The 72,089-nt window shown below is 39.5% G+C and overlaps 3 protein-coding genes across 8 annotated transcripts; 2 read left to right on the plus strand and 1 right to left on the minus strand.

Annotated features, from left to right (window-relative positions):
* The first annotated feature begins 27,704 nt into the window (after positions 1–27,704).
* On the plus strand, positions 27,705–36,102 carry LOC104456072 (threonine dehydratase biosynthetic, chloroplastic). Its single transcript, XM_010070796.3, has 9 exons — positions 27,705–28,382; positions 29,059–29,238; positions 29,319–29,588; positions 32,026–32,232; positions 32,868–33,116; positions 33,214–33,284; positions 33,756–33,873; positions 35,324–35,458; positions 35,552–36,102. Exons 1-9 carry the CDS (start codon positions 27,897–27,899, stop codon positions 35,696–35,698), a joined length of 1,863 nt encoding a protein of 620 aa, XP_010069098.2. The 5' UTR covers positions 27,705–27,896; the 3' UTR covers positions 35,699–36,102.
* A 3,640-nt stretch (positions 36,103–39,742) lies between these two features.
* On the plus strand, positions 39,743–41,853 carry LOC104438714 (GDSL esterase/lipase At5g03820). Its single transcript, XM_010051898.3, is given in 6 exon segments — positions 39,743–40,026; positions 40,131–40,261; positions 40,371–40,458; positions 40,461–40,603; positions 40,875–41,130; positions 41,453–41,853. Coding segments are annotated over 6 exon segments (1,044 nt in total). The 5' UTR covers positions 39,743–39,794; the 3' UTR covers positions 41,647–41,853.
* On the minus strand, positions 40,699–55,567 carry LOC104438724 (E3 ubiquitin-protein ligase UPL7). Of its 6 annotated transcripts, none has more exons than XR_005550789.1 (15): positions 55,400–55,565; positions 54,908–55,030; positions 54,263–54,503; positions 52,073–52,662; positions 49,743–50,726; positions 49,323–49,651; positions 48,550–48,828; positions 48,209–48,461; positions 46,958–47,128; positions 46,785–46,877; positions 46,316–46,423; positions 43,953–44,069; positions 42,600–42,689; positions 41,309–42,500; positions 40,699–41,168 (listed from the first exon to the last, which is right to left on the minus strand). XR_005550789.1 is itself a non-coding variant. In XM_010051922.3 (15 exons), the coding sequence occupies exons 1-14, from the start codon at positions 55,421–55,423 to the stop codon at positions 42,417–42,419; spliced, it is 3,486 nt and encodes a 1,161-aa protein (XP_010050224.2). In that variant the 5' UTR covers positions 55,424–55,566; the 3' UTR covers positions 40,699–41,641; positions 42,389–42,416. The 6 variants fall into 6 exon arrangements, 4 of the variants coding, with proteins under 4 accessions (XP_010050224.2, XP_010050215.2, XP_010050241.2 ...); XM_010051922.3 differs by having other exon boundaries at positions 40,699–41,641; positions 42,389–42,500; positions 55,400–55,566; XM_010051913.3 differs by having other exon boundaries at positions 40,699–41,672; positions 42,389–42,500; positions 55,400–55,566.
* Between the last annotated feature and the right edge of the window lie 16,522 nt (positions 55,568–72,089).

Raw genomic sequence — 72,089 nt, forward strand, 5'->3', positions numbered from 1 at the left:
ATTTGAAGCTTGAATTGAAGAATTCGGATCTATGGTGAGGGCAACATTTGTGGGCATCAAAATGAGTTTAATTGTGAAGATTATTGCAAGAAAGTATTGTGAGACCAAGGGATAAGATTGAGCACTATTTGGGGGACCAAGCAATTAAGTTTTTGGATAGATTTATGGACTTTTCTCCCCCCCCCCCAAGTCGCACGCCTCATCCGATTCCCCCTCCTTCATGCAAGCATCACATCCCTCCACGGAAGTCTTCAGCTTATGTTTCATTTTCATTTCTCACAGCTTCATTTTCTTTCTCTTTGATGGTTTTATTAGTGATGGGCTTAAAGCCCGTCCGCCCATGTTGGGCCTAAAAGCCCGGCCCACAGGAATAGGGCCCGTGGATGGAGGCACATATAAAAGGGATGAGAAAGAGGGAGAAGACACCTTTTGAAAACAAAACGTATGTACATCTTCTCCCGCTCGCTCTCTCTCTCTCCAAAAAGAAAAGGAAAAACAGTAAGGCTCCGGCAACGTTTTCCTTCCCTTCAAGGCGTCATTGGATCGAACAGGGCCAGATTCTCTTCCTCTTATCGGCGTCGATGTCTAATCTGTGGCTAACAAGGTACGCTCGAATCCGTTGTGTGCTTTATGATCGGTGATACGTGATTTTTCCCGGGCTTGTCTTCCACATTGCTTTAGGGGTTCGATTTAGTGTCGAATCCACTTTTTGGGGATCTGTTATTTCCAACATTGGTATTAGAGCCCTAGTTCACGTTTTCCCGACCTGTTTGATGTTTTTTGATTGATTTTTCGCGAAAATTTTCGGCCGTACGGATCGGGGCGAGAAATCTCGACACTCGAGTGTTGTTCGTCCATTTTTTTCGAGTTTCTGTGACTCGAAATCAATTTCTGAAGGCATGGGGTGAAAGGGCTCGTCGAGGCGAGTCCGACGACATGTCGTGTGCCCCCGGAGAGACGCTGCACACGCCCACACACGCGGAGAAGCCGCTGCGCGTGGGCGCGACGCGCCTGAAGCACTGGCATCGGCCAGCACGTGCGCCACATGCGCTGGTTGGCGAATTGGCACGTGCGTGACGCCGAGGCGAACCGGCACGCGCCGGTCGGCGGACTGACGCATGTTGACATCAGCATGACGTCATCCAACGGTCGGTAACCGCTGGGATGACGTCATCGATGACGTCAGTGCCGATGACGGTTGGTCGGGCGGTCACCGGCTGGCGATCCGACCCGACCCGACCCGCGAACGCTTGGCACGTGCGTGGCACGTGCCGGATGATGTCTTCGTGACGTCAGCCCGCCACGTGCGCGGCACGTGCCGGATGATGTCTACGTGACGTCAGCCCGCGCACGTGTGGTCGGTTCGTCCCACCCGGCCCGACCGGCCCGACCGGTCCGGCGACCGACGACCTGACCGTTGACCGACGACCGGCAACCGTTGACCGTTGACCGACGACCGTTGACCGTTGACCAAAAAAAAAGGGAAAAGAATGTGTTTCTTTTTCAATTAAGTCTATGTGGATTATATGTGATCTCTTATTTGTTCTGCATTTGTTGCAGGAACAATGCCTCCCCGAGGTTGCGCACACCTATTCGCGCGATTCCGATGAACAAAAGGATAGGCTGTCTAAGTTGATAGCTGAGCTGACTGATCATCGATGGGAGAGTGGTGACTTAATTGATCACGTCCTTGAAGTCAACGGGAAAATTCAACAGGTCATATGGAATGGTTGTCCTATGCCACAGTCAGAGATGGTGCGATTTTTCATAAACACTCTTCCACTTGAATGGCAAGATGTGTTGAATCGCATATGGGATGTCAACGGAGCTGCTTCATATAAAAAAATTGTGATGGATTTTGTAAATGAATATTATTGCATTGTTACAAGGGAAAAGATCAAGAAATTGAACAAAAGAGGATCTTTCCGGTTCGTGTCTTTGGCTTGGTGTTAGATGTATTGGCTGTTTTCTTAGTTAAGTGTGCTTTGTGGACATCTTATGTAATACTTACTACCTGATTGTTGTTGATGTAGCAACCTATATGTTAGTTGTATTATATGAAAGCATTATTTTATTGTATGTCAATTATCTGTTGCTTTCTGTTATTGCTGGTTGTTGTGGGTAGTTAGCTGTGGGTAGTTATAGAAGTTTTTGTAACTTCATAGAATTTATTTTGCATATGACAATCATATTAATGATAGTTTTAAGTTAGGATTTTTGGAGGATGATTGGAAACGTAGTGACATTTTGATTATGAAACCTTGCTTGAAATTGTTCATTAATATGATGGGTCTGTGCAAAAAGGGATGCATAAATGATAAGCATTAACTAATTCGTGCATATATGTTTGATGTGTTCAGATCAATGGCTTCAGCCACAAAAAGCATAGTTGCCGAGCTAAACAAAGGTGAAAAACTCAATTGTGACAACTATGAGATATGGCACATGAAAATCCAATATGTGCTGGAAGAGTAAGAGGCACTTGAAGCTCTTAACCTGACCATGGTAGAACCTGAAGAAGGAAACACTGCGCAGCACAAAAGAGATAAGGAAGCATTTGCTGCATGGAAAAGAAAGAACTCTCTTGCTCGCATCACGTTGCTGAGCAGCATGGAAAATGACGTCATGCGAGAGTTTAGGCGTTTTGACAATGCCAAGGAAATGTGGGAGGCATTGGTAGTTAGATTTGGTCATACTTTGGTGACCAGACTGAGACAGCTCACTATTAGGTTTGACTCATATAAGAAGTCTCATGGTCAGACCATGAAGCAATATCTTAGAAAGATGTCAAACATGATAAATGAGCTGAAAGATGCTGGCCATGTCATCACAGATAAGCAACAAGTGCAAACAGTGATTCGTTCTTTGCCTCAGAGTTGGGAGCATATGAAGGTGCACCTGACCCATAATGAAAATATCAAAACTTTTGAGGATGCAGTGCGCCATCTTGAGCTGGAAGAGGACCGCCTCTTGGTGGCTAAGTTGGATGCTGATCTCTATCATGCTAGTTCTAGCTCACATGGAGCTTCAAGCTCCAAGCGCAAACGCCCTAACTGGTTTGATAAAGGGAAAGGCAAGGAAGCAGGTCCTTTAGGGAAGAAACCCAAGTTTAACCAACATGAAAGAGGAAAACGTCCTCGCATGAAGAAGCTTGCAAATGTGAAATGCTACAACTGTGACAAGAAGGGTCACTATGCTCGCGACTGTCGTGAGCCAAAGAAGGTATGCATCCCTTGTACTTTTCAGAACTTTGCTTTTTGTGTCGAGTTCTGTATTCTTAACTGAGTCTAATCCTTTGTGAATCCTTTGTGGACTGTGGATTCAGGAACGACAGACAATGTAGCGAAGGATAGAGGATCATTCGTGGAATTCCGACGAGTACCAACTGGAACTAAGTGGATCTATGTGGGAAACAACTCCAGAGCTGAAGTGAAAGGAATTGGCACATGCCAACTGAATATGCGTGGTGGACGCACTTTGTTCCTACATGATGTGTTGTATGCTCCGAAGATTCGTCGGAATTTAGTGTCTGTTTTAGTGTTGGTTAAATTAGGTTTTAATATGAACTTCTATAATAGAGGTGTGGATTTGTTTTTGAATACAAATTACTATGGTTGTGGTTATTTTCTGGATGGTTTCATTGTATTAGATATTGATTATGTTAATGCAAATGTTTGTTATTTCTTTCTCACGTCTCCTAATACATATGATAATGATATGAATGTGTGGCATGCTAAACTTGGTCACATTGGCCAACATCGTATGAATAGACTAGCCAAAGAGGGCTTGTTGGGCAACATTGAAAAAGTTGATTTGCCCATATGTAAGCATTGCCTAGAAGGGAAAACGACAATGAAACCATTTGGAAAAAGTAAAAGAGTTGAATTTCCTCTGCATTTGATCCATTCTGATGTCTGTGGTCCAATGAATGTGAGAGGAAGGCATGGGGCTGTTTATTTCATCACTTTTATAGATGATTATACTCGATTCGGATATATCTATTTGATTTCTCATAAATCTGAAGCAATAAGTTGTTTCAAAAGGTTTATGAACCTGGTAGAGAATCAATTAGACAAGAAAATAAAAACATTGAGATTCGATCGAGATCGAGAATATTTATCTGATGAGTTCCGAAAATTATGTGATGAAAAATGAATAGAAAGACAGTTGTCTATTCCATATACTCCTCAACAAAATGGTGTTGCGGAGAGAAGAAACAGAACCCTACTAGAAATGGTTAGGTCCATGATGGCGTATGCTAACTTACCTATTACCTTTTGGAGTGATGCGTTGTTAACTGCTGCCTATATACTTAATCGTGTGCCTTCTAAATCAGTTACTTCCACTCCATATGAGTTATAGACAGGTAGAAAACCGAACTTAAGTTTTCTTAAGCCATGGGGTTGTGCTGCCTATACACATGAGTCCTCTCACAAGTTTGGGAAATTGGGTCCCAGAGGAAAGAAGAGTATTTTCATAAGGTACTCAGAACACTCGAAAGGATATGTGTTCACAGGTGAGCAGGAAAGTGGGAGTATAACTGAATTTGAATCACGAGATGTCACGTTCTTAGAGGATGAATTTCCTAAGAAGGGCGAAATAGGGGAAGATTACTCCCTATTTGAGACCTTGGATCGGGATAATGATGTTAGTGGAGTTCATCCAAGTGAGAGAATATGAGAAGTGATGAATTGAATTCAACTCATTCTCAATTACAACCACATGATGAGACGACATCATCATTACCTAATCCAAGTGGGAGCATGATGGGGAATGATGTGCAAAGTGTATAATCTCCCATACGGCGAACAAGTCGCCAAAGTATTCCCCGTCGACGTTTTGACATTGAAGGGGAAACTTTTATGGTTGCTCCACAAGATGAGGATGAGCCAAGAAATATTAATGAGGCTCTGAATTGCCCTAGTGAGGAAAAATGGATTCATGCAATGGAAGAGGAAATGGAGTCAATGAAATCAAACCAAGTCTGGGAACTGGTTGATCTTCCAAAAGGACGCAGAGCTATTGGGAACAAGTGGGTTCTCAAAATAAAGCGAAAGGCTGATGGCTCGATAGAAAGGCATAAGGCTCGCCTTGTGGCGAAAGGGTATAATCAACAGGAAGGAATTGGTTATGAAGATACGTTTTCTCCTATAGTGAGATTTACCTCGATTCGCATTATTCTGGCAATAGTGGCTAGTATGGATCTTGAGTTACATCAGATGGATGTAAAGACTGCTTTCCTCAATGGAGAATTAGAGGAAGAAATATATATTGAACAACCTGCTGGTTTCATAGTGAAAGGCCAAGAAGAAAAGGTATGTCGACTTTTGAGATCGATATATGGCCTCAAGCAGTCATCGAGACAATGGTATATACGTTTTCATAATGCCGTAATGGCATATGATTTTACAATGATTGATGAGGATCATTGTGTATATATCAAAAGATCCAAGGATCAATTTGTGATCATATCATTATATGTTGATGATATACTAATTGCCGGAAGTAATATGGAGTTTGTTCATACTGTCAAGAGTTGGTTGTCTTCCAACTTTGAGATGAAAGATATGGGTGAGGCTGCATACATTCTTGGAGTTAAGATTTCAAGAGATCGTTCGAAAAGATCGTTATCTCTTTCGCAAGAAACATATATAAACAAGGTTCTTGAAAGATTTCATATGCAAGATTGTAAACCCATAGACACTCCTATTGCAAAAGGTGAAGGATTGAGCCATAGACTGTGTCCAAGGACTCCACAAGAAAAGGAACAAATGAAACATGTTCCTTATGCTAGTGCTGTTGGGAGCTTGATGTACGCTATGATGTGTACAAGACCCGACATATGTTTTGCAGTTGGAATGGTGAGTAGATACCAATCCAATCTAGGTCCAGCACATTGGAAAGCCGTTAAGAGGATACCGAGGTATCTCGAAGGGAACCGCTGATTTCAAGTTGAATTACCAAGGAAAGGATCTGCGACTTGAAGGCTATTCAGATGTTGATTGGGGAGGAGATTTAGATGAAAGAAAATCTACCTCAGGATTTGCTTTCTTACTGAACAATGGCGCCATATCATGGAGCAGTAAGAAGCAAACGTGTATAGCCTTATCAACGATGGAAGTTGAGTTCGTGGCATTATCAGCAGCAGTACAAGAAGGAGTTTGGCTTAAGAGATTTTTGGATCATTTAGGTGTTATTGAGAAAGCTGCAAATCTATTATTGGTTAACTATGATAGCCAAGCAGCTATAACGTACACCAAAGATCCAAAATATCATGGCAAGACCAAACATATAGATACCAAGTATAACTTTGTCAAGGATATGGTTGCACGAAAGGATGTGAACTTACAGTACATATCTACGCATAGAATGGTAGCAGATCCTATGACAAAGCCAATACCTAGAGATGTGTTTTGTAGTCATGTAAAATCTCTAGGATTGCGTAGAGTCTGATGTACTGGATTGTAATTTCCCCGAGTTGTTCACATTTATGAACTAGTGTTGTTTCATTATTAATGCCTATGAATCTTTGTTTGATCTTTGTGCATCTTAATGCTCAGTGCATTACTTTAAGTTGAGAAAGTATGTCGGACAAATAAAAGATTAGCCCACTCACACGGGTAATTGCCTCTATTTACTGTGTGATAAATAGAGATGAGACTGTTTTTAAACTTATTATCTAGGTGATAATCGAGAGCTCAAGCTTAAAATACGTATGTCGCCTTAACTGAGTGTTAAGATGAGGACATAATACTTACTATGTCCGAAAGTAAAATACCCCACATATTTTACTTTATCTGTCTAAAATGCCAGATGTGAGTTCTGATGAATTTTGTGAATGAGTAGATACGTGAACTCAAGTTAGACATTGGGTATGTCTGAACTATCATCTGTACGGTATTGAAAGGTGTTGACATACGCTCCATGGGAAAGGAGTTAATACCGTAATACGTATTTCATACTACGTATGCATGAGCTGACCAATAAGAGTGGCAAAAAGTTTGATCTCAACTTTTATGACGTGTGAGACTCTTGAGGAAAAGAGTTCCTCAATTTTAGTGCCCTCATGACTTTTATTTATTCTCAAGATTTATATTTAATGTTTGCTATCTTAGGATGTTGCCAATGGTCATGAGTTGATTCGATCTAATGGGACATTTCTAGAAAAGCAAGCTGAACTGAAATTGAGAGTTTGAAGGAAAGAGGAAGATCGATTTTGGGGAATCACATTATAGTTTTGTATTCACCGGATCTACCAATTATGACTGTCTTTGTGATAATTATAATTGTGAATACAATATATATATATATATATATATATATATATCATTGTTTAAAAGAGATCAAGAGATATATAAATGTGATCGATCGATCTAGGGTACTGCATACTAAATCTACTCAGAGTGTGACGCCCAATATGAGCTGCTATATATTCCTAACAGATGTATAGCAACGAGCTCTCAAAGTATGCTAGTCGCACGGATTATTCACCGATATGAATGTTGAAGAGAGGTAAAGAGAATCATGTTCAGCCCACCATGTGCGAGTGGGAGATGATGGTTTTATTAGTGATGGGCTTAAGGCCCGTCCGCCCATGTTGGGCCTAAAAGCCCGGCCCACAGGAATAGGGCCCGTGGATGGAGGGACGTATAAAAGGGATGAGAAAGAGGGAGAAGACACCTTTTGAAAACAAAACGTACGTACGTCTTCTCCCCCGCACTCTCTCTCTCTCTCTCCAAAAAGAAAAGGAAAAACAGTAAGGCTCCGGCAACTTTTTCCTTCCCTTCAAGGCGTCATCGGATCGAACAGGGCCAGATTCTCTTCCTCTTATCAGCGTCGGTGTCTAATCTGTGGCTAACAAGGTACGCTCGAATCCGTGGTGTGCTTTACGATCGGTGATACGTGATTTTTCCCGGGCTTGTCTTCCGCATTGCTTTAGGGGTTCGATTTAGTGTCGAATCCACTTTTCGGGGATTCGTTATTCCCAACACTCCCACCGCCTATTCATCCACCAAAGTTTGTTCCCCACCCCCATGAGTCAAATTTTCCCATCTGAGCTCAATTGTTGATCGGCCCCTCATCTCCTTGCACTTGTCATCCCCACATTCGGTCAGCTTCAACCCTCAATGAAGCCATTCGTTGACCCTCTTTGACCCCATCTTTGCTTCGGTGCGTTGATTGCTTCGCACGTCCACGCGTCCACAGCAGCATCCTTTGAGTCAACTCCAGTTGCTCCTCTCTTCCGTTGCCAGCTCGCCACAGCTTCTCCACCGCTTTGTATCATCAACGTCCACCGAAGATTGACCGAAGACCAGCTGCAACGAAGCCCGAAGCCCACAGTTTCTTCTTGCTTTTGTTTCCTTCAAAGACACTTGCCGCGCATCCTTCACCCATCCACCAAATGTTCCGCAGCAATCCTAGTTGGCCAGCTCCAATTCAGCCGCATCTTCACGATCCCATCTCCACCGTTCAAGCAGAGTCCACCGAGTCCATCCCATCTCCAAGCGTGGTCTTCTCCATGCTCGAGCGATGCCAGCAGCTCCTGCACACCTTCTTGTTCGGCCCATCCCACTGAAGTAGCCCAACTTCCATTCCATCTCAGCCCGTGAAATGCAGCCCATCTTGAGGTCCACGAGCCTAGCAGCATCCCTTACTGCTTCCTTGTCCTTTGGCCCAATTCGAGCAGCCACTTGAGGCCTTACAACAGTCCGGCCCATCTTTAGCAACCCAAGACATAATTAGCCCAATTTTGAAGCCCGCGAAGCAGGCCCAATCCGCAGCCAAGCCAAAGCCCAAGATCAAACCCAGCACTTATTGTGGGCTTGCAAGGCCTTTGGGCACGATCCGTGTGCTCGTTGACACCACCGAAAATTTGGAATTTAGCCGCTGTCACGATGTTTCAGTCTTTGCTTTGCACAAGTGAGTTTTGCTCACTAATCCTTGCTTAGTTTGCTAATGATGCTTAAGGGTGATTAAATTTAATTAAGTGCAATTATGTGGTTATATTAGTTTAGAGTAATTTAATTAGTGACTTAATGATGCATGTTAGGCAATTGAATTGTGCAATTAGCAAGTAGAGATGTACTTCTATTTATTGAATGCATTTTGAGATTTTTCCCGATCTGTTCTTGCGTCCAATCAGGCATTATGGGCATATTATTTATTTATTTATTTTCCAGAAATTAGGCAGAGATAGCCGACGACTAGAATTTTATGATGATTATTGTGGCGTAGTCCGTTTATTTAATTGAGTTTTATTTTGTGCGGAATTGAATTATCTGTGAATTTGGGAATTATTCCTAAATTAATTAATGTTGGTTATTAATTGAAAAATAACCGAGCGTCAATTGATAATGCCAAAAATATTTTTAGTGGACTACAAAAAATGTGGGAGTTATGAAAAGGAAAATATTATATTTTGACTAAAGCCGACCGTGTGCCCACACACGATATTTTATCGGGTATGATAAAAGATGAGAAGAAATGCTGTGTGGCATGGCTCGGCGATTATTATATCGCTTTGGCATATAGGATGCCTTAGAAAATGCACATAAATTGTTGAATATATATCATGCATGTGTGGCGATAACTAATCATGCTTGTGTGGAAATAATTAATCGTGCCTGTGTGGCGTAGAACGTGCCTATGTGGAGTAGATTGTGCTTGTATGGTCGTATTTTTGTGTGTCGAGTATTGTGCACGTGTGGCGAAAGTAATTGGAATGCCTGAAAGAGAATGCACTTAATTGGTTTATATTAGCTCTGTGATTAAATATATCATCACGGCGAAAACGATGCCCAAGAGCATACACATAAAGTGTTTATTGTACATCACCTTGGCGAAAACGGTGCTCTAGAAAATATGTGGAATGGGTGATTGGTACATTGTTTTGGCAAAATCGGCGCCTGAGGAAAAATACGTGGTTGGGTGACTAGGGATTATACTGGAAATTGTATAGTATGGTTGGGAGTGACCAGGAGATGATTCGACTGACATGTAATCGACTAAGTCGATTTGATCGATGTTTCGATTCGTGATATTATGATTGGATGCCTATTTGAACTATGCTAATTGGCAAGTGAAATCTGAGGCCAAGGTAAGTCATCTGACCTGTGTGTGCATAGGCAGCTCGGATAGCGTATTGGTTTACTAATCGAGTCTTAGAGGGTATAACTCGCTGAGACGTGGTCTTAATGGTTATTGTATAATCATTTCAGGACCCTGATGAGGAGCTTGAGGAGGAGGAATCTGAGGAGGAGAACCCTGATGTGAAACCTGAGGAGGAGGAAGATTTTGAAAAAGAAGGTGATTCAAAGAAGGATCTTGAGTATGACCGGATGAGAACTGAGATCTCATCTCGTTTTGTGTGAACCTTGTGTCCTTGTAGATAGGTGTGAGATCAGACCTTTGTGAATAATATGGTAAAATACTATGGGTTGTGTTATGTATAAAAGTAAGGTTGTGAATTTTATTACAAGAAATTATGGCCTTACTTTTCTATCATATTGCTTTACTATCTGGAGATTTATAATTGCTTTTGCATGTGCTTATGAAAAGGAAATGGTCGGCGATACGTAGTCCTGGAATATCACATTTAAAATCAACCAAGGTAAGGGATGTGCGCGTGCCTGAGGATCGGGGCATGATAGTAGTTAATTTAACATTCTACTCAATTGGGATAATAGTTGGCTTGCATCCCGATAAACCTGTTTCTGATATGATTTCCAAGGCAAATTTTCTTTAGCTAAGAGAAATCTCCTAGTCTGATCGTGCAATCTCAATTCCTAGGAAATATTTGGGTGAACCCAAATCCTTTATATGAAAGGTAGAATGCAAATATTCCTTGAAGTTTTTGACAGCTACTTCATCATTGCCCATAATAAGTATATCGTCTACGTATATCATCAAATAGATAGATGATGTACCTTTGGTCCATGTAAAAACAACATAGTCATATTTGGATTGATGAAAACAGAGAGTCTGCAAACTTGGTGTACCACTGTCTGGAAGCTTGTTTAAGGCCATACAGGGATTTGCGAAAATGACATACTCTATTCTACCATTGTCTCCGTAAACCTTGTGGCATGTCCACGTAAATTTCTTCATTTAGGTCTCCATGTAGAAAAGCATTGTGGACATCCATCTGGTGCAAGGGCCAGTCCTAAAATGCCACTACTAAAAGAAAAGAACGAACTATAACAACTTTGGCCACAGGGGAGAAGGTTTTGTGATAGTCGAAGCCCTCTCGCTACGTGAAACCCTTTGCAATCAATCGCGCTTTGTATCTTTCTACCGATCCATCTGCTCAATACTTAATCTTGTATTCCCATTTGCAGCCAATTGCCTTCCAATGAGGCGGTAATGAGACAATTCCCATGTCTAGTTATCCATTAAAGCTTGGAGTTCTACCTCCATTGCTTTTTGCCATCGAGAATCAGTGCATGCTTCATTATAGGTAGATGGTTCTCACTCTTCAGATATGCGAGTGATGCAACATCTATATTTTGGAGATAATTGATCAAAAGAAACATAGGAAGAAATTGGAAATCGAGTACTTGGTGAGTTCCATGCACCACATATGTGATCCCAAGTCCAAGTCGGCGGACGCATAGCTCATCCGGAACATCTTGGTTGATCATTCTTTGGAGGTGAGTGGTCTTCTTGAGTCTCTGATTGAGATAAGTCATTTGTATCCCCATCATTAGAGTCTTGATCTATCACTTCCATAAGAGGATTCACTTCTGCAGTGGACTTAAATGCCGGAGAATTACTTGTGTTTTCTAAGGAAGGAAAGAGAACATATTCCAGATAGCTGAAGGCTTCCTCAATATAAGAAGCAGAAGAATGCCCCTTATCCACGGTTGGTTCTTATGTAGCAAATGGGAAAATATTTTCCTCAAACACAACGTCTCTGCTAACAGAAAACTATTCTGTGGATGGATCAAATACCCGATATCCCTTTTGAAGAGTAGAATATCCCATGAATATGCAGCGGCGAGCATGAGGACCCATCTTATCTCTAGGTCCTACTATTGTGGCGTAGCATAAACATCCAAAAATCTTCAAATGGTTCAACTCTGGTTTCTTGCCAAAAAATAATTCAAAGGGAGTTTGTTCGTTAGGTCCCTTAGTTGGCGTGTGGTTGATCAAGTAAGCTACAGTCAATACACAATCACCCTAAAATTTGTTTGGAATGAAAGCTTGAAATTTCAAAGCCCATGCAACTTCCAATAGGTGGTGATGCTTCCGTTCCACCACTCCATTCTACTATGGTGTATAAGTACATGAACTTTCATGTAATATCCCTTGAGAAGAGAATAGTGCAGCATAGTCATGATTAAAAAACTCTCGTCCATTGTCTATTCGGATTCATTGCACAAATTTTCCAAATTGAGTCTTTGACAAAGAAAGAAAGGTTTTCAAGTTCAATGAAACTTGACTCTTAGATTGCAGGAGGAAAATCCATGTGGATCTAGAATGATCGTCCACAATTGTGAGAAAGAATTAAGACCCATCATGGTTCGGAATATGATATGGTCCCGACACATCAATATGAAGTAATGAGAAAATACTGTTTGCACAATTTTTGCTTATTGGAAAGGGAACATGAGATTGCTTTGTAAGTGGACAAATATAACATTGAGGATAAGGAAATGAAGAACTATGGCCCATTCTGAAATGTAAAAGACAATTTTCATCATTGGTAGTCAAATTACACAATGATTTCTTATTACAAGGAATATTGGAAAAATTAAGTTCCTTGGATGAACTATTTCAAAAAAATAAACCTTCAAAGAGGTTACCTCAACCCATCAATTTGCCAGTCGAACGGGCTTAAAAGAGACATCTATCGGCATTAAAAAGAACACGGCATGAATTTTCCTCACAGGCTTTAAACAAAGAAATGAGATTAAATTGAAAACCCGAGATATAAAGAACATTTGTGAGGATAATCTCAAGGCTAAGATTGATTGTTCCTGTTATGATGACATGGGTGATGTTTCCATTTGGCACAATGAGATTATCCAATTTTTCATGAATAATGGAAAACAAACTTTTATCACATGCAATATGATCGCTGGTTCCTAAATCAACAATCCAAGCATTTCTCAATATTGTATTTATCAAGCTATGAGAAATACCTGTGAAACTGCTTCCTTTGTTGGGAGTCTCCAACTTTTGTAGGGCCAATAGCAATTGTTGATATTATCCATAATTGAGGGGTTGATTTACATATGCTAACCCAATAATTTGATAAGCAATTGCTGTTGATGTTTCTTTTCCTCTTTTTTTCTTTTTCTCCAGGTCGACTGTGTAATTTCCAACAATTTTTGATTGTGTGGTGGGGCTGCTTGCAAAATTCGCAGTATAATTTCCCTTTATTTCTTGAATTCTGTCCATAAATCTTCGAAAAATAACCATCATTGGATCCTTTTGATGCGGAGCCATCTTTGCCGTTCAAGGTCTAAAGATTGTGGGCACTCTTGGAGCCGTCAGATGATGGTCAACGATCCTGGCCGTCGAACCTAGAGCCCTTAAAAGCTTGTTGATCCGCTGGAAACCCTAGCGACGCACATCTTTCCTCTCTGTCTAGGGTTTTCGGCCCTCTTTCTCCTCTTGCTGCCAGTGCTATACTCTTGGCTCCCTTTGTCTCTGACGAGGTAAGGCGTTGGCTTTCTTCCTACACCACCAACTGAAAGATCCGGCCAAGAGGAGGTGCAAGCTCCATTGCTAAGATTTGCGACCTGAAATTAAGGTAAGAATCATTAAAAATTAAGAGAAATTGAGTGGCCTTTTCTCGGTCTTTCATGGCTTTATACTGTCGAGGCATCACCTCCGGTCCTTCTAACTTCTCCTCGGCCGCTTCCAGCTCGTTCCACAAAGCCGAAAGCTTGTTGAAGCATGTCGTTATGGTCACGTTTCCTTGTTTTAGCTTTGTGAAGGCTTGGTGCAGCGAGAAGATCTTTGCCCGATCTAACTTCCCATACATTTCTTTGATGCTTTCCCAAATGGTTTTTGAGTCTTCTATGGGGGCTAGACCGACTGCAATCTCGAGGCTTATACAGTTTCCTATCCAAGTTCTCACTAATTGGTTACATTTTTTCCACTACCTTGCCAATTTTTCGTCGGTTGGAATGGGGATGCTTTCGTCGATGAAGCCGTCCTTGTCCTTTGTGACAAGGGCTCAACGGAAATCCCTCACCCAATTGGAGTAATTTTTTGGACCTGTGAGAAGGTGGCTGATGAGTCGCAACTTCGGTTCATCGGCGATGGAGATGTACAGCATGTCACCGGGTTCTAGGTGACCCATGGCGGCCACGAAAGAAAACGGTAGGAAACCAGGTGGAACTCCTAGGTAGGGATTTGAAGTTTGGTCCAGATGTGACCCGCCTGACACTCCTGTGTTTGATTTGCCTGGCCAATTGGGGTATGTACCCGCATAAGACGACCTGGATCCTTTTGTTGCACCCGCCCCACTTGTGGCCGGTGGGCCGTCATCTCTCCACGTCTGGGCTCCTAAAAAAGAAAAACTCGAGTTGGGCTCATAATACATGGGCATCGACACCCATTGGTATGGAAAGCCCGAAGCAGGCTACCTCAGATTGGGCTGCCACTAGATTAATGGCCCTGTAATGGGCTAACTTTGGACTCCACTGGTTGTATTCCGCATGAGGTCCTGCACCTCTGAGGTAGGTATTTTTGCAGGAATCTGCTCATCGGCCATAGTGGTGGTAATATTCCTTTCCTTCCTTCGTTTGTTTAAAGAAAAATTCAAGTGATTGATTCCTACACCGGAGTGCTAACTCTGTTTTGTAGGTTAGCTTGTTTTTCCAGATAGGCAATCAGAGAGATAGAGAGCGGAAACAAAATACAAAAGCACGACTGTGCTTTGATACCATGAAAGAGGACGAAGGCAAGGAAAAAGGAGGGGAAAGAGTTGGGGAAATTTTCTATATTTATGTATATTCATCTCAATGTACAAGGGTGATATTATAGTACAAGTCATGTACAAGAAAATGCAACTTAATAATCTATGAATCAGATCTGATATTAATTGATCCTATGATATTAATTGATCCTAAATAATATCCAGAAGATATTCCATATCTTCCAACAAATTGACAAAACTAATATAGATTTAGGACATTTTAGACAATTTTCCCAGTTTAAGATTACATTGGCAAATAATCAAAATGTCTATTACTAAATTAACACAATTGAAAAGTGTGACATCCTGAATTTCTTAACCTGTTTTCTACTGAATTAATCGGGCATTTCGTTGATGCGTTTATAGGGCTATTTTCAAAGCCGATTACTCTTGAGATAACTAGATTGTCTGGGTAAGTAATTGAGAAATTTTAGGGCAATAAACCTGAGAATTCGATCAAGAATCGGCTTCTAGACCTGCTCATCTTTAGAGGCCATTGTGGCACAATTAAAAATCGATTTAAGACCAGAGATAGGTCTGGTCGACTGAGATGTGTGGCCAATCGTGGGTGACTCCACTAAATTGGAAAATTCTCGTCGACCGACACTAATCTGATTTTACTTTCATTTTGGTACCCTGTGTCCGTATTTGAATTCTCGAGATTTTCACGACAATTGAGAGTCGCCATTGAGTCGAATGGGTTCATAGTGGTTCGAAGAAAATCAACCACGAGTTATTTGCCTTAAAAAGTTCTGAAAACTACCCGATAGTCTAGGTCACGCTAAAAACGCGCCGAATGAAAATTAACCGCCAATTCGAGTCCGATTTCAGAAATTGAAATTTCGGCCATGTCATAATAAATTCTAAGAGTGTTGATTCAGTCTTAGAAGATTTTTCTGACAATTGACACTTTTTGGGAAAAAGTCGCCGCCGGGTTGTTTTAGTGCAGAAAATGCCAAATATGACTTTTGATCATAAAATTGAGATGCAAGGTGGGTTATTGGATGAGGAAAATATTCAATTGGAGCATTGAGGCATCACTTGGATTTAGTAAGGCCAATTGTGACTCAATTAAGTGAGTGTGAAAGTCCAATTTGAAGAGTTGGCTTGTAAATTCGTAACTCACCTCCCCCTAGCCCAAAAGTGACCAATTGAGGAGTTGTGAGAAGTGTTGGTGTGGCTCAATGGAGGCCAAGGGATTATACATGGCCAAGACCAAGTCTTGGAGATATTTTGTGGAAAAATCTAGCCCAAGGGGCCCTCCATCCCTCCTCATCTCTATCTCTTCTCTCCCCCATCCTCACTCCACCGCCTACCTCCTCCGTTCCTATCCATCTTCACGGTTTCTCTTCCGTTTTGTTCCAAGCTACATCCACCGAAAATTGATGCGTTCTCTCGCCTCACGAGCTTCAGCTTGCCGCCACGTCCGAGTCATCTTCAACGCCACCGAAGCCCTCTCCACTTTGTCTCTCTCTCTTTCACTCGGCCGCCCACGAATTCCACCGATTCCTCTCGCTCGCAGCTCCCGGGCGCCAACACCCCAACCGGTCGCCACCATCTTCCACCGAATTCTTTTCTACTGCCCCACGTATGCAAGTCGGTCAACAGCCACACTCACAAAAGCCACCTTTGACCGAAACTCCACCGAGTATAACCGTCTTCAGCCACGCGTCTCCACTGATCCACCAGCGTGCATTTTCTCTGCAACAAACCGGTCAACACTCAGCAGCACAAAATAGCCGGTGTTGACCCCAAGCATCCACGCGGCCAGCGCACACCAGCAACGGCTCCACCTGCTTCGGTCAACAATGAGCCCACCGAGATTTCTACTTTGACCGAGTGGCCGTGCCTTGCTGCCACTTGGCCGCGACTGCCCCTAACTCAACAACATCCGCGTCGCCCTCGTTTCCCCAAGCTCGACACCCACAAGTCACTAATTCAGCTTCAACTGAGCAGCTACTAACACCACCGATCGAGGCCAGCAGTCTAGCGAAGAAACTTCTCGGCCCAGCAATCTTCAAGATGTCCAGTAGCCCAAGTCGTTAGCCATCTTAGCTCAAGTGGGCCTAGAAAATCCATGAAAGTCAGTCAAGCAACCCGTAAATTGAAGACCATGAAGTTGCAGCTCAATTGAGGCCTAAGTGAATTTCGCAAGCCCAATTCAGCAAGGCCCAATTTCCAGCAAATCACTTGAAGTCCAGCCCGCAACTTGAAGCCCATCTTCAGCAAGCCCAATTCAACTTGGGTCCTGCCCAAAAGCAAGACCAAATCTCATTTGGGCTGAGATTTGTTGGGCCAAGTCCAAGGCCCGGTCTAAGCCCGTCGGTGTTGTTGAAAGTCCGATTTCGGCCGCCGTCACGTCACCGTTGCGGTGATTCGATCTCCGCTTTTACCAAGTGAGTTTTACTCACTAATGCTTTATTAGTTTGCTAATTATACTTAGGGTTGGTTAGATTTAATTAAATGCAATTAGGTGGTTAGATTAGTGTAAATCAATTAAATTAGAGACTTAATGATGCATGTTAGGTGGTTAGAAATAGACATTAGCAAGTAGACATGCCATGTTAATTATGGAACGAGTCTCGGTAATTTTCCAAGCTCGTCTCAGCGTCCAATTCGGCATTACGAGCCTAAATTGGATTTTTTATAATTATTTATTTAATTTTCGAAATTAATTATTTAATTATTTATTTTTCCGGAAATTCAACCGGGATGGCCGGTGACCGGAATTTCGTGCTGATTATCGTAGTGCAGCCGTTTATTTATTTGAGCTTTATTTGGTGCTAAAGTAATTTAGGAGTGAATTTACGAATTATTCCTAAATTAAATCTTGAGAGGGTCGGGTGGGACCATAAAGCCACTAGATCTTGAGAGGGTCGGGTGGGACCGTAAAGCCACTAAATCAAAGGAATTGCTTGGAGTAGGATGAACGACCTAGAAAGGGTCCAACTGACATGAAATCGACTAGGTCGATTTGATCGATGCTTCGATCAATGATGTGATTATTTGAGTGCCTATTGAACTGTACTAATATGCAGATGGAATTTGAGGCCAAGGTAAGTCCTTTGACTCATGTCGTGTTTAGGCAGCCCATAGTGTATTGGCTTACTAATTGAGTCTTAGGGGGTAGGACTCGCTGAGACGTGGTCTCATGGTTATTGAATAACCATTTCAAGACCCTAAGGAGAAGCTGAGGAGGAGGAACCTGAAGGGAAGAAAGACTTTTGAAGAAGAAGATGATCCAAAGAGGGATCTTGAGTATAACCCGGATGTGGACTGAGATCCCATCCCTTTTGTAAACCCTGTCTTAGTGTAGATAGGTGTGAGACAAGTATGTTGTAGTATTGTAAATATACTATGAGTTGTGCTGTTAATGAAAGTGTGGTTGTGAATTTCAATATGAAAAATATGGCCTGCTTTCTTATCCCATTGTTTTATTGTCTGGGGATTTATAACTGCTTCCGCCTGCGTAATTAAAAAAAAAGGGTCGGCGATACTTAGTCCTGGGATATCGCACTTTAAAATCGACCAATTAGAAGGAAGGACACGTTCCCGAGAATTGGGGCGTGACAAAAAATTCAGGACTAAATTGTCAAAAGGTCTAGTCTAAATTGGCACAATTAAAAATTTTATAAGTGAATTAGGGTTTGTATAATAGATATTGGATGTTTTGGCCAATTTTCCCTTTTTCTATCTATTAGTAATGACCAAATGGTATGTGTAACACATATGGGGAAATCGTTTGGCATGATGGACAGACACGTGAAATCAACAATCTCTTCCAAAACTAATTGACAAGTTATAAGCAAAATAAGCATCTCTCCGCATCTACTATGCATGAATGAACAAGGGCAAAATTTGTTATCAACCTATGATATTTAGTGTCCTCAGAAATAAATATGAGTGCGTGTCAACGAGAACAAACTTTAACAATTGGTCTACACAAGCACCTACTGCAAAAACAAAAATACGAAGATATCTCAAGACGATCCATTTTGAATCCTTGAGATACACATAAAAGTTAAAGTGCTACCTAAGTTTTAAAAAAGCCTGGTTGATAATTTAGTATTATATCAAATTTCCACCGCTCTTCCGGAGCTTTATTGGCGCCATTACCTCTCAAATCCGAATAAACAGGATGGTCGTACACGATCTCACCTTCCTCAACTGACTACGACTTGGGCGGACAAAAAGCTGGGATTTAAGGTTTCCTGGCTGGAGTATTTGGTTTTTGAGAGCTTGAGAACCTCTCTACAGCTTCTTCCACTTTGGCAGACGGTGTCTCGGGAGACTCCAGAAGCAGAAGCAGCTTTGAGTTGTCCATCTCCAACTGGTAATTTTTTCGACAAGATCGGGCTGTAAGTAGACATAAAGCTCTATAAATTACGGGACCTGTAACGTTCAAGTGGACATAGTTCAGTTCTAAACTGACAGCACATACATGTATATGAGCAAAATTGAGAATTCAGTCATGCTTTATGTGTTCCTTCGGGTGGATTTTGTTGATTAGTACAAGAGCAGACTCGCCAATCGTGGCTGACTGTAGCACACTAGTGACCCGGAGGTCATATTGACCCGTCAGGTCATATTCTAAGTTTGTAGACCCACTTGCAAAATATTTGGCATATCTCTTTAAGTCTCGGAACCAAATATCACATCTCATTTTTCTTAAAGCTTGGATTTCTTCTTCCATAGCCTCCTTCCATTATGCTCCTTGTGAGGCATCCTCATACGTAAATGACTCTATTACTCCAACATCTTTAGTCAAAGCTGCATTTACATGTCTAGGATTTGTGAGGCCTCCTCTTACGTAGATAGCTCTACTCTAATACCTTTAGTCAAAGCTTCATTTGCATATCTAGGATTTAGTTTCCTTTGCCTTGTTGGTTTAGATGAGGTGCTTGTTCTTTAGGTTCATCCACCTAATTTGGTCTAAGCTCTTCCGTTATTTTCAGAAGTACAATTGTTCGCCATGGACTCTTTGATTTTTTTAATGGTTGTGCTCTAACCTCTTCTTCAAGTTTACCTTCTATAATGGTTTGAGCATCCTGAGCCTCTACTCAATCATTGTCATATTTGATTAATTTATCATTTACCATGGCAAAGGCTATCGCATCATTTGATATTGCGACAGAAGAGGCCACGAGATCTTCTTGTTCCTCTACTGCAATGAACGTTTGGAAATCCCACTCTTATTCCTTGGAAAAATCCACTCTTAGTCACCGTTATTCTCCAACACGATAGACGTTGCAACATTTCCTTCCACATATTTGAATCGACATTCATTCGTAAAGTGACCTACTTTGCCGCAAATCTAGCAGCGATTGCCTGGCCTCCAGCTGTTCTTATCTTCATTCCTATTATCTTTCCCTCAATCCCAACGAGCTCCCCTAGGTTGAGTGCTTGTCCCTTCGGGTCGTCTCTGCCAATCTTCATGACCTTTCTTTTGTTTCCACCTAGAGTGGTCGATCTATTTCTTCCTCTTACTCTTGAACCTTCCTTTTATTACTAAACAATATACTTTCGTCATCCTTGACATTCTTGACTAAAACATTAGACAATTGTCTATCTAATACCTCTTGATCGGCTACCATAGTCTCTGACTCAATAAGAGTTGGATCTCTAACCATTCACAAGTGGCCATAATAATGTCGTCACAATCCGACCAAAACCCGTGAATGATAATTTCCTCGTTCTTGTCATGGAGATGGCATTTTGAGTATCCAAGTTTGACACTTATTCACGAAGAGACTTACATTTGGAGAAGCATTGAGTCACCGTCATGTCTTGTTGCAAGACAAAGTAGTTTGGTCTCCAAGTTTGGCATCATGCATCCTATCAAAGAGCACCACCAAGTTAACCCATATCTCCTTTGGGATCCTTGTGTTCTTGATGTGCTGTAATAGCTCATCTTTAATAGTCACCACAAGAATGTGAAGCACCTTACTAGTTTTCGTCTTCCACTTTCTCAACTCGCCATAATCTGTATGTGGTGTGGGCTATTGCCACAACAATATCCCATAAATCTTGACCTGATAAGTCAAATCAAACACGTGTACTTCAATTATTAAAATTGGACTATTTGAGCTTTTCAACACCGCTTGCCAAACTCGATATATCCACCATTGTGACTTGATTATAATGCTCTATACTATACTAAGTAAGCTTGATATCAAATCAACTGACTTCAAAGTCTTGGATTGTACACTAGCAATTTTGTCATACTCTGATCCCTAATGGCTAGGCTCATAGTTCCTAACCACATGCTCTAATACCAATTATTGAGAAATATCGTAAATTTGATTGATGATAGCACACTCTACTCATAGTTCCTAACCACATGCTCTAATACCAATTATTGAGAAAGATCCTAAATTTGATTGAAGATAGCACACTCTACTCATAGTTCCTAACCACATGCTCTAATACCAATTATTGAGAAAGATCTTAAATTTGATTGAAGATAGCACACTCTATTATTAGAGCCTCATAGATAATATTGCTTGGGAGAACTTCTTACGTACAAACACAAATGAGAGCACTTAGTAGTTTATAGCCTTTACAGGAGAGTGGTTCACTCCCCTTATTTCATTCTAGAGATTAGTGATTCACCCTCCTAAAAACATCTGAATTCTTTGGAAAAGAGAGAAGTTGAAACTTTTTCTTTAGTACTCCACTTTTTTAACTACACAGATTCTACTTTATCCAATATTTCCATTGTAAGGATAATTGAAAGAGATATATTCCCAATTCTCTTAACATAATTGCTTCCTCAGCTCGGCTAGCTATGGAAGGACCATCTTGTAAGGCACTTGAGCACGGGGTTTTAGCTTCTGGTACGAGCTCAATCTTGTGATAATGGATGACGTGAGAATTCCCTTAGAAGTAGTTACTAAAAATACATTTTGAGTTCAAATCTGTTAAATGAGACTTGATTCAATGGAAATTCAACCCATATCGTAAGAGAGCACACCTCAAGAGATCGATCCAAGGTTGAAAGCATATAGGGTGTGTTTGGATGGGCATTTAGAAAGCCCATTCAGCCCCCAAAGCCCCTTCAGCCAATATTCCAAACAAAAGTTTCTATGGTCAAAGCACGTAAACGACATCATCGTAGGCGTTCGCTGCGGTTCGTCGGTGCTTGGACTACCGCAAGTGAAAAGGCCCTTCTCCGAATCAACGTGGGACGAAACAAAAGCGGGGGAAAATCAAAAAGCAGAAAACACGAAATCAACTTTCATCTTTTATACCACGCGGGGCACGTTGACTAACGGTCCTTTACGTGAGGAAAAGACCAGAAGAACTCACTTCACGCGAGACCATCCCAGTACCGACAGATCAACAAGCAAAAGCGACTTCGTCTTTTTCCAGAGGGAAAATCGTTTTTTTCTGGAGAAAGAACGTTTGCATTTGTCTCGACTTTAGCAAATCCGTGACATTTTTGGCCGTGCCCAATTGATTTAGAGCACCGGCAATTATGTCGCGCCTTGGCATCTTTCTGGGTTCACATTTAGCAGCCAACTCTTTCTTTAAAAACAGAATAGGACATGTTCCTAAGTTTCTTGTCTTGAAACCTTTCTTTAAATTGCTGAACATTGTTAACCAGTCTGGTCACTTTCTTGGCAAGGCATAGTGATACCGGACCTACCAAACATTAACAATCTTCTCAATGAACACGATTGAATTCGTCCCAATGTATAGACTTCAGTCTTCACCAAAGACTTTGTATAGAGCCCGTCAGCGAAGGACAATGCTTTTCCGGGCCGATACAAAGGATGATGTCTGCCAAGTTCCTTGACTCGCTTGTTTGAAAGTGATGAGTCGTGGTCACTTTATAAGATTTGTCATTTTATAATCATCGAATTATCTATATTTACCCTTTGGTCCCTCCTATCACCTATCTACCATTTCATATATTAATTACACGACTAACATAGGCCACCCATGCCATATTCTCATGATCGTCGCCATTAATTACCCTCGATGAAACTTGCACATGTGGTTCTAGCCGGGCTTTCCTTAAGTATGCAATATTTTGCTTTTTGCTCGTTGCTGGCACACTTCTCCTAGCTATTGCCCTTTTGTTTTCTAAGGACCATGGTACTATAGCTCCGCCTCTAGCAAGTTCAGTTTTGGTGTTGGTCACAACAACCTCTAATGAATGACTTTGTCGCAACGAAATGTGATTAATTACGTTCCTCAAATTATTATTAAGTGAAGAAGCATTTTTTTTTTGGGTCCACCTTAAACGTGGTGGGAGCTTTCTTTATTTGGGTAAAACTTTTTTTCAAGAACAGCGTCGAACTTTATATGTTATTTTTCATGAAAAAACAAGCAATTAGTTATTTTATAAAGTAAGAGGTATCTTCATTGCAAAGGGTTGCGATAGATTACTTTTTTTTTTTACTTTAGTATATCACGCATCCTAATTTTGGCTCACTTCTATCTTTATCCATAAAGCAAGTGGAATCTTCACCAACGATTTAGCTATTTCTCATCATAAAGAATTCCTTATTTTATTATTGATTTATATGGGAAATATTTTTAGTATATATGGAATGAAATCGTGAATCTAGTTGTTATATGTCACTTGATCATGATAGTGTTATCGTATAAGTAATTTTTTTCTTTTCATAATTTAAAGTTACAAGCGTAAAAACCCAAATACTTTCCCATTCTTAAATGGGGAAATCTTGGTATGACCCGATCAAAAAGGACAACCGTTTAATCATACAAGAAGGTTGAAATGTATGTCCAGAAATATTAAAAGAAAAGGAAAGAAAAGAAAATTGATAGAATTCGGTGATGGAAAGTGTCTATCTCAAGATGATAAGACACAATTTAGAATTCTTAATGGAAAAAGTTATGGACTAAAATTACAGTAATGCTGTAAGTCGTTCAAGTCAACTTAATCATTTAATGAGAGAGTAAGGAAGGAATGATAAAAATAAATGAAAAATGAAAGAAGAGAAAAGAAAAGACAAGTCTTCCAATGGCCTATAAGCAATGATAATCTCTTATTTTTTAAGAAATTATAATTTTTTCTTCCTTACAAAATCCTCAATTAGTTGTTTTGTAAATATTCAATCAGTCCTCTATTTTATCCCTCACGTATTTCAGTTTTTAATTTTGAATATTCCCATATAAACAAACTTACTGCAAAAAAAAAAAAAAGTTTAAATTTTGAAATATTTCTCTTTTCACACACACACACACACACATGAATTTAATAAGTAGTTTCTTAAAATTAATTAATAATCCAAACATTTCGTAATGAGATGATTTTGCAAAAAAATTTACATGTCAATTTTCACAAACATGCATAGTGTGTACACTTTCCTACTACATATGATGACATGTGCCTCATGGGATAATACCCTAAAAAACCTCAAACTAATACATATATGATAAATTTACCTCGAACTATTTTTTTAACTACAAAAAACCTCAAACTGATATACTTTTGACAAATTTACCCCAAATTGGTACACTTGTGACAAATTTATCTTCTGTTAGTTTTCATTAAATTTTACTATAAAATTATCAAGTTAAATGACACGTGACAGTTAACTAATATACCAATTTGGGATTCTTTGCTCCGTTTGTCACAATTTACAATTTTTGTAATTTTTTATGATATAAATACAATTTAGTAGAGGGTATATTTGTCACAAATTTACCAATTTGGGGTTTTATGCAGTCGAAAAAATTAGTTTGGGATAAATTTGTCATAAATGTACCGGAGTCTAAGGTTTTTTAATAGTCAATCGGCGTATATTTGTCACAAGTGTACCGATTTGAGGTTTTTCATGGTCAAAATAATAGTTTGGAGTAAATTTGTCATAGATATACCGGTTTTGGGTTTTTTTAGAGTATTAACCCCATATTAAATTATATTTTCTCTGTACTTTACAAAAGCCTTATAACAAACTGAACAATTAGAAAGAGTAGTTAGTCCCTCCTTCCTTTCAACAAATTTGTAAGCCTTTTAAGGATTTGTAGAGAATAGATTCCTCGCTTTTTGACGTCCATAATTAAAAAAAAAAAAAGTAAATCTTGCTGATCAATTTAAAGCTTTTAATTTTTTTATGAATTATGATATTTTATACGTCAATTATGAAAAAAATGCAAAGAATTCCCATAAGCACAATTGAAGGATTTGTTCCTCAGGTCCATAGAATTGCTTGAGCATGACAATATTAAGTACTACTTTTTTTTTTTAATCTCCTTTTTATTTTGATTATTGAAATAAATGTTACATGTTTCTTAATTTCTCGTTCATAAAAGAAAATAATAATAAAGAGCAACTAGGTAGCCCAGATGGCATAGTGCCCTAAGGCAGCATAAACGGACAATGTAAAGCAGTCTCGTGACAAAAAAGAGTTAAAAAGTAGTTTGAGCAATATTAAAATACTAAAGTTTCTGCACTTAATTATTGTCAAGTAAGGTGGTTCTTTGTCCGTAGATCTGGCAGCCAGCAATTCCGCTCAGGACCAGCCAAAGCCACAAGCACTTGGAGGCTTTTTTTTTTATTGTTTGGGCAAGGATATTTAGAAAGAAAATCTATCTTGGTTCGACCGAGATTGAGTCAAGTCCAACCCGACGTCAAAAGTTTGTATACATGAATTTATGATAAGCACGCTGGGGCAAAAAAAATTTAGACCTAACCTCAATGTCTGACCCAAACCATTCAATAATCACCTATGCCTCGCATGCATGTATTTAGATTACTGAATTTAGTTAAGCATCTGACGACAATCCAAAAGACTTACTATGTTAATTTTTAGCAAACGAGTACATTGTGGTTTGTATAGCTTCCGTCCCCCCCACCTTCTTCTTCCTTTCTGGGAACAATGGGAAGAATGAGAAAAAGTCAAAAACGTAGCCGGAAGACCAACTGGTCCATCCATTGTTTTCCAAGCCGTGGTCAAAAAGCATGGGTCACCATCAAAACTAGAAACTTGGATTCCAAAGTCTCTCCACAGTTAGATTCCACTACTAATGAAGACAAAAAATAATAATAATAATAATAATTAGAAGCTACAAACAAAAAAGTTTGTTTTGGACATGCCAAAAGCAATATGATATATCATCTAAAATTAGTGGTTTTAGGGAATCAACACATCAAATTAGCTCCTAAGAATCAGTTCTCAATCATAGAATCAATACAAAATTATCAAATAAGTATTTACAAAAAATGAACTCTTGAGGACAACATTCCCACAAAAGAAAATAGAAAAAGGCCCGGATAAAAAGCATCCTCGGAAAACCTGCTATTATATGATATTGATTATGGTCACGATAAACAAATAACTGAGGACAAAAAAAAAAGGCAAAACTAAAGTAGGGAAAATTCGAGAAAGAGTGCCAATTTTTGCACTTTCAATTTGTCCTTTGATATCATGTTAGACAAACTACTATTTAAAAAGCTTAAAGTAATAGGGATTGTAATGCATATGTAGCATACTCTTTGCATATTTAAGATATTTTGTGATTCAATGTACTTTTGCCTACATGAAGACGGACACTCTCGGAAGCCTTCGTGTGTGTCCCGACACTCCGACACGCTGTCCGACACGCGGTCAACGAGTGTTGAAAAATCCGACACGTGGTCAACTCTTTCCGACACGCTCCGACACGAGCGAGCCCGAATTCCGACACGCACGGGGTCAATTTTAAAAATTTATAATACTTGAGGGGTCAAAATATAAATATACACAAAAGAAGTAATAAAATTGCTATAAATATACACACATGGGGTCAATTTTTTTTTTTCAATTTTTTTTTAGAATTGTTTTATTTTTTTAAAAGTCTTTTACTCTGAAAGAAGTAATAAAAATGCTATATATGATAAATAAATAAATTTAAAAATATCATTTCAGAATTTTTCTTTAAACAATGTTTTTTTCCTCTAAGTTTTGTGTATTATTGTAACAAACTAAAATAATGAATGATATTATTTAATATTTTTGTGTAAATTAATTCTAGGCTATTTTTATTATTATTTATTTATGTATTTATATATAAAAATATATTTAATATATAACGTGTCGGAACGTGTCGAAATTTTCTATTTTTAAGAAATAACGTGTCGACGTGTCGTGTCGTATCGTGTCACGTGTCACGTGTCCGTGTCGGTGCTACATAGCTTTGTGTACGTGGGTAGTCCCTCTAATTATTTAGGGAAATGATTATTCCATGAGCTAATGTGCCATACCATACTAAAATACGAAAGCTGCACTTTACCTACACATGATATTGGCCCGTATGATTTGGGAACATAGGCGTGGAGAGAGGTGAGCCGGTTAAACTCGGGCCTTTGGAGAGCGTCAATAATCCTGATTAAGAACAATTTACATTTATTTGGTGCAATTTGAATAAATGATCTGAAATTATTGAGTTGAAATTCCATTTAAGTCCCCGGTTGATTATGCATATCGATTTTTTCTTCTATTAGCAAAATGTTGGGGATGGGAATGAGCGACACAGCTGAGGCATTTCCAAATTTTCCATAAGGTCTCATATCCCACCACTAAAGTTTCTCCAAATGAAATGTGTCCATTAATTTTATGTGGATGTCATTGTCAAGCCTTACAAAAAATATCCACGTACCGATACTCAGAAAAGTGGCCGGATTCTGATTAAATTGCTTTAATTATAAGGAATTTATTTTAAAAAATTAAGTTATTAGCAGTCATTATATTTTTTTATGACTAACAATTCCATAAATAAATAAATAAGAGAAAAGAGAAGAGAAGACACCCCATTTGACATTTGACAAGTCCAAATTTCTTTTGCCCACCAACTTTATATAAAGCCATACCCTCCTCCCCGCTGCAACCACCGCGTTCCGCAGCCTCCGCCGCCGCCGCCGCCGCCGCCGCCACCCTCTCTCCCTCCCTCTCTCTCTCTCTCTTTCTTCCCGATCAGCACTTGCCACCCGCATACATTCCACTTTTTTTCGACAATGGAGGCTCTCCAATTGGCGCCACCGTGGCCTCCCCTCTTCCGCTGGCGACGCCCCGCCGCCGCCGCCGCCGGGCCGCCCCGCACCCTCTCCGCCCCGGCCCAGGGCCGCCCGCGGAGGCCGCTAGTGAGGGCCGCCCTGTCCAAGCAAACGGCCGAGGCGTCCCCGTCGCTCGCCCCCCGCGACATCCCGTCCGCGCAGGCGTCCGCGCCCGCTCCCGCGACGGCGGCGCCACCGCCGCCGCCGTCCCTGCCCAGGGTCTCGGCCAGCTCCCTCCAGTACCCGCCGGGATACCTCGGGGCGGTGCCCGATCGCACGGCTGCCGAGGGTGCCGGGGAAAACATCACCAATGCCATGAGCTATCTGACCAACATTTTGTCGTCCAAGGTTTACGACGTGGCGAAGGAGACTCCGTTGCAGCTCGCCACGAAGCTCTCCGAGAGGTGGGGAGTGAATGTGTGGCTCAAGAGAGAAGATTTGCAGCCCGTGAGTACTTTTGGCGCTCTCTTGCTTTTGATATTAGTTCTTTCCCGAAAGGAATTGATCATCTCTTGCGGTTTTGGAAACTGATTTTTGAAGCCATGTTCCGGAGTGATATTGGGTTACGTCTAGTCGTTTTCGTACTTTGAAATGCTGATTTTGTGTTTGAAAGCTATGGTGGTTCAGAAAATTCAATTTTTTCTTCCCTTCTGATCAGTAGAGCTTTTTGTTTCTTGATTGTTTTTTTAAAACAGCAAAAAGGGTGGTCTTATTTGGAGTAGAAGCAAAGCTGGCTGACTCTTTTGAGGATAGGTCACTGGATGTTTTGTTGACTGTAATTACCCATGAAGCGTGGATAGTGCTTTTGGAACTTTGTGTTCTTCTGCTTTGTTCTGAGTCTGGCTTTAAGTTTTCAGTACCTATCTTAATCATGAAGAAGAGTGTACTTCAATGATACTTCGGAATCAAGTGGTCGAATGAGTTCCATGAAAATCTAGTGGCGGAAGCTATTGTTGTAGAATCCTTGAAGAGCTTCCCAAGCTTAATCTAATTCTAATTAAACTAAAAATCATAATTATGTTGATTTTTTCTTGCATATTGGAAATGTGTCTGAATGATGGGTCTAATTCTGGATTGGGCTTAGTTGTGAAGCATGTGAGATTAATTGTTCTCCTTCTGCCAGGTTTTCTCTTTCAAACTCCGTGGCGCCTATAACATGATGGCAAAGCTTCCTAAAGAACAGTTGGAAAAAGGGGTTATCTGCTCATCTGCAGGGAATCATGCCCAGGGGGTCGCCCTTGCTGCCAAGAGACTAAATTGCAGTGCTGTAATTGCAATGCCTGTCACAACGCCAGAGATCAAGGTTTTAATTTGTATCATTTAGTTTGTCTAGTTTTGTTGTTGGTGGGTATTTTTTTCACGTATGGTATTCTTATATTGCAGTGGCGCTCTGTTGAGAGGCTTGGTAGCACAGTGGTTCTCGTGGGGGATTCCTATGATGAGGCTCAAGCATATGCCAAGAAGCGAGGAGAGGAGGAGGGGCGTACATTTATACCTCCCTTTGATCACCCGGATGTCATCATGGGGCAGGGTACTATTGGCATGGAAATTGTGCGTCACATGCAAGGTCCATTGCACGCCATTTTTGTTCCTGTGGGGGGTGGTGGCCTCATAGCTGGTATTGCTGCTTATGTTAAGAGGGTTTCTCCAGAGGTTGGTTGTTTGTTCTCCAAAAAATCACTTTTGGTGTTCTTTTATGTCATTCATGATGTCTTCACCTTGATGCCAGTTGCTTTCTCTTATCTTTTGTAAAAAATTCTTGTTATGCTGTTGAACGTAGAAGCCCGGGTGGCAATTTTATTATCTAAGAGATGCAGTTTATGAGAAGTACACTACATGCGTTGCCAGCTTGCTATTTATTGGATGTTGGTTAAACTGAAGTGAGTTTTCTTTTATAGAGAAAGAGTATGAAATGAGCCAGGAATAACTAAACTGTGAAAAGAGAGTGGTTGTAAAGAGAGAGCATGATTCCTAGAAATATCTTGTTTCATTTGAATAAATAATAATTTGCTGGTCTAAAGAAATATAGAGATATGTTCAGGAATTGTTATGTGGATTTGAATTGCAGATATAAAATTGTCATTGCATCACAAAGGTAAGGGAAAATGGCACAAATATTCCATCAACTTTACCCCAACATGCAATGTCATCTTTGAACTTTTAATTCATGCAATATGGTCCTTGAGCTATTCCAAAATGTTCAATGTAATTGTTGAACTTTTAATTTGTTCAATCTAGTGCCTCAACTTTCCATAAAATTGTTATATTTTTTCATAATAACACTATTGCTTGGATTTTATAATATCTTTTCATTTCAACCAATTTCCTTAAGCTAACATAAAAATATGGTTATTTTTTAATTTCCTTTTTGGTATTTATAATGTAACTTTAGTTCCATTTAAGTATATTTTAGCTTATGATCTCTATGAATCTCATTCAGAGTTGTATTGAGTTGATAATTGTGCTATTTTAGTTTCCTAATTTACATATTTAACTGAATTTAATTAAAGAAAACACAAAGCATCAATGTAAAAAATTAGGAATAAGATTTAGATTAATATAACTACCACATATTAATATCATTATTAAATATTCTTATGCAAACACTTTCTTTTGAAATAAAATTATTATGAATTCTATATAACCATAAATGAGGTTATATTTTTGCTATTATAGTGTTCATAAATTAAAATATACTTAAATAGAACTATATTAATGTTTAGAATGACCAAAATGGTAAAAAGGTAATCAAAAGATAGCATTTTCATTTTGTTGATTTAGGAAATGGATCGAAATAAAAAGATATTATAAAATCCGAGCAATAGTGTAATTATGGAAACTTGTGAATCCAAAGGATTGATTTGACTTCATGATGGAAAGAAGAGGGGTTAGATTAATCAAATTGAAAGTTTAAAGACTAGATTGAATATTTAGGAATAGTTCAAAGATTTGAACAAATTAAAAGTCCAAGGATGGTATTGCACATTAGACCCAAGTTTAGGGACTATTATTAGTGTCATTGTCCCCATGGGCAAAATACCAAACATACAAAACAAGCATATAACCACTCAGAATGGAGAAGAGTTTTTGCTATGAAATGCTGATGAGTTCTCTGCAGTAGGGATAAGCATTTATAGGCATGAAGACATAGAAATCAACATGAATATTGATTCCTATCATTGAATCAACAAACAAAGTAAGATATGTTAACTTGATTTCCATAGAGAATGAAAATCTCCTGGATGCGTTTGGCCAAGTTTCTTTGATCTGATGATAAAGTAAGGAAACTTTGATCCAGCGTCCTGTTACTGCTGGCACATATTATTGAAGAGCATCATCTTGTAGCTTCTTTCTAAGAGAGCATCTTGTGGTTATCATTGCAGTAACATTATGACCAACTTGATCCAGTACCTTTTGTTTTTGCTGGTTATTCCAGTATAAATTGAGTGGCTTTAATAGTTGTTTCCTCCCTGAATGAAACCGTAGTATGTCCTGTTGAAAAAAGCTATTATTTAGGATCTCATAGGCACAATGAGGAACATTGCTGATATAATCTCAAATTCTACTTGAGAGGTACCATCTTTCCTCTTCTTGGCATGCCATTGCCAGAGATGGTTCTATTTTGCTGTAAGCATTCAAAATTAGCAGCTTCTAGAGCTGCCTAATCTTGCTGGAACCCCTTCTCTTTGCTATGAGCATGTGATGGTTTTTCAAGACGGACACTTTCAGTTTTCTCTGTCATGTTCTCAACCAGTTTAAACGTGTTGGGATCATGGTTTTTCTATCATGACCACTTGCTCTTCCTTTGTCTGCTCTCTCAGGAAATAGCTTCAGTTTACTCTTCTTGTGGCTATTAATTTGTATCATGAAGTAACTAAGCTTTATACTGTCTTCCTTTTCGGCCCAAATATATGTGTTTGGAGAGGTTTATTAGATTTACTTTTCTTGTGGCTATTAATTTGTATCTTGAAGTAACTAAGCTTTATACTGTCTTCCTTTTCGGCCCAAATATATGTATTTGGAGAGGTTTATTAGATTTTCCTTTCTATTTTAGCTGTGGATCTCTTTTCATGTGGTTATTTCTTTGCAGGTAAAGATAATTGGGGTTGAGCCTGCTGACGCGAATGCTATGGCATTGTCACTTCATCATGGCCAGAGAATAATGTTGGACCAGGTTGGAGGTTTCGCGGATGGTGTAGCAGTTAAAGTGGTTGGTGAAGAAACATTCCGTCTGTGCAAAGAGTTGGTAGATGGCGTAGTTCTCGTGAGCCGAGACGCAATATGTGCCTCAATAAAGGTTATTTAAAGAAAAGTGATATGATTTGCTGTCCACATGCTATTGTTCTTGTCAAATTCTTTGGTGAAATTTTTTACATGTAGTTCTTGTGAGTCTTGAAGGATCAACCTTGAAATTTTACTGTACAAATACATCTTTCAAGGGTTTAATCATCAGTTTACTAAAGGCCATTTTGAGGTTGGATAGAAGTGGATATGCATACTGTGAATTCTGGTGATTCAGGTTATCATACTTTTGATAAGCTGGGATAGGTATCTCTCATTATGCAAGTAGCGTCTGATCATGCTGTCAAACATAGTAATGTTGCAGAAAAAATCTTTGAGCTAGGAAGCTGGTCTTGTATGCTGTAATGTCAAAATTTTCCCTTTTGTCTGCACAAGGTCCCTGAAGACAGATTCTAGCTAATAGATTTAGTTGATCTAGGTCCATTGCTTTCTTCCACTTTGGAGAGGGTTCAAAGTAACACATTGCTTGTGCCTTTTGAAAACATCTTTACTGTGGTTACACTCTTTTTGAGGCTGAAGCTCTTAGGCTGTATCTTAAAATTGTTGTCAGTGTTTAGAATTTTCTTTTTCTGAGAACAGTGATTGTCGCGTGGCAGTTCAATTGATTAAGGTCTGAATATTATATTGCAGGACATGTTTGAGGAGAAAAGGAACATTCTGGAACCTGCAGGTGCTCTGGCGCTTGCTGGAGCTGAGGCATACTGCAAGTACTATGGTCTCAAGGGAGAAAATGTCGTTGCAATAACCAGTGGGGCAAACATGAATTTTGATAAATTAAGGGTGGTGACTGAACTTGCAAACGTGGGTAGGCAACAAGAGGCGGTCCTTGCAACGCTTATGCCTGAGAAGCCTGGAAGCTTCAAGCAGTTCTGTGAATTGGCACGTATTGCTGAAGATACTGAAGATTTAATCCAGCTTTTCTTACAGAAGAGCTGTGTCAATGATGGTCGTTTCTGATGGGCGTTTGGTATTGTAGGTTGGCCCGATGAATATAACGGAGTTCAAATATCGATGTAATTCAGATAAAGAGGCTGTCGTACTGTACAGGTAACGACTTGTCAATCTTTGTCAGCAATAAGAAGAAGGCAGGACTTGTAAAAGATGCAGTCAACTGAATAAAACTATCCTGTTGATGTGGTGTTTGGTCTTAATGATATCACCAGGGTTAATAAGCATAGAGAGAAAATGAGTGGTTCTGTATGAAATAAGTGGGTATAAGAAGAAAGTGAGGGTAATTAAGGAAATCTAATAGTGAGAAGAGAAAGAAAATGATGGTAATCTGTGACATGGATTCGACCCAAAAATAGTAAAATCTGTGACATGGTTAGGTATCAAAGAAAGAATAAAGGGTAATTTAGGAAATTTAAACATGAGACGAAGAGGTGTTTTCCCTCATAGAGATTTCATGATTCTCTGTACCTGCTCAAAGTATGGCCTTCGTAAGTGTAACTTATGGTATTTATCTTTATTGGACAATTCTAATGTATATGCTTACACTTCGGTAACTATGCTGAGCAGTGTAGGCCTTCACACTGCTAGTGAACTTCAACAGATGCAAAAGAGGATGAAGGATTCTCATCTGACAACTTACAATCTCACAGGCAATGATCTGGTCAAAGATCATTTGCGTTACCTGGTAATTACTTCACTTGACAAACATTTTTCTGAAGAGATGAGTTTATTCATTTAAGTTGGATGGCTTACCAGCTGATCTTGTTGTTCCTCAGACAGAACTTATTAGAAGATTTGTTGAGGATACTGCTTGGTAATAAATTTGTTTCTAAGCATGAGAATATGCTAGCAATCTGTATCAATAACAAAATAGGTATGCAACAATTTGCAGAGATTCTTCCCCCCCCAAAATGTATAAAAGTGGGTTATAGTGGATGTTATCCCACTTTCCTGAAGTCCATCACCACGTTTCAATGGACTCCTTGCCCTCAAGATCTCAAGTTTTTGCCACATTGTGGTTTTTTCATTTGGTTTTGCTTAGTAAAACCCTACAAATAAATTTTGACTCTCTTAAAAATATGTACAGTTAATTTTAACTTTTTACTAAATTATGAACAATTTGGTGCGGTTCCTAATGACTTTAAATGTCAGTATTTATGGCTTATAAAGATTTAAGGAGCTCTGTAAAAGTAGAAGTATAAGCCAAAAGTATAAAGAGAAAAGTCATCTTGAATACACGCAATGATTTTTTTTTTTTTTCATGGTTAACTCTCATGCAATTTTTCATGATTAATTCTCATGCAATTTCTCTTGAGTAGTTCTCATGCATGAGTCTTTATATGACATACTTGCAGTATAATAATAAAATAAGTTGTTATGATCCTCAGCCACTCTTGGGAAAATATTTGGAAGTGATATCTTAGAAGCATCTCTCAAGGACAATTCTAGAAGCGATTATCCTAGGGAAGAATGAAGATTTCGAAGAAGTATGCAAATATTAAGTGAAAGCACAAATATTTGTGCAATGTGTGTATATTGATTTTATGTTTCTCAAATTTTTGTTACTTAATTAATCAACAAAGTCTGGTCCCAGTCTTGTTAAAGACTATTGATAGTTGATATTCACAGCGGAAGAATTAAGAGATCTATATCCACTTGCTGAGAATGATTGTTCCTCAGGACTCGTATACTGTATAGCTAATTTACATTGATAATCTAGGGTCATTTTGTGCATTTTGCAATAAATGTGGAAAAGTACTTGTATGAGCTTGTAAGTTTGAAGGACAATCAATTGCTTCCTTAAGCATATTAGTGCTTACATCTTGCAAAGTCAATTTGTTCACTTCAATTTCATCATGTGTTTCTTTATGTGGCCTTCTACTTTATTCTCTTCCCTATTCAATAGAAAGGATTTCTATTAGCTCAATGTCCTTTTAGTTTAATGGTGAAGAATCTAGTCTAGTCAATCCATGTTTCTTCTTGAAACTTGATTTGTGGACCAGTTGCTGGATCATTGTTCTTAGTTTTCCCTCACCAATAACTTATGCATCACATTAACTCTGGTAGTGTGCCAAAAACGGAGGGCATTGCTATAATTAGGCTGCTAAGATGAATTGATCTTTTCTTTTCTCCAGATGGGGAGCCGGTTAAACCTTCAAGATGAGGTTCTTTGTCGTTTTGTCTTCCCAGAAAGGCCTGGTGCTCTGATGAAGTTCTTAGATACCTTCAGTCCTAGATGGAACATTAGTTTGTTTCACTACCGTGGACAGGTAGGTATTTCTGATTTTCTTGCTCAAGAATACAAGTGGTTGTTGATTATCATCCTTTGGTTGAAACCTTAATTCTGATCTGCACTTAAACAGGGTGAAACTGGTGCAAATGTATTGGTTGGAATCCAAGTGACTCAATCTGAGATGGATGAGTTTAAGGAGTGCGCAGATGGTCTTGGATATGATTATGCAATGGTCACCAATGATGAGGCTTTCCGACTGTTGATGCATTCTGATTAGATGTAAGAATCATACCCGATTGTTTAAAGCAAGAGGGTTCTGTCCACCTTTGTGTCCATCAGGATATCCACGTGTTTGTGGACGCGGCATCAAAGTCTAGATTGGAGCGAGTGAATGAGGTATCTTAATTAGTAAACAAGCAGGAGGTACGCCTTTCGTGTATCTCATCATTCTGTTCTATGTCTCTATGTAAGTTATGAAAACATTACCCTCAGCGAGACTCATGCTAAAGCCCATATTACAGATTTCTGCCACTTGTCAGTTCACGAGCTTTGTTCCATGGTCTTTGTTTTAGGATAGGTTCAAGTCTTTATGAAATTTTAGTCAGCGAGCTTTGTTTTCAACCTAAGCTGACTATAAAGTTGTGTCTTAATAATGTCTTGTGACAGTTGCGGGGCAGTTTCCATGACCGTGTTGAGAATCTATTTTACTGCACCATATTTTATCAAACACCAAGCCTAAGTCTTTATCAAAAACAGTGAATACCTTTTCAACTCTTTGAAATTTCGCAACCTCTTAGATTGCTGGCACGCTAATTTTGCTAGAGTAACATGAGAGGATTAACAGGATGTCATGAGGCCTGTAAACTTAGAATATCATTGTCTCATGCCCTCGAAGATGTCCATAGTATTGCGATTTTTTACTTGATGTTACCTCCAATGCCCTTAGTCCCTCCACCGTATGAACCTCCACCGAAGCAGCCAAAGAATGATGATACGACTGAATTGCGAAGTCGTTCCCATGCTCGTTTGTAGCACCTGTGGCAATATCCAGTCGAGGACTTGTGTTTATATCTCTGAAATCCCGAGGAGACTCGGGGTGCCTTGAGGAAAGGTCTGAAAATGAAGCTTTGGGTATGCGAAGTACCTGAAGTAATAACTTTTGTTTGTTGCTTGGCAAGACTTCTTGGAACTACAACGTGTCCATTAGTACCTTTTCAAATGAAACCTACTTATCTTGGCCATTCGGCATTTTTCGATTTGTTCAGAGGGGATTAATGATATTTTTGAGCTTCCTAATTTACCCTTGATAAGTTAGCAATGCCGGTTATACTTTCGAGTCCCTAGATGCTCAAAACCAATTGTAGATGGCAGTCTACTGAGGTCACTGCTGCCCCTTCCAACCGTACCCTGGCTGTGCCGTATTCGAAGTGGCTGCCTCAGTCAGAGAGAGAGATTGTTCTAGTGGAGCGGCTCATAGAGCCACGTCACACTAAGAGGGTGTACGATACAAAGTGATTGGCAAACCTCGCCAGGAGTTCTTGATTGTGACTTTAACGACGACAGATTCGTCCGTAATTATTGAGGGGAGCATAAGTGCAGTGCTCGACCATCCCAAACTGGCTCAATCCGGCTGGCTTTGATCCTCGAACCTTTTGACCTCATATTATATGAGTTGATCCTCAATCCTAAAATTTTATGATTGATTTGAGTTGGATCAACCCCTATATATATATATATAAATTAATTTAAATCTAGCATCTCTATATCTGTTTTTTCCTTTGTGGGTCTATCGTGTAAATTAAAATGTAGAAACCTAGCCTTGAGTCGATCAAAAAAATAATAGAAGCCTTCTTTGCTTGCCTAGGCCTTGCTCTTTTTGCTTGCTGCTCATTTCTTATGGTTTGATTGAATTTCACGTGTTCATTTTTTATGGTTTCTTGCTTTTAACAAATGAAAATTTTTGTTATTATTTTATCTTATATTTATATTTGATATGTACCAATATTTATATTTTGGTTGTTCAGTGTTGCATTATTGGTAGATATGTAATTTGAAAGAGTTATGTCCTTTCAATGTGTCTTTTCAAGAAATACAAAAAATGAAACAAAAACAAAAAAAAAATCGATTGGTTGGGTTGATCTCGGAACTAGACTAGACTCAAAGGATCGATCTTATCCTCGTTCCTAGACTCAATAGGGTCGGTCCCCATTCCTTAACAATAGGGACAAACCCTATGCAGGTAATTATTGGGTTAAGTGCTAATTCGGCCCAACTTAGACCATACTACAGAGTTTAGCTAAGTTGCTTGACAATGGGCTTTATAGACACCAACTGATTAATAATTCTTTGGACAAAAACAATATGATCCCCTATATCAATAGGGTTTCTTAAAGTTGAAGAACTTCACTTACCCTCGTCTCTCTCAGGCCAGCTAGGGGTGCTGTTTTTGGGCCGAACATGTTTGTCTTTCCTTTTCCTCTTGGATGGGTGAATCTTTATTTTGTGAATAGTTTAGTCTCTACAAGCATTGTCAGCGGGTCTGAGTTTCTTAATATTCCCAGCGATCAATAAGGTTATCTGGGCTCTGGTCTGTCTATGCAGATTTCTTTCTTACAACGAAGAATCTCATTTTCATTAAGCAGTTCAAAAAATAAAAAGCAAATCACAATCGAGCAGTGATAGAAGTAGCTCGTGCCAAAATCCCTTCACTGGGCCCGTGTATCATGCATGAACGAATCGTTAGTTGACATAGGGGCGTGCACACCAGACTTACTAAAATCACACAGGATCTTCCCACATGCTGATAAACGAGTACACGCTTTTTTTCTCTTGACGGTAACTCAGCATCGTCCGCGAAGTATTATCAACTGAACTTGGTCGAGTCGACGTCGCATTTATATGCCGGCACTTTGAAAGATTACCATCTGGCGTACACGCTGAAGACCAAAATTCTAGGCTTGACCCTAGATACGTCCTGGTTTTCGCTCTCGGCTTTAATTCGATCCAGGAATATGTCTCGGATGCAGCTAGACTTTCAATGTTTGAAACTGCTTGGTGGATGTGAGAGCTTGAAAAACAGTGAGAGGTCACAAACTTCATTTGTTAACGTGAAGAGAACAATGCAATGCACCTACCGATCACCGCTCGTTATTGGCGCAAAGAAGAGCCAGCGACAGATGAAAAATCGAAACTGAAAGCGTCTGATCGAAACCCGGCATTTTCTCCTCCATTTCCAGTTTGGCTTGAGTTTGACAAGGGGTGTGAAGCTAATATCGTCGAATGTCGTTGCTTGTAAGCTTACCCTCTTGCCACTGAGCTCTACTCGAGAAGTTTATTCGATGCTGCTATGAGTCCAATCCTCGAGGGAAGAGAAAGCGACATGAACCCACGCCAAATTCCCATAGTGAGAAAGGGTATTGAAGAGAATTGATGGATTGTGTCATATTTCTTGTGAAAATTGGCTCCACCCTAAAGAAGAAACCAACCCCAGCCAGGTAATTTCTTGCCCAGATCCAAATTTAGCAGATCGGGTTAGTCGGAATCGTTGATTTTATAGATATTACGCAGGGCTCCACTCATAGGTGTTACGAGATCGATTTGTGATCGTACCCGAATTACGACTTCGGTCCAAGGGAAAAACTCCCCTCCAAGCCATGGCCGGTAAAGGATGCTCATTAACTCCACTCACTGCAAATGTTACCAGGTGTTCGCAGACGCAGCATTGAAGAGCCCCACTTTACTATGATGGTGTCCAGCTACCACAAGAGGTCGGTCCATCATGACTACTTAATGCCTGGGATGCTCCAATTCCAAGGAGAAAAATGCTTTAAAATGCCACTCGGAGGAAAACGATTTATTTTTTACCTCATTTCTTTTCCTTAAAGGAGAAAATTTTGCTGTTTTTCACTATGTGTGTCCTTGGCTTTTGATGAAGTAGATGATTTTTCTCTTTTAATGTATAGATTATGAGATCATTGCGTGATTGGAGACGCCGTTGGTTGAGAAGTGCGACTATGATGACCCCCGCACTTTTCGTCATATGTTCGTAACATACTCGTTTTGAGAATGTTGGGGCAAAGCTTGCATTTTTAAGTAACCCTTACGAAACAAATACAGAGGACAAAGAGTCATTAGCTCTCTCGAAGGACGGGAATGTACTAAACATGCTATTTTGCCTCGGAATGAGCGAAGCTTTTACTGGGACTCTGCCCTCATCCTTGCATTAGTTAAAATTTCAACTTTTGACCGTCCCCTCACTTGAGATCTTCTCCTTAAATCCTGCTCTCTGGCCTTTGTTTCTCCATTCTCCATTAACCTCTCTCTCTCTCTCTCTCTCTCTCTCTCTCTATCTGATCGAGGAAAACAGGAGAGAAATGAGAATTGTGAAAGGGCTTTTGGGATTGCTTGCAGTGCTTGGTTTAGTGGCTCATGGGGATCCTCTTGTGCCTGCACTGTGCATCTTTGGGGACTCGGTGGTGGACGCGGGCAACAACAACGATCTCTACACGCTTGTCAAGGCCAACTTCCCCCCTTATGGAAGAGACTTTGCCTCTCACAACCCCACTGGCAGGTTTTGCAATGGAAAGCTTGCCACAGATTTCACTGGTACTCAACAGAAATCAGCTCTCTCTCTCTCTCTCTCTCTCTCTCTTCTCGCACAGCAGACACAAAAACATGAGCTAATAGTTTGTACGTTTTGCCATCCACAGCCGAGAACCTCGGATTCACTTCCTACCAACCGGCTTACCTTAGCCGTGAAGCAACAGGGAAAAACCTCTTGATCGGAGCCAACTTTGCCTCGGCTGCTTCCGGCTATTTAGACCGGACGGCCCAGTTATACGTAAGTGCTGGCTTCAGTTCTCACTTGTCTCCGACATGCAAGCTTGTGTCTTTCCCTTGCGCACAAGTATACGTTTGCCGAGTGAACTGTTGTTTGTTGGTAATTGCAGCAATCTATTTCGCTGCCCCAGCAGCTGAACAACTACAAGGACTGGCAAAGCAAAGTGGTGAGTATGGTGGGAAGGCGCAAAGCCAACGCCATTTTTCGGGCGCGATCCACCTTCTGAGCGCGGGGAACAGTGACTTCATTCAGAACTACTACATCGATCCCGTTCTCAGTGGAGCTTTCACACCAGACCAATTCTCCGACATTCTCCTCACATCTTACTCCAATTTCATCCAGGTCTCTTCATGAAATAAACCATGCATGTTACTCTCTCTCTCTCTCTCGCTCTCTCCACACACATACAAAGATAAAACTTAGTCCAGAAAGAGAGATAATCTCAAACTTTTACAAACTCGTATTATATACTGATTAATCACCAAAGTACAAGAAGCGTCAGGGAAACCTTTCTTTTTCTAATAGACAACTTATGGGAAACTCATTTATGAAATTAGACACATTTGCTGTACACAATCGGAACTGCTTTTATGACACCAAAATTACATAGCAGGATCTCTATGGAGCGGGAGCGAGGAAAATTGGAGTGACAAGCCTACCCCCAACTGGATGTTTGCCGGCAGCCAGAACTCTCTTTGGATCCGGAAGCGCCCAGTGTGTAGCAAGATTGAACCAAGACGCGGTTTTGTTCAATAATAAGCTAAATAGCACATCTCAGAGCTTGCAGAAAAGGCTCCCAGGTCTCAAACTTGTGGTCTTCGACATCTACCAGCCCCTCTTGGACCTGGTCACAAAACCTGCTGAGAATGGTAAGCTACTCGTGCCGTAACGGCACGATTTCCCCACTCTGCATAATCCATTACCATCCATTGTAAGTCCACTTCAACCTTACTGAATATGTGAATCATTCATCTGTATGAACAGAGTAACCTGAAAGTTGAATTAAAATAAAGAACTCAATCTCATGATAAAGCAAAGGGAATGTACATTTTCCATGACATTAATGTTATTGTCTCATCGTCAGTCTCTTTGTAACCACTGCATGAGAACATGAGATGCTTTGCAATGCCAGGCCAACTGACAGTGAAGAGCGAACCAAATTTTCATTGTTGAATTGGTCTCTTGTTGCAGGGTTCTTTGAATCTACGAAGGCCTGCTGTGGAACAGGTACAGTGGAAACATCCTTGCTTTGCAATGCAAGGTCCATTGGAACATGCACAAATGCTACCGGTTACGTTTTTTGGGATGGATTCCATCCCTCTGAAGCCGCTAACATGGCCTTGGCAGGAGCACTCCTTTCTCAAGGATTCTCTCTCATTTCTTGAGTGTAAGAAGCATATCAGCATTGTAGCTACAATGATATATAGTAGCCTTCTCATCTTGAAAAGAAGGATATAGGGGCATATATAAGGAGATCCAATGACTAGTTAAAAAGATTTAGTTTGCTTTAAATTGTTTGTGGATCCGAATTTCCAATATACTTCAAGTGTTAATGGCTATTAGTAGCAACGGTTGCTTGATGCTTCTTCGAACAATAAGATCCTCCCTGCTTTCTTCCCTTACTTATACAGGGACTAATAATGATTGTGTAACCCTGGTAATGTTATATTAATGTGATGATATGGACAAGAACATGACAAAAGAGAAGCAGCAACACTAATTTAGTGGGATAAGCAGCAATCCTATACAATTTTATTTGTTGATGTACAGTAGAATGTGTTTTTTGAAATAACTGCTTCATAGCAACTTCTATAAAGAAGAGGAAAACGTTGTGTCTACTTACTCTTACACTCAAGATATCATTCCACTTTACCTCATAATCCGTGCCTACTTAAGGACACACTAGTGTTTTAAAATGATAAGAATGATCCGCAGGTCTAATCATCTGCAGTCATAGACCACCCATGATCTATGTAACAAGAGAAAATAAAAACTAATACCATGCCTGATGCCCGTCAATCTATTGGTAAAGTGGGACTATTAATTATATAATAAAGCATTCAAATATTCACAACCTCTTGCCAAGCTAAACCACTAAGATGAGCAGATCACAAAAAGAGTAATTACCAGAAGCGGTAGTGTGGATAGAATGCTGCTAAGAAAGTTCAAACCCTGTGTTGGAACTAATCGCGTAAAGAAGCTTTGATCTCATCGTGCTTGCACGCTTGTATGTGGGAAGCTGCAGCCAATGAAAAGATACAAAGCTCATCTAGGCAGTTCAAGTTGGTTCTGAAATTCAAGAATTCTAAATAAAAGAATTTGCTCCCAGTCTATCTACCTTCAAGGTATTGTAGCATGTGGAAGCAGATGGAAGTCTCTCGACATCCTGACCTCCAAATGTTGCCCAGACAGGTGCATCACAAGCAACCTGCATAACATACTAGTCCCTCAGAATCCATTTCGATCAGGCATGTACCAGAAACACAACCTTGATGCGCACCCTAATCAACAGGGCCGTCAAAAGGATAAAATCTTTGCTCTTGTTTGAACTCAAGTAGGACAAGCAGAAGAAGCATCAATTTTTTGATAATCAATGATCAGCTTTCCTAGTGCAAATCCAGTTACTTTCTTCAAGCAGATCAGAAGATGGAAAATGTAAAAACTAGCTCATGCTCATTGGAGTAGAATTCCCATTTGTTTTTAAATTAGGCTAACGGCATAACCAATGGTAAGAACGGGATCATAAACCTCTAAACCTAATGGTCATGCCATTCTTCCCTCTGTTCTGCTTTCTGAAGGAACTAGTTTCATATTTCCTAATGCATGAGTTCACATAATGGAGTCCAGCCAGAGTCATAGGCACGCAGTCTTGCATCTGCATAACAGAGAGGCTATTAAACAAGTTTAACTTTTGACCTCCCTATCACATTGGAGAAACTTGTTGTGTTAAGGCTCCAGCCATAAGTTGCTCTACCTCTAACATATCCAGATTCAGTAGATAATCCCTTCATTCGATACTGGAAACAATATTGTATGTTAAGCTCAAAGTCTTCATAATTGCCAATGCCAAACCTTTGTAGATGTATCACATCTACCGCTCTGTAGCAATACGTATGACATGATTCCAATTGCCAGTAATAAGGAATGATGCCCATATAACCAAAAAAATGTTCAGAACTCTTATGTGAAACATTCTCCAGGCATCATGAGTTCATAGACATTTGAATTAGAAAAAAGATGCATAAATATAGTAGCTCTGCCCTTCAAACACGCCCAGGCTAAGTTATCTCTTTTCCAGTGACATGCCACCACCAAACGTCAGCTAATTCCATGTTATGAAAGTTTACTTTAGAGAGGATAAAGAGAATATGACCAAGATCGACATAAGCTACATGAATCTAAGGACTTGAAATAGGAATCCCAAGAGTTCTTTTGACTAACATATTCATCTTATGCTTATTTCAGAACATCACAAGCTTATGGCTACTTCATAGCTATAGCTGCTCCCATTTCGCAGCATAGTCTGTGTCCAAACACCCATGGAAATTTTTGTAAAATTTTCATTTGTCTACGTATTTAGTTGCCTCTACTGTTCCACAAAGACAAAAAAGACAAAGGAACAAGATCTCATGAATAAAACTGTTAATCAAGACACAAATACCATATGGAAACAACCAGATCACAAGGGAACCTTATGGATAGTAAAAGTTGGCTGCAAGTGTTTAAACCCCAGTAAAGGAGCTCGAGAACAACTTGTCACAAACTTAAGAAGCATGCACCGCTCTTTTGGCTCAAATCCTTTCATTACCTGCAGTAACAATTTAGGAAAAGGCAAACTTTATAATTTTAAATATAAAACAACTGCTTAGAAAGTAAGGAAGAATGCTTGTCCTCTGCATGATTACAGCTCAAAAAAAAAAAAAAAAAAAAAAATTCAAAGCATTTTACCATTACGTCAAAGCAGAAAATCAGGTGAATATCAATTCTACACAGCATTCTACGCATACAAAAACTTGAATATCTCTTCCATCTATGCAATAACATTATCATCTATGCTATTATATCATCAACGTTTGACTAGTAATAGATTCGACCAGAATAATCAGTGGGTTTAATAGTAATCCTTGAGGCTCTTGTATTGGTGTCCAACAACTAACACTAGTCGTGACTTGTGACTGAGGAAACTGTAATCCAGGGGAAGACAAAAGGAAACATTGGATAGAGACTACCGTATTCTAAGGCTCCGTTCGTTTCACGGAAAATAACTTCCAGGAAAATATTTTCCGAAATTTCCGGTGTTTGGATGGGCAGAAAATCACGGTCAAGGAAAACATTTTCCGGTCAACGGAAAATCCCTTCTTGACATCTTGGAAAATGATTTCCTCTTTTGAAAAGAGGAAATCATTTTCCCGGCCTCTCGCCTCTCGCGCGATTTCCTTCCTTCAGTTCTCATTCTCTCTCTCTCTCTCTTGCTCTCCCTGCTGCAATGGCTTCGACGACATCCTTCTCCGGGATCAGCCTCCGCCCTCCCCGGCCGCTCCTGCCCGCCTACTCCAGCCGGGGTGCCGCCGCGCTCCGCTTCCCCGGTGGCTCGAAGCCGCTCGGGAGGATCCAGCTCAAGAGGGAGCACCGCGGCGGCGCTGAGAGGCTCGCGGGGAGCCCACCGTCCAAGCCGCTCGTCATGCGGGGGCAAGCCGTGAGCTCGTCGGATCTGGCGGCGGAGCTCACGGCTCGTCGGATCTAGCGGCGGAGTTCGCGACTCGCCGGATCTAGCGGCGAGCTTGAGCTCGATCCGGGCGAGCTCGAGCTCTGTCACTAGATCCGGCGAGCTCGGGTGAGATCGGCCGAGCCTCGAGCTCGCCGGATTTGCGCGGAGCTCGCGGCTCGCCGGATCCGGGCGAGCTCGAGCTCGTCGCGGATCCGACGAGCTCGGGTGAGATCGGCCAAGCCTCGAGCTCGCCGGATTTGGCCACCGGGTCTTGGTCGGCATTGGGCGGTGGCCATCGTCGGGCGGGGAAGGAGGTGGCGGCGGAAGGAGGAGGAAGAAGGAGGAAGAAGGAGGCGACGAGGCGGAGGAACGAGGAGAAAGGAGGAGGAAGGAGGAAGGAAAATAAAAATAAATAATAAATAATAAAAATTTCGATTTTTAAAAATTTAAAAAATTTAAAAAATATTTTAAAAAAATATATAAATAAATAAAATAAATTTTGTGGTCAATTAAAAATATTAAAATTTAATTTTTGATAATTTTTCCTAAACAATTAAATGAGCTAACGAACGGCGGAAAATAATTTTAGATTTTGGCCGAACACCGGAAAATAGAGTCATTTTCCTGGAAAATGACTTTCAGGAAAATGTTTTCCGAAAACATGATATTTTCCGCGAAACGAACGGAGCCTTACTATCAGGAAAAACTCAGGAAGTTCGGGCAAATGTCCCTTTATATTTCTCTAAGGAGCTGCTTCATATAGAAAACTTATGCACTCTGAATCAATTGGAAGAAAAATCACAGGTACTTTATGAAGTAAAATCCAAGTATAGAAAATTAGATTTTCTACAAAAAAAGAGGAAAAGAACTTAAGTTTCCTGTCAGTTGAATTACCTAAGGCCTAAACTATATAACACAGGTAAAACAGTAGCTGCCAGCCATCTGATTCCACTGGTACATACATCTATCATATTAAGGCCTTAGGGCAGAACTACTAATACCCACCTTCCTTCCCTCAGTCTGTTCCTTCAATTCTTCCTAAAAGAGAAGAAAATATGGCTCCTATATGCCTAAGGAGAAAGTTAACCATTAAGAGTAGATGACTGAGAAACCAACATGCCCAAACTGACTGAATGAGGATCAATGACATCCCCATGCAAAAGCTAAGAATCAATATTGAGAAAAAAAGCATCATAATTACGTACCAAGCTTTAAAAAAGCAAATAAATAGAAATAGACAAAACTGAATCTCGGACCTGTCTATCAGGTAAATGCAAAACATGCACCATTATCGTACTGGACAAAGGAGAAAATGTGACTGTAAACAGTCTTTGCAGTTCATATACCTCCCAGAAAAGTTTTACCGTCCGGCTTCCCTCAGAATAACCACCAGTATAGCGTGTATTACTTCTCAAATCATCGACATCAATATCATGGTATCCACCAGAAAGCAACTGTGCAGATACATCAAACATCAGTATTTCCTTCACATAGGAACACTGAAAACCTAGATTATGACAAAAAATATATATGACAAATAGTTAACAAGATATCTCAAAATCAGTTTGCTCCACTTATCCATGAGCAGTTTGGTCTTAACAGTCTAGTGACAACCTCTTTCATCAAGGATAATATATTAATATGCAAAAAGAGGCAACACGGCTGTCTCAAGTTATATAAAGTTAGTAAACTCTATGAAAAACATATAATGCCATGACGGATGAACTACTTAAGCAGTTCATGGAGGCCCATAGCAGCTTAAAATAAGCACGACACAACTGAACAGTTCAAAGGAGTCACATGATGGGAAAATACCTGATTAAATTCAGATGCATTAAATAACTTAAGCCACGATGGTGATATGAGATCCGTTAACCCTCTGTAGAAAGCATTTGCAAATGCCAGTATCTACAATTTGGCAAGAACAGAGAGTTAAATCTAGTATACAAAATGTAAACTTAAGTATAACTTACAAACATATGATTCACCTGCCGATTAAGCTTATAATCTGCAATTGCATGAATATACTGCATCTTGTTCTCATTTGTCACGCAGATATCCCTGCCACCAGGTCTGAGTTCAAAAACATGATTTTTACCAAAAGATTCCTCTGTAATTGTAAAGTCCAGAGACAGTTCCTTTACATCACCATCGAAGTGCTGTCAAAGTTACACCAACCAAGTATCATACAAAGTTGATTCTAATACATAGAATAAAATACAAGCACAACAACATAATCTACTGTACAACTAACAGACCGAAAATTTAACTTCAACTTTTTAAACTCTCCAAAATCCTATCTGTGAAAGGTCAGATTAGATGATAGAAGAGGACAGCCAAGTTGCAAGAAAACAGGAACACGCAAAATAATAGACATAGCCTCCCATGCGTCATTGTAGTATAAGTGGTCTACCCTGTTACTCTTTGCATTTGCTACTTTTAATGCTAGTTGAGTCCCGGGGCACTGAACTTGTATGAGTTATATAAGCAACATGCAATCCTAATCTAGGTAAAACTTCTGGTTAGCTTTAACTATTAATGCTATATACCTTCTCTGTCTCTCTCTGCTTATAATCGGAAATACATAAAAAAGTCAGTAAGTCCTTCTCTCTAGTAAAATGTCATGAACGTCCAGTACCAATTTCAAGTCATGCTTAACAGAGTCTTTGCTACATGCTAAACCAAAATATGGAAAATGCAACATAAACTGTAACATTATTCAGCTCGGTTTAATAGGTATGTAATGAGAAGGGAAAATAATACTATTCTTCAAACTCTTTCATTATGTGTTTTAAGTATACACGGCTAGATTTAATTATGAGTTATATTAGCCTAGATTTCATTATCAATCACCTAAACCGCACTGGCTACATGTGACTGTACTATTAAGTTGACTTTGTCATTCATACTTTTGGGCAGCAGATGTTGCAGTAATTTGAAAATTAGAGTAATTGGATTTCACTAAAAAGGTGCTTGATAAAGTTACTCGGGTGTTGAGATCCATCGAAGACTCATAGCTCAGTCACTTTGTTTCAATTTTTTTTTTTTTTTCCTTTTTTTAATGTGCCTTGCAGTATACACATCAACCTTGAAGAACATTTTAGAGCTTGTTGCAATATGATGACTGCAAATGCTACTTGAAATTTGAATCAACACCTTTAGCAAGAATTAAACCAACAGGAGACTACACTACACAAATGAGGTGGAAGTGATATTACCAAGTTTTGACAAGGATTTACCTTAATATACATAAGATTTCTATAAACCTCAGGATCAAGTGTTGACAGTTCATCAAGGAAGCTGTATCGTCCCAACAACTTTTGAACAAAGACATGTGAAAAAGAGTAATCTAACAATATTCCCTCATAGAGAGCTTTACCAACAATCCTTCCAAGAAATTCAATCATCTGCAATCCATATTCGAGATACTTTGCAGATATATTCGGCATCAGAAGCCTGTCTTCAGTTGAGGTTTGGGTGAATAGTCCATACCTTGAACGATTAAAAGATTCCCATGAATGGCTTCTCTTGGGAAAAGTGTATGTCAAGAAGAATAAAGGAAAGACCACATAAAACTTACTCGGGCGAGAAGGCAGCTTTTGACAAATCAGTTAAGAACTCCTTAGACAATCCACCATAGTCTAGACCAGCCTCTGGAAGTCCACATTCACTCACAAAGGATACATGGATAGATGACTTCAATCTTGAACCCAAGGTGTTCAATTGTCGAAATCCATCTTCGACAATATTCCCCCTCCGAATGACTATCTCAATATTTCTAGAACCAGGCCCTGCTACTTCACCCGCCATGACTCGAGAGACTTTATCCATCTTGATAAATTCTCTGAACATCTCAACTCTGCAACCATGGTAAGCACTTCAATAATACATATCGGGCTGGTCACCAAAAATAAACTTAAAAACATCATCATGTTGATACAGCTAATAACAATGGAGGGACATCAATAAATTAAAAGTGCCTGCCAGTATAGGCCCTGAACGAAAAGGTGCAAATGCACACATTGTTGTAACAGGTCAACTACTCTCTTACAGCCAGTTTTTGCAGCTTCTCACATGGTGAAAAATTCTGTATTTGTCTTCCATTAACTTAGTGGTATACTATAAATTCTAGTCTCATCTTCACTGTGACTGTCTCCACATTTAAGAGCAAAAACTTTTTGCATGCATTATGATTGAAAGTTATCAATAAATGGCTGACAAGGGCGATCTAGGTTATTTATTGAGAAAATTTGTTGAAAGTAATGTTACAAAAGAACTACACAGGAGAAGAAAAGGTGAAAAGGAATCAAGACATATGAGTGAAACATGGCCTTCTGATAACTCTCTACTTACCTTTCTTCAAATGGATATACATGTGGCATAGTTGTGATAATAGAGCCCATGCTGGAAACCAACAATAAATCATCTGATTTGGTCGAAAGAACATCATGAGTTCTCGCAGCTATTGCAATAGGAGGTCGGCTCTTTCTAGCAGGCGAAAGCCACAAATCAGGGGGACAAAACTGGTGCCTGCAATCCCTTTCATACATTAAATGCAAGCACTTGGTTGCAGACTCCATCATTGGTTTATTCTGCAGACAACTGCTACGAGACAAGCCACTATAAACAAGTGTATTGAGTGCCGATGTAATTCTCCTTTGCTCCTCAAGCTTGAAAGGAACCTAGCCCATGGACAAACTACCCCATTATAAATCATTTACAGGGCCTAATATTATCTGGGAAAAATAAAATAAAAATCCTGAAACTGTTTACCTGTTTTTCATAGAACTCTATGTCATCAAGCACAAGCAGAAGATGTGAATAGGTTGCACAGAACAGATGCAGCAGACAAGACATATCTTTAGAAAGACCTTGAGGGCCAGACCTCAGAAGCTCTACATCCCACACATCACAAGAATCTTCATCCACCAAGCCAGAGCTAATATGAGAATCAGTCGAGTCCGTAAGACCACTACCAGCACTGGCCTGAGACTTGCCAGTGATCATCTGCAATACACTGGTCCATTTACCACCTCCAAACTTAGACGTCTGCTGTCTTACATCCAAAATGCCATTTTTTCTGCTCCCAGGATAATCTCTTGCGCGATCAGAGGCACCATGAAAAATATTAGTTTCCAGCGATCTCCACAAGCTGACAAGAAATCCAGGAGTAAAGGATAGCATGTTAAGGATAGGCAATGATCCAGCCACAGGGTTCAGTACTGAAAATAATCTGAGCATATAAGAGTAGAAGTACGAAATGTGAACCAGTTCCAACTTTCCCAAATTATCCAAATTCTCTGATGCCAGCATTTCAGCTCCCTGAGCACACATATCTGTACTCAAGACAGCCAAAAGGTCTGTCAGATGTGACTGATGATAAACAGGCCTCAGTAACTCCACGTAAGACCTTTCTGAAAGCCCCGATACGGACTCTTTCTTAAAGATAGAAAAGTTGGTGGACCCCTCGAAAGTTCCACAGTCACATTCACATCTTTGATTTTCCTTTATTAAGGATCTAGCATTATCAATCCAATCCAAGAAGTTTTCTGCTAGAGTAATAACAACTCGAACATATAATCCATGTTCTACATCTTGACAAAATATTGGAGTTTCTAGAGAACCATTGTCATTCCCTGTCATTAGGCATATGACATTTGCAAGAGCCCAACCAACTGGAGGAATTGCCTTATGCCAACAGAAAGTTCCTTGCTGATGAATATCTGACATGTCCGATAAAAATTTTCCTCTCAACATCTGTCATCACCTGCCATAGTTTGATCAGTGCCCATGAATTTAAATGCAATTTTAACAGTCTTATTAAACAGGTGATTATTATGCAAGGAGGATTTCCGATAGAAGGTAGCCGGTCATGTTGACTTGAAACATAATATCAAATCGAGGAATAACCATACAAGAGATACAGGTGAAAAATACAAAGGCACAATACTGTGTCTGCAAGTTTTGCATAATGTGCATGTTGGTAGCAGAGATATAAAATTAGAGGTAAATCAGCAGGATATCTCCTAAAAACTTAAGAAAAAAAGTGAACAGCTCAAGACAGGTTAAGGTTATTTAAGTATGCCATGTTGCTTATCTATGGAGTAAGGGGCCTTACATACATGCAGTCTTCCTCCACTCACTTCCTTAAGCTTTTAGAGTAAATGGCTGCACACTGCATCTCAAATTAGTAGAGTTTCATGCCAGCGTATTTCGTGTGTGCAACCCCATCAATTCCACATGCCATTATCAGTTTTGTTTACACATGAAAGGGGGTGTTAAAGTATCTTGTACATGGCCTCTATATAAGGTCTTATACAAGTATTCTCCCTCCACCTACTAGATTAAGCTTTTGGACTATGTATTAAATTTTAAGTAGAATATCCTTATGACATACATGTGGCTTGGAGAAAGAACTCATGAGATCCAATTTTGCACATCTCCACTATATATACAGTGAGATATCATTCAGAAAACTTGAGGGAAAAAATTCAGGCATATATCAGTCATCATATCCTAAGAACCAATAAAGCTGTATCATTATGCAAAGCAAACAAGCTTATGATGGAGCAAGATCAGACAAAGAACATTTTAGAACAAGCAAGGGGAAGTAATTGACTATATGTCCAATCAAGCAAGATAGTTTCAGATTCTTTGTGCCAAAAGATGCAGAATCAGACTCTTGAGCAAAGAATTAAAAATAGCATCCTGATCATTGGACCATGCGACTTTTACTTTTTACTTTTCTCATACGTTGCAGTTTTCACGAATTGATTTTATATGCCTGGAACCTTTTAAAATGTGCAAATATTAACAAATAGATGTATATAAATAGTACAGCTTCTCAAAGTTTTAGCATTGTTTTAAGATTTGGCAGAAAATCACTAAGTGTTTTGCTCATAGGAAGCCCAACCAAACTGGTCCTATCACATGCCCACTTAACCCCTGCTGCACACCCTTTTCTAGGTGCTGCAAATCAAACTAAAAACTTTCTCAGGGAAGCGAAGAGGACTAGGTAAAATCAAACCAAATACACTAAGAAAATCTGACATGCCAAAAACCAATGGAAAAGAATCTTTATGTGGCAGTTGGATGAACCTTACCAGAAGAGTCTGGAAGCATGGTGAAAGAACAGATTTATGCTTCAAAGCAGGAACCAGAAAAGCTGGTAACCGTTGAAGAAGCCAAGGAATTGTCAGGAGAGATATACAGTACTGTGTGGGAGCACAGTCAATATCCACAAGGCTTGGTCCATCTTTATTGGACTTTATCACGTGAAATGGCCGGAGAGCTAAAGTTAATGCACTTGCTGTGATCAAGAATCTATCTTCGGTCTGTGCCAGACCAGCGCATTGTGATGGCAAAAAAACATCCAGTTTCATGATGTACTTTCTAACAGATACGTAAAGCCCACTCTTACTTCCCATAAAGCAGATCAAATTCTTGACAGCTAGATCAACATCCCTGAAATGATCCTGAGGTGAAATCTTCCATCCATTGCGATCAGTTAAGACAACCGGTAGACGCATTGCTAGTGAGGTAAGAGCAACCATATCTTTGGAACCAGGATGATTTGTGTCACATGATGCAAGAATGAAGGAGCACAGTATGATCAGCTTCTGTGCCTGAAAATTCCAGGTTCTTCTCTCTTCAAGTGTGCCGATGGCCAAGCAGCAAAAGTTTCTCCTCAGATCTACAGAATGAAAATGCAAAAGCATCTAATTTGACATAACTTGATATGAACCCAACAATAAAGCCAATGCAAATAAAACATTAACAATTTTAATAATGGTTTGCAGATACAACCTCTCTGGAAAATCAACCACAAAAATGTGTACATCAATGCCTTCCCAAACCCCCACAATGAGGGAAGCATTGTGCACCAGGATTCCCTATTTTAGATGCAATGTGTACTTACAACGGAACACTTATGCAGTAGTCAGGCAATAAAGTAAAGTCAAAAGGGTAACTTTACACTCTAACTCAAGACGACAGGGAAAATCAGCTCAAGACACCATTCGACATCACTCCATAACAAAGTAGCAATTTTTCTGCAAGTGTGTGACATGGGGAGAGGAAGGGAATCAAGTATGTGGTCACTTAGGTAAGCAACATAGTTTTGCCTCATAACAAACTCCGGCCATTTCAGAGAACATCGGCCAAGTAGACAAATATCACGGTGAGCAAGAGTCACTGTTTCATCAACATCAAAATTTCGCACCATTTCATAACCTGGGGACAATCTGGTACCTATATAAGAAACACCGGACTTTTGATTATCATACGTATCCAACAGACTCATTATTCTGTAAGTGACTCCTTGTCATTAAAGAATCCATGTGGAGAAGGGAATATTAAATGGTAATTTACACTGCTTGGAAAACCTTCTCTAGGAGCTTTGAGCACTAGGCTTTGGAACACTATAGTTTGCGACACTTATTTATCAGCTTAATCGACTGACCCTTATTTATCGGCTTGACTATAGTCACAATAAAAAATAGGGAGTATTGCATTTAATTTGAAGACAAGAGAAAAGAAGTGTAATATGTAGAGACTTGTCTCCTCATCCCATATAAATGCAGCTCTGTCCACTGTGATTGCTACTTTCTCAAACAACTAGATCAAAATGTTGAAAGAAAATAAACCAACTAATCTTCCCTATATAGCATTTTAAGAATATTTCCAGCATTTAATAAAAAATGTGAAGCTCTCTTAAAATCCACTTCCAAATTAATGTACCATAATTTTTTACAAGGTTCAGTGTACTGTTCTGCTAAGACATGCCTCCAAAAGAAACTGAGAAGGCCTTGGCAATTACTGGCAGACACAAGACTTGGGATGGCAAGAATAGAAACTTTAAACATACATAATTTACGACAATTAGTACTTCAAATCTCAGATAATATAGCATACGATTCATAAATATTGCATCAAGCAGCTAGTGGCCTGGCGGGCAGGGACGTTTGCCAACCCCACGGGTCCACCCATGGCCTTGCCATAATATACATCTTAACTTATAAAAAAATTAATAAAACCATACTACGACCAGTGAAAGCACTGTACCGAACAAATTGACTCATAATATGCAATCATATTTCTTGAACACTTGCTAACTTCCCATAAGAAGGTACATGAAGCTCTAAATCATCCAGACTTAATTAACTTGTTAGCATTGGAACACATGATTGACCCAACAGCAACTCTTTCAAATCAGCCCCTATTTGATGTATTAGGAAAGTGAAACTATAGTAAATCATTGCTATTGATTCTTGCAAAGCTACTAATTACCATACCAGTAGAGTGAATACTCTCCAAAAGAATCTTAAAGCACTTCTCCAAGCAGGCAACATCTCTGGGTTGAATAGTATGACGCTGGACAGACAAGCATCTAACAAAGAAGAGGAAAGGTCGCAAAAGGCTGCAAGAAATCCATGTTCCGGTCATCAAACCAGAATGATGATTCACCAAGGCATCCCATTCTTCTCGAAAATGCAAAGCTGCCATTCTTGTCACATGGTAACGCCTCCATACTCTCTGAAAAAGGAAAAAAAAGAAAAAAAAAGAAGAGAAAGTGAACACGTTTATACTGGCTGAGAAGAAATTCCACTTTACAGACTAATGGAAATAGTCTGGATTATGGGAAGCAAGATTAACCAGCCTCAATGAATCAGCAAATACTGTAGCATTATCTACCAGTACAACCAATAGACATAGGTCGTTCATCCTAGAGAAAGGTCCTCTACACCAGACCACATACAAAAAGGAACTAACTGAATCAAAAGGAAATCTCCTACAAGCGATAGGTTAGATAACACAGCCTCATACTCTTCTAATTCAATGGCCTCCACTCAACAATATCGAAAATTTGAACTGGTGCATCTTCGCTCGGCACTTCAGGGTAACATTACAAAAAGCTAGACCCGAAAGGAGTGACGCACCTGAATGAACAGCGCAGCTGCATTGGCGCGCCTCGCGTAGCTCCGGGCCTCCCTCTCCTGAGACACCTTCTCGAGAAGAGCGTCCCTCGTGATCTCCCTCGCGCTCGCGCCCCTCAACGAAACCTGATTCAACCGCGAAAAAAAAAAAAAAAAAAAAAAACGCGATTCGCACAAACAATCAACACAAGCAGCAATCAAGACTAACGGATTGAAGAGACTCCATCACCCCCAAGACCGATCTAGCACGAGAGCCAGACCATCTAATCACTCGTAACATCATTTCTTTGCTTGGGCGGGCAGAGCAATCGGCCGCGAAATTCGCCCAATTCCAATCGACTTCACAAATCAGGGAAGGAACAGCAGAAGGCGATAGTCAGAACCAAATTCCTCGCGAATTCAACTCCGGCAACCCACAAGAACATCCATACGGCGACTATTCAGCACCGCGAGCTAATCACAGAGAGAGAAAGAGAGAGAGAGAGAGAGAGTAACCTGGTGCTTGCGAGTTGCGTCCATGGCGGATGAGGGAAGAGGAAGTTTGCTGTTCGTGATCACGTGTCTAGAGGCTTCCTTCCCGATGCAACTGCAATTTGAATCATCTCCACCGTCGTTCGTCTTCTTCCTCCCCTTGATATCGTCAGCTCTTCTCTCTCTCTCTCTCTCTCTCAGATGTTGTGTAGCTTTTCGGGAGTTCGTCCGGGCCGGGTAATGAACCGGTATTTGAGCCCATTTGGAGTCGACCCGCCAATTTCAAGACAAAGACTTTTTTTCTGGGTTTTCCATTCACTTGGCAAAAATAAAAGGAAAATTCTCATATGAACACCTAAAATAGAGCCATTTTTTCAAACAATGATCTAAAGTGGATACTGCCTCAAATAATGACCTGAAGTGGCTAACTTATTCTCAATTAAGAACCCGAACTTCTAATTTTATTCAAAGCCAAAGTACTTTTGTCCAAGAACATTATTCTTTGTTTTTTTTCTCTCTTTCTTCTTTCTCATGCTCTACATCACCTCCATTATCAGCCCCTCCATCTCTCTTTGTCATCTCGTTGTATGACCAAGATTGAATTTTCTTTAACACGAGCCATTACAACATAGTCTTAACTCGTTGAAAATTTTAAATTCCTCTCTTCAAAATGGTTTGTAAACAATTCCACGAAGCCAAAATGAGCTTTCAAATATAAGTTATCTTTATTCCAACATTCATCGAAAATTCTGATCTCAAAGCCATAATATGAATATGCTTTTGCTGAGACTCAACTTCTTGTCCAACTCCTAAGCTATGCAACTAATCCCTTTGGCGACGTATTTCTCTCACCTCGAGAGTGCATCAAACTCCACTTATTTCGGGCCTTCCACTAACCCAACAATTGCAATTTTGTGTGTTGTTTTTGGTCTTGCTTGCCAACAATAGAGCAACAATATCCAAGCATTAATAAATCGTCTTGTTTGACTAACTTATGCCTCTAGTCAATTAATACTTGGTGATCAACAATTTCACAACAAAGAGCAATTTCATTACAGCAGGTGACTATTTCAACCTCGGCAACAATTTGCCTCATCAATTTCAAATTCGGGTTTGCCTCTCTTGCGTAAATTCGATCTTTCAAAGATCCCCCTTCCCCTTTGCAATGTGTCACGACCTCTTTTTTTTTCGTCCGGGGAAAAGGAAGAAGGTTTAGGGGTATTTGCCTAAAGAAGCGGACCAATGGCCCTAAATTAGGCGGGGCTCTCCCAAGCCCATACCTCGCGACGTTGGATTTCATATTTCAATTATTAACAACCTAAATATTTTTAGGAGTCGCCACTAGCCTATTGAGGTCGGCTAGAAACCAATCAAGACACGGGAGTGTTGTCTCGATTCATACGCAACAGAGATTTCTAGAAACAGGGGACTTGTTTACGCCAATGTTTCTATTAGCGCCCTTGCGGTACCACTAACTTGGAAGGTTGTTTATCTAAATGACCATACAATCTTGATTACCAATTATAATCTTTATGAAATCACTAAGTGTCCATGCAAATGTTTTTTTGTAGTTTTTTTTTAATGTCTAGACTAATCCTAACATAATTTAGAAGAGAAATTTACACTCAAAATAATGAAAAGCAGCGCGTAAGTAAGCATCCAAGAAATTAAAATGGCTTGAAAATAAACGTGGAAAAGGTAAACCCGATACAAGTCGGGCAAATAATATTACATGGCCTTATTATCACGCCCCGGGACAGGACCCCATGAGCAAAATGAGAGTTCAAATATGCATGAAATTACTCTATATGCATGAAATTACTTTAAATAGTTTTAATCTACACAAAATGGATTATTTACAAAAATGGTTATAAAATACCAAAATAGCATTAAATTAGGAAAATGACCTTTTAAAATTAGGAAAATTTCATATATGTCATTTATATCCTAATTTGATGCTATCTAACATTTTTTGATATTTTTGAAATTTTCATATTTTTCTCTTTTTAATTATTTTTTTTAAAAATAATAATAATAATTCCTTAAACCGATCTATGCTAACATGGAGTAACACAGCACATGAATATCACAATAATCAAGCTCAAATCGACCGTTTCAAGATCGAAGCTTAGTTTGAGCATTTTGTCGAACACTTGGTGTGCATTAAACTAGCCCCAATCAGCTTTCTCGGGCCATGTTTGCGGTCTTCAATCTCAACTCATGAGCAATATTATGTGGAACTAAAACATCAAGGTTAAACTACAACATGCAAGGAGTAAGATAGATAAAAACACAGCTTAAAACACACGAAAACCAAGTTGGAATCGTCATCAAATATGCGGGTTTGATCTGATTTTGCAAATCTGGGTTTGAACCCAAGTCAAGCAAACAGGTTGAGTGCCCATATTCAAGCCCCGACACCTATCACATACGAGATCTAAGGGAAACATCACTTGATCCGAATGAAAGTAGGTAATATGAGCTTTCAAATGCAATAAACATCACAGAGAATGACCCACCGAACAACATCAAAACGACCTCTCCAAGAAGCACACATGCAACACTCTTGAAGAGATTTCAAACACTTAGAAAAATTTCAACCTCAGAAATCAGTTTTCCGGGCCGGTTTTCCTCTTGATTTTCATGATCAAAACATGCTCAAACTCGAAAATAAATACATCTAGGGTGCTTACCTCTCTTCTTAGTTTCTTTTTCAAGTGGTTATTGGCCAAGGAAACCACAAAATTGTCCTCTGGAAGCACGTGGAAATTGGTTCCTTCGAGCTGAAAGTGAGATCTGCAGAAGAAAAGGTGACAATGAAGGTTTTCGTTGACTTCCAAAATTAGATTTCCAAACCTTCCTTGTTGGCCAAGTTCAAATCAACCAAAACTATATGTATTATAGTTTGGCTTGTAAGTCATGGCTTTCCTCACTTGTCTCTCAAGTTTCTCAAAGCACTCGCTTTTCCTCACTCATGAACAATCAGGCTCAACACTTAGAAAAATTTCGGACTTTCTTGGCCTGCCAGGAGGGCACTGTTTTCGGGGGGCTTTAGGAGGCCTTCCCGATCTCCATTTGGGACGTGCGACCTATGGTTGGAAAGATCTTTGAATGAATTTTCACTCTCCAGTTGAAGGTTTTGGCTAATTTTGGCCACAGGTGTGTGAAAATATCCCTTTTCTCTCTCCAGGTCGGTCTGGAATTTCTGGGTTTTTTGCTTTTCTGAAGTTGCTTCTGAGGGCTTCTTTGGGGATCGATTCCAAACTCTCCCCTCTCCCTCCCGTATTCTCTCTCTACTCTCTCGAAAGACCTTGCTTCCGTGACCTTATCCCCCGAATTAAGGGATTTTTGGTCAGCCTTTTGCCCACCTACCAAGCCTGTCAACAGGGCTACTTCACCTACTCTTCTGACTTAGCCAATTTTTTAACTTCTGCAGCTGTTGAGTGTGCAGGTTTTGCTGCGATTTTCCGGTGCTGTCAAAAGCTTATCTCTGGCCAATTTTCGTCCACTTGCACTAATATATAGGTCTTCCATCACGTGCAAAGATCGGGCTGGTTGGTCAGCTGAGGAGGATATGGTGGGGCCACCAAATTGCTTACTCAGCAACTCCGGATTAAGACCAACTCGTGGACTGAGTTTTGGCTGCTGATTTGAGTGCTTTAATCCACTAATTTGGCTGCGTTTTTTAATCAATTGGAAATCTCATGTATAGTAGTTTAAGATCTTGACCATTTTTCGCAATTATCTCCACCCAATTTTACAAGAAAGTACCTCAAAGTTGGCCATTTTCTTGCCCGAAAATGCCAAATTCAATGTAATTAGGTCCTTTTGGCTCAATTTGATTGATTCTACTTGGCCCAAATTCAATTTCAACTTAATTGATGACCAAGATGATGATTTAAGGGCTCGGGCGCAAATTTTGCAAAATTTACGAATTGGTCCTCGACTTTTGGAAATTGCATTTTGGCCCCAACTTGCCATTTGAATTCCAATCTGACCTCCTGGGCTTGGCTAGTCACATTTAGATCATTGGCCCCAACTTTTTTTCTTTTCTTTTCTTTTTAATCTTTTTTTAATTTTTTTTTTATCTTTTATCTTTTTTTTTTTTAAATTTTTTTAAATTTTAATTTTAATTTTTTTTAGGGAAAACATCTTCCATTTTAAATACCTAGATAATCTATATGCAATAATTTGGGCAAAAATTAGGTGTCAACACAATGCCAATGGCTCCTTTTAATAATCTATAGTCTGGAGACATCCACTCACACTCTTGTCATTCTCATCAACATAGCTCTTCTCCTCAACCGATACCCCATCTTGAGATTGATCATCAATCGTATCTAACATCATTAACTGTAGAAACTACCATACTTCATTGCCCCATTATCGCCATTGACAAGTCATATTCGAGCTCTTGACCTTATTGACCGCTGCTCTCGATAGAAAATCCAGCATTGTCTTTGTCAAACGAAGGTCAATCCAAACTTTAGGCTGAGCACGAGCGAGCCAAGATCTTACGCATCTTGAGGAACTGAGGATTTTAGCATTTGAGAAGGTGGCTAGTAGCAAATAACTCCAATTTGAGTTCTCGTTACTAGGACCAACTACGTGATGACATGAAGCTCACGAGATCGCTGGTGGGGGCTTGATTATGGCGTTGAAGATGGAGGCAATGTAGAGCGAAGGAGGAGATGTGAGGAAGATGAAGAAAGGAAAAAAAAAAAAAAAAAATGTTCTTGGACGAAACTACCCCAAGCTAGAAATAAGATTGGAAGTTTGGGTCCTTACTTGAGACTAAATTAGCCACTTCGGGTCCTTATTTGATATAGTATTCACTTTGGGTCTTTTTTTTAGATAGGTCCTTATTTGAGATTTTCCCAAAATAAAATTTCAGCTTTTGAATGGTGTGAAAATGAAAAGATTTTGAGATAATTGCTCAAAAACCCCCCTTCGAACTTTGGCATCGTTTTGGACAGTAGCCCCACAGTTTTTGAAAATTTATAGATTGCCCCGTTGACTTTGACACTATTGCATAATAGTCTCAGACTTTGAACTGTTGTGAATTACTGCTCTCTAAGTTTTCAAAAAAGTCATAGATGTTAGCTATTCTATCGATAACATCATTAAGCGTTACCTAAAATTGGGTTGACTCATTTGCTTGACCAAAACGTCATTACTACATTTTTAATGAAGTTAAGCATATATAGGATGATACATGGTTCATGAAATTATGAACATTTATTAGCAGTTATTTTATTTAAAAAATGAGTTAGTCTATTTTCGAACAATACTTAATAGTTGAATAGATGAAAAAAGTTACCAGCTGCAATAAAAATCTACATTGACAACTTTTCAAAGTTTAGGGGTCCTTGCGCAAGGTATCAAAGTTCAAAGGATGATCTACAACTTTTCAAAGTTCATGTTTATTGTGCAACAATATTAAAGTTCAAGGTGTCTAAGTAATTATGCTAGATATTTTAAGTAACTTTAGAAATAATGGGTTTAGCGACACTCTAAAGGAAGATGTTATTATGAGAGTTGCTATTACCAACTCTTTATTATTATTATTATTTTGGTCGAAATTGACCTCTTTATTGTTAAACTATCCCTTTTATACCTAGTGGTCAAAATACCCTTTAGATTAAAAACTCACTTTTTAACTATTTTCCATATGTCTCTCTATGGTAGGATCTCACTCTCCCTCCTTCATCAAGTTATTTTAACTTTTTTTTTCTTCGATCAAGATAAGCAAAGAGTTACGTAGAAGAAAATGTCATTTGTTTCACCATCTCCCAGTACAATCATCAAACTCTCTTGACGCGTCAAAACTTCATATGGACTTTGCATCGACCTTAACCCTATGTCGAGCCCACCATCGGATGCCGCCACCATCCCCTGCTTTTACATATTGTCACTATTGCATGCGTCATGCTTTGATCAATCACCTCTATCATCATAGCACGACCATCCCTCTTCTCCCTTAGATCCGTTTGGTTACATTTGCTTCTCTCTCTCGATCACAACCTAAGCCTTGACAACGCTCCTCCTTACTTCCAACCCCAAGCCATAACATTGCAACCTAGAGGTAATTTGAATCCCCATACTTACTTTAAGGCTGCATTTGATCGACCAGATAAAAATCAGGGTATGATATGTTTTATCCTATCCTGGTTTGGTAACTATCTAGAATAGGATAAGGTGGGATATAAAGGGAATATAACCCGGATAAAAAAATTTGAAGGAGAGAGTGGGATAAGGTCGGATAGAATTTCTTTTATCCGAAACATAAAACCCTACGCTTTTTTTCTTTCTCCGCCATTCATGTACAGACGACTCCAACTCCTCTGTTTCCAAAGTATTGACATTAAAGCCTTTTCCTCAATAGCTTTCCGGTTCACATCAAAATTTTACGGAAGCTGACGAATTTGCAAAGGTAAATAATCTCTCTCTCTCTCTCTCTCTCTCTCTCTCTCTCTCTCTCTCTCTCTCTCTCTCTCTCACTAACGTTGACTTCTAAAGTAGCCCTAAGGTTGTTGGTTGTGGATTGTTTTCCTGTTGTATCTATGTTCCGGCTTACATAGGTTAGAATTGTAGTTCTATTGGCTTTTTTGCTGGTTGATTGGAGATCATGTTCTTCCCTAAGGTTGGTTGTGGATTGTTTTCCTGTTGCATCTATGTTTTGGCTTACATAGGTTAGAATTGTAGTTCTATTGGCTTTTTTGCTGGCTGATTGGAGATCATGTTCTTCGAAGTGAGGATGGTCTTTAGTTGGGCTCTAATCAGCAATACAACTTGCCCCTGCATAAATTTTTTACATTATTTCCATGCAAAGTGCTTCTTTTCCAGAATTATTATTATGCGTCTGTGGCAAAGAGTTATGGTGGAGAGATTTTTTATTATATCCCTGCTCTGCGATGTAAAAGAGAGATTTTTTTTTTTTTTATAATGTTCATAGCTACATATAGGCCCCAATTTACTGTTGTGATGTATGGGTGCGGACATGCCCTGGCTATAGATTGGTGCTTCTTCCTTGGTGTTTTTAGATTGAATTTGCATGCGACTTTTGTTAGTCTGGTGCGTTGAATTTTGTTTTATCTATAAGCACATGATGGGATTCATTGAGACAAAGCTAACGTGCAGTCTACTGCAATGATGTATAGATGTAGACATGCCCAGCTATAGATTGTGTCTCGCCCCTGGCTTTTTAAAGTTTAAACCTGCATATAGGTCTTGTTTAGTGAGTCCAACACCGTCGAATGTTTTATAGGCACGTGCTCATGATGAAAGGGTGTTACGATATTTGATGTGGCTCCTCATTCCCTTAGAAAACTTGATTGTTTGCTTGCTTGCTTTTAGTTGTCACAAATTTGGTCGAATGATACCTTCTAGTTCTTTGATGAATGGCCAAAAACTGCTCTCTTCTTGTAGGGGTGTGCAACGGGAACCGCCCGAACCGGGAACCGGCCGGACCGGACCGAACCGGTCGGTTTTGGGCGGTTCTCACGGTCGGCGGTCCGGTCCCCGGTTCCTAATCTTGGAACCGGTGGCCGATCGGTCCGGTTCCCGGTTTCAAGGTGGGAACCGGACTGAACCGACCGACCGGACCGAACCAAACTTTTATATATAATTTATATACATAGAATTAATAAAACATATAAACATGATAACTTATTGCAACCAAAATTGCAATTTGAGGTAGCAACCTCTTATGTGGCCAAGAGACCATTAAAATCCTTTTTATTACTCTTTTATTTATAGAAAAAATCTCCTTGATAGTTTCGACGTGGGACTAAGACTTCAAGAGATCCCGTGAATCACACAAGTGAAGTTTGAATATTTTGCACGTGGAACACGTGTGATTAGTTTTGTTGAATTGCCCGAGAATCGAATTGAATTGATCAGTCAAGAACGCGGTCACTCTTTAGTTCTTTAATGCAAAAAAGTATAGTTGATTTTTTTGGACGACCGAACCGGAACCGATGGAACTGATGGTCCGGTCCGGTTTCCGGTCCTAGGACCAAACGGTCCGGTCCACGGTTCGCAATTTTGGGAACCGGTGCTCCCGGTCCGGTTCCCGGTTCCAAGGTGGAACCGCACCAAACCGGGAACCGATCACCCCTATCTTCTTGGTAGTTTTGAATCTGTAGATAAGGCTTTTATGTTTTTGTGCAAAATATTCGATATCTTCAATGCCCCTAGAATTTATATGTCCTTTCTAAACTTTTGACATACAGCTGAAGCAAATCCATGAGATCAAGGATTTTCTCCCTATTGCAAGGAGGAAGGAGAACCTCCTTGAAATTTGCTAATTTGAAAAAAGATATTATTTTATATATTTCTCTATTATCTAACCTATTAATTTGTATACCGACCAAAAAAAAAAAAAAAAAAACCTATTAATATGTACTTGTCTAATGTTATTGTTTTCTTTTTCCTCATTAGAAATGGATCACAATGATAGAGAGGAAATTTTCATTATTTTTATATTAGAGGAGATGAGCCTCCAAATGTTGCTTTTGTGTATGATGTATATGCTAGTAGTGTCCATTGCTGTTGAAAGGCACTACCGCAAACATATTGAAGGATCAAACATTTATTAGAATCCAAGCTCATTTAGATCACCTTGACCACCTCATTAAGAGCAACGGCTTGAATTGTGTGGAACAACTTAGGATGGATATACGTACATTTACTCTACTATGTGAGTTGGCAAGTACAATTGGTGGGTTAAAAGAAGATGAACTTGTAACTATAGAAGAACAAATGGCCATGTTTCTACATATACTTGCCCATCACATGAAAAATCAAGTCATCAAGTTCAGATTTATGAGGTATGGAGAGACAATAAGTAGGTATTTTAACTTAGTTTTAAATGCGGTGATAAGAATACATATGGGTCTTCAGACTTTAGCTAGTATTTGGAGATATGGTTTCTTGCTTTTTTGAAATTTTCAGGTGAACTCTTTCATTTCATTTCTATCTTATGACAAGAATTTCCACCTCATTAACCATTTTGCCTCATATTTGCTGTGGAAAAGTTTAATGGAGCACTAAGTTAAGCACTTTATTATTTGGAATCAATTTATCAAAATGAAGTAGAAAGTCAATTTTCAGTATTCATTAGGAGTATTATGGAGTGGTGATTGCTTTGCTTGATGTGGTTTTGCAGAATGAGAAGTGAGACTGGATCTTGGCACTTTCTTAGGGAGTGACTTCTTCCCCAATGTTTTAAGATATGGATGTGACAATGGCTTAAGTACAAGATAGTTGGCTTGAGTATATGATAGTTGGCTTGTTTCATTAGGAGGTGATGACTACCTGATGAATTACATAGTGCCTCGGGGCACCACTTAGATTTGATTAATGTGACCAATCCACGGGCTTTCCCAAGCCCACCACTTATGTTCAAATATTTGTATGCAAAAGATTATTAGACTACTAAGTCTAACTTAACACCTAAGCTGGAGAATTCCCAACCCATACAAATTAAAGACTTTTCGCGACTTAGGTTCAAATATTTAGTATGCAAAAAATTATTAGCTAGGAATCGCCACTAATTAATTTAGCCATGCCATCACTTTCTTATACCATGTCTTTGTGGGAAAACCCGATGATCTCATAGATTACACCTAAGTAAATGGGAGAATTATTTTACTCCTACAAATCAAAGACTTTGGGTACGGGGACTTGACTATACTAGACTTCTTTAATGCCCTTCGGTACCATTTTTTTTTTTTTAAATATCTTTGCAAGCAATTTGATTCAATTTTAACCTAAATTACTATCATACGATAAGGTAATCACACGGATGCTCATCCATTATTAACACTCAGTGAATCAAAATAAATTGCATCAAAAGAATTAAAGACACAAAGCAAGCAATTTTTTTTTTGGGTTTTCTTTTATCTTGAAATTAGAACTTTACTATATAACAAGCACTTTTAACTACATGACTTAATTCTATTGACAAGCAATTTCTAATTAAATGAACCTAACATGCAAACTATTTGACATGCACCTGATATTCTTGTATTTTATTTATTTATTAAAATTCATAAAAACTAATTAAATTGTCTAAAATGAATAATTTTCTAATATGCTTTAGTGGTTAATTTGACTTAAACCCTATCCTATCTTAGAATTTTTTTAAAAAAAGAAAAATGAGATTATTAAAATGTGCAAACATTATTTAAGACCCCATCTATATATAAAAAAAAAAAATAGATCCAATCCTAATTTATTCCAAAAATTATCTAAACGTGTAATCCTATGAAGTCCTACATATCCTAACGCACAATTTAACAAATGCAATCCTATTTTACGAAACCATCATATTTTGATGTAAGATTTGAGTTTTTTTAGTGTTTTCCAAGACAAGCAATTACTAGATAGACATTATATCCAAGCCACATAAGATATTCAACAAATAAAGTATTAAAATAATTGAAAAAAATAATCCGTTGTCTCACGGATTAAATTAACGATTATTTTAACCCTCAACATCATAATATATAAGAAAGTTCAAAATAATTAAAAATTTGATCTGAAGTCTTACAGATCAAATTAATAATTATAATGATTTAAGAATCAAAATACTATCAAATTGCCAAAAAGAATCGATATAATTAAAAAAATGATTTGACATCTTACGAATTAAATTAATAATTATAGTGATTTTTGGGCAACAATACCCTACAAATAATGCCTAAAATATTTATAAAATCAACACTGACATCCAATGTTCCAATAATAACAAGACTTGGTTTTTTTTTTTTACCTTTATTGGTTTTTTTTTTTAAAAAAACTACCTTTATTGGTTTTTTTATTCTCTAAACAAGAGACCGGCACGCGGGATTTGCGTCGGGGTCGTGGACGGTGGCGTGGGCGTCGGGTAGTGGGTCGGTAGCAGCTTTGGGCTTCTCGATCATGGTGATGCAGCAAGAAACAACGATTGGTTCGGACTCTTTGTCAGTGCTAGTGTTGAAAGACCAGGAAGCAGCGACATGGTTGATTGCTGGGCGGAAGGCAGTAGTGGAGGCGAGCGACGCTCGGGCAGAGGGGGCGTCGGTAGCAGCGGAACGCGGTGGTGCTGGCTCGAAGGTGTTGCTGGCGTGGTGGACAATAGTGGCGATGCGCTCGAGCGGGCTGCTGGCGCGGTGGCGAGCTGCTGCAGCGTCGACGACGGGCTAAGGTACGGGCGCCAGGCGCTGGGTCGCGGGCAGAAGTGGTGCGGGCTGCTGGTGCGGTGGCGGCGTGGGCTGCTGGTGCGTGGGTTGCTACAGCGTTAGTGACGGGCGGAGCACAATAGTGGTGAGTAAGTAGGGGTGACACACGAGCAGAGTCAGTAGCAGCGAAGGTGCAGCGACGGCAGCTATAGAGGTGGGGGCGGAGTGGCGCTCACGGGTCGCGGTGGTGCTCACGGGCATTCGGAGCCCCGGCAGCAACAGGCAGTTGCAAAGGTGGAGTGGCAGGTCACCGGAAGGAGGGAGTTGGCGGCGCCAGAAGGAGGGAGTTAGTGACAGTAGGCGCTGGTGACGGACGGAGGCTCGGCGGCAGGGGGGACGGCGGACGCGGCGACGAGCAGAGGTGGCGCTAGTGTCGAGGACGGTGGCACGGTGTCGGCGTTCGGAGCTCGGGGCTGCAGCGGATAGACGGAGGTGCTGCGACAGTTGCTGCAACGGCGCTCCGGTGATGGATGGAGGGACGGCAGCGGAGACTGCAGGCGCCGAGCGAGGGAGACGCCTCCTTGAAGAAGACGACCCCTCCTCTTTTTTTTTTTTTTTTTTACCTCTTACATCCACTCTCCCCTTCTTTCTCTTGTACTTTTGCTGACTTCTTCTTCTTTTCTCTGCACTTTGTCAGAGAAGAGAAGTGACCGCACCATGCTTTTTTCTGCACTTTCTCGCACTTTTTTTTTTCTCTCCTGCATTTTCTCATGCTCACCTCACGAATTCTCCCCCGTTTTTTTTTTCAATAAATCCTCCCTTTAATAGTGGGTTCCAAACAGCCCTTTCCATGGCAATTTTTGAGCTTTCTTTCTTTGTTGCCTTAATTCATGAACTGCAAATTGAAGCGTGATTTTGCGACTATCTTGATTTTTCCTCAAATGCTTTGATTCAATCTCTTTTATCAAAATTCTTGCTTTTTATTCACCTGATTTCTTAGCTCTTGATCCTCAATCGGGAATTGCTTCAACATTTACTAAGATATGAATATTTTTCAAAGCAAGTGTGGCTAATCAGAATTTCAAACTTCCATTCATGATCAATCAAATTGATTTTTCTTTGCTTTTTTTCCTTTTATTTGCTTTGATGCAATTTTTATTTTATTTCCTTAAGGTCACCAAAATTTAGGTGTCAACAAGTATCAAATGGAGTAATTGAAAAATTTACGACTAAATTTGAACCCGTTTCATTTCAAAATGGAATGCGTGCAAATCTTGTGCAAATCATCAAAATGTTTAGGATTAAATTGGAACAATTGATGGATTTAGGGCAAAATCGGAACCTGTTTCATTTCAAAATGGATTGCGTGCAGATCTCATGCAAATCTTGTGCAACTTATTGAAAAGCTTTGGACATTCCTTTGGTTGGTATAACAACTTCATTGGTCGTTGAAAAGGAAAGTACTGGAAAAATATGTGCTAACCTGACAGAAGATGAAATCATAGAAATGAAAGAGCCGAGGCTTGATGAAATATGTGCTGACCTGATGGAAGATGAAATCATAGAAATGGAATAACTGACGCTTGATGATGAAATGGTTCAAGCAGAAGGTACATTCCAATCTCATCTTGTTAGTTTTACCATTTAATCAAAAGACTTTGCAAGATGTCATGTCTTTAATGACCATGACTAGATTTTACAACAACTACGTATAGCAAGGAAAGGCAAAATATCCCTTCCACATCTACTTCACTACTAGTTGCCGAGATCCTTAGTGTTCTGTTAACATTATCTCTAACATTTGGTGCCTAAACCTTCTTGGTTTTCATGGGTGTAAGATCTGTAAGTGTCTTACTTATCTCTCTTGTTGAATTTTTTTTCATTGCTAAAAATCTCTTGGGTGTAAAGTTCGATTAGATGATATAAAATATGGGAAAAGTGCCAAAAAAGTCCTAAACCTTTTAGCTTTGTACCGATTTAGTCTTAAACCTTTTTTTGGTGCCGATTTAGTTCTAAACATTTTTACATTGTGCCAATTCAATCCTTTCCGGTCAATTTTGGTCGAATTTCTTGTTGGACGTCGGTCGGCGACGTGGCCTGGCTCTATTTGATGTATACAATTTTAATAATATTTTAATATTTTTGAATATATTTTTTATTTTATTTTTTCTCTTTTTATTTTTATATTTATTCTTTCTCTTTTCTTTTTTCTTCTCATCTTCTTCCTCCGGCCCGGCGAGGTCGACCTCGCCGGCCACCTCACGCCCTCACGACGGGTCGAGCCTTGCCCATGGCCGGCGAGGGCGAGTCCCGCCAGCTTGGTGCGAGGCCAGCTGGACTCCTCCCCGGCTCCGTTCTCCGATCCCAATCTCGCCCTAGAAATTTCCTCCCTCCTCCGCTCGTCGTCGTCATCGTCTCTAGGGTTTATGGGAGCTCGGGGTGTCTTCGGTCACGCGGCTCCGGCCCCAAATTTTCGCTGTTTCTCCCACGACGGCAATCCATCGGGGGTGAGGGTTTTGTGATTCCTGGGGTTCTCCGAGGTAGCTGGCCTCGCGGCCACTGGCGAGGTGGCTGGCGAGGTCGACCTCGCCGGCCGTCGCCCGGCCGATCGCCAAGCTCCGGCCGACCGGGCTGGAGGAAGAAAATGAGAAGAAAAAGAAAAATAAAAAAGAAAGAATAAAAATAAAAATAAAAAGAGAAAAAATAAAATAAAAATATTAAAATATTAAAATATTATTAAAAATTGTACACGTTAGCGCCGATCGAGCCACGTCACCGCCCGGCGTCTAGTCAGCAAAATCCGGCCAAAATTGGCCGGAAAAGACTGAATTGGCACAACGTAAAAAGGTTTAGAACTAAATCGACACCAAAAAAAGGTTTAGGACTAAATCGGCACAAAGCTAAAAGGTTTAGGACTTTTTTGGTACTTTTCCCTATAAAATATGAAAGACAAGGAGTATAATGTTCCAATTTTTTTAGTGTCTCCATGAAGGACTGTGATAGAGTTAGACTCGTATCCCGAAAGCCAAAAACCCCTTCTAGATCTAGCGGTAAGCAACAAAGCACCAAGCTACATGCCAAATAGACATTGTGAAAAAACTTGTGATGGTTTACATCCACACATGGACAAATAACAATGAAACACAAGTGGCTTAGGCCAACTAATCCTTTCCCATTCTACTTTGGGTTAGTAGCAATGACAATTTAGACATTTGGCATCACTATCTTCAAAGCTAGTAACATTTAACTTGAGAATCTAGTACGGTATATTTAAGGTCACTTAAAGCTAGTAATGACTTGGATTGCCTTGACATTGCATTAACTAATTGTAGTTGTTGCTTTTTTGGATAGGGATTGAATTGGAACAATTGACAGAATTTCAGGCTAAATTGGAACTTGTTTTGTTTCAAAATGGATTGCGTGCAAATCTCGTGCAAATTTTATGCTACGTTGGTCATTGGCCTACATCTTGTTGAAATATGGGTCGTTTTGATTATATATATATGGGTCTTCGGACTTTAGCTGGTATTTGGAGTTATGGTTTCTTGCTTTTTTGAAATTTTCTAGGTGAACTCTTTCATTTCTATCTTATGAGAAGAATTTCCACCTCATTAACCATTTTGCCTCATATTTGCTGTGAAAAAGTTTAATGAAGCGCTAAGTTAAGCACCTTATTATTTGGAATCAATTTATCAAAAGGAAGCAAAAAAATCAATTTTCAGTATTCATTAGGAGTATTATGGAGTGGTGATTGTTTTGCTTGATGTGGTTTTGTAGAATGGGAAGTGAGACTGGACCTTAGTGCTTTCTTAGGGAGTGACTTCTTCCACAATGTTTAAGATATGAATGTGACAGTGGCTTAAGTACCGTAGTTGACTTGAGTATAGGATAGTTGGCTTATTTCATTAAGAGGTGATAACTACCTGATGAATTACGTAGCTTGGTGGTAGTATCCAATGGAGCAATTAAAAAATTTACGACTAGATTTGAACCAATTTCATTTCAAAATGGAATGTGTGCAAATCTCATGCAAATCATCACAAGGGCTTTTACGGGCTTGGATCAATGCTAATTTACAGTCATGGACATCATCAAGCAAAAAAAACCGAGAGGGCACTAGCAAGAGATATGGAAGAAAAGGGGGGTGAGCACAAGGACATGGTAGAGAAATGTGAAAAGATGGTGGCTGTTGAATCTAGGGGCAGTCGTCATGTAGTGGTCAACAATGGCTTCGTCAAAGGTGTCATTGACAACAAGTGACACATAGGTGCACAGTGTGGTGCTATACCTGTCACGACTTGAATTTTCATACAATTTAAACCTCAAAAGTACCGATCACTCATTTGGCGATAGTACAATATATATACTAAACTTATTCCTTTATTATTTAATGTTCATAGATAATTCGATCACTTGATGAATACTTACATGTGCTCTTCATTATTCAAGAGTTTGTGACATAATTCGAATATAACTTAATAAACATTTCATCTTTTGTGAGCATGCATCATAACATAGATTCACAAACATGTCAATGTCCCATATATCATACTAACATATTCATAAAAGCTATCTAAGCATTAACCAACCATACCAATTTTTTTCATCGCTTGCTCACATCAATAATAAGAGATTAACTAACTTTAAACGAGTATTCACTTACACTTTCCAAGCATATTAGTTAAGTTCATTTAAGGTGTACTTTGCACATTATATATAAGTGATTATAATCTTGTGTGCAATGTATAAAATAGATGTCATGAGCTAACATTTAGTTTAACACTTAATGCACACGGATGAATGTTGTTAAACCTATCTTGGTGATCTTGTCCATATTCATTTTGAGTAGTTAAAATCTAGTCATTCTGTCATATTTATCTTGATGACCTATTACATATTCGTTTTACTTTGTTTTGGATAGTTAGAATTTTGTTATTTTGTCATATTTATCTTATTGACCCATTATATGTTTATTTTACTTCGTTATGGATAGTTAGAATTTCGTTATTATGTCATATTTATCTTATTGACCCATTGCATGTTCGTTTGGCTTTGTTTTAGGTAGTCAGAATCTGGTTGTTATGTCATATTTTTCTTGATGACCCATTGCATGTTCGTTCTATTTCGTTCTAGGTAGTTAAAATTTGGTCATTCTATTATATTTATTTTGATTACCCTTTTACATGTTCATTCTATTTCATTATGAGTAGTCAAAGTATGGTCATTCCGTCATATTTGTCTTGATGACCTATTGCATGTTCGTTTTATTTTGTTCGGTTTCATTCTAAATAGTTAAAATTTGGTCATTTTGTCATATTTGTCTTGATGGTCCTTTGCATGTTTGTTCTACTTTGTTCTGTTTCATTTTATTTAATTTTGACTAGTTAGAATCTAGTTGTTTTACCATATTTATCTCACTGACCATTGTATGCTCATTTTGCTTCGTTATGTTTCATTCTTGATAGTTAAAATCTAGTCATTTTGCTATTTTATCTTGATGACCCATTGCATGTTTATTTCGCTTTGTTTTGTTTCATTCTGGATAGTTG

Source organism: Eucalyptus grandis, chromosome 1, assembly GCF_016545825.1.
Source record: "Eucalyptus grandis isolate ANBG69807.140 chromosome 1, ASM1654582v1, whole genome shotgun sequence".
NCBI classification, from domain to species: Eukaryota; Viridiplantae; Streptophyta; class Magnoliopsida; order Myrtales; family Myrtaceae; genus Eucalyptus; species Eucalyptus grandis.

Coding starts and splice junctions, on each gene's coding strand:
- LOC104438724 (XM_010051922.3), bottom strand. CDS start 55,423: ATGGACGCAACTCGCAAGCACCAG. Junction 54,504..54,907: donor CAGCTGCGCTGTTCATTCAG/GTGCGTCACTCC, acceptor TTCCTTTTTCAG/AGAGTATGGAGGCGTTACCA. Junction 42,501..42,599: donor CATGCTACAATACCTTGAAG/GTAGATAGACTG, acceptor CATTGGCTGCAG/CTTCCCACATACAAGCGTGC.
- LOC104456072 (XM_010070796.3), top strand. CDS start 27,897: ATGGAGGCTCTCCAATTGGCGCCACCGTGGCCTCCCCTCTTCCGCTGG. Junction 29,589..32,025: donor TTAAGAGGGTTTCTCCAGAG/GTTGGTTGTTTG, acceptor ATTTCTTTGCAG/GTAAAGATAATTGGGGTTGA. Junction 32,233..32,867: donor CAATATGTGCCTCAATAAAG/GTTATTTAAAGA, acceptor ATTATATTGCAG/GACATGTTTGAGGAGAAAAG.